The 72089-nt window shown below is 47.5% G+C and overlaps 7 non-coding genes across 7 annotated transcripts; all 7 read right to left on the bottom strand.

Moving 5' to 3' along the window:
* Window positions 1–31754: 31754 nt before the first annotated feature.
* On the bottom strand, window positions 31755–31827 carry TRNAL-CAA (transfer RNA leucine (anticodon CAA)). Its single transcript has one exon. It is a non-coding gene; the product is annotated as a tRNA-Leu (tRNA).
* Window positions 31828–35316: 3489 nt separating this feature from the next.
* TRNAL-CAA (transfer RNA leucine (anticodon CAA)) lies at window positions 35317–35389 on the bottom strand. The gene has a single exon. It is a non-coding gene; the product is annotated as a tRNA-Leu (tRNA).
* Window positions 35390–39537: 4148 nt separating this feature from the next.
* On the bottom strand, window positions 39538–39610 carry TRNAL-CAA (transfer RNA leucine (anticodon CAA)). Its single transcript has one exon. It is a non-coding gene; the product is annotated as a tRNA-Leu (tRNA).
* A 4148-nt stretch (window positions 39611–43758) lies between these two features.
* Window positions 43759–43831, bottom strand: TRNAL-CAA (transfer RNA leucine (anticodon CAA)). The gene has a single exon. It is a non-coding gene; the product is annotated as a tRNA-Leu (tRNA).
* Window positions 43832–48448: 4617 nt separating this feature from the next.
* On the bottom strand, window positions 48449–48521 carry TRNAL-CAA (transfer RNA leucine (anticodon CAA)). Its single transcript has one exon. It is a non-coding gene; the product is annotated as a tRNA-Leu (tRNA).
* A 16817-nt stretch (window positions 48522–65338) lies between these two features.
* Window positions 65339–65411, bottom strand: TRNAL-CAA (transfer RNA leucine (anticodon CAA)). The gene has a single exon. It is a non-coding gene; the product is annotated as a tRNA-Leu (tRNA).
* A 3215-nt stretch (window positions 65412–68626) lies between these two features.
* On the bottom strand, window positions 68627–68699 carry TRNAL-CAA (transfer RNA leucine (anticodon CAA)). The gene has a single exon. It is a non-coding gene; the product is annotated as a tRNA-Leu (tRNA).
* Window positions 68700–72089: the final 3390 nt, after the last annotated feature.

The raw sequence follows: 72089 nt of genomic DNA, 5'->3' as shown, positions 1-72089 counted from the left end.
CTACAGGATACGATATCACTGGTCTTATCCAACTGCTCTTCGCAGTTGGAGCACTTCGTGACACCAGACATAAGAGCAAACTTTGGCAGCAGCAGTAGCAACAAGAGGAAATCAAAATAGAACGTGCAAGATGAAGCACAAACCTGTAAAAGTACAGTAGTGGTTTTTAGAGCGTAGGTTCCGTGGCCACTGCTGCTGCCAATATGCCCTGCGCAGCCAAATGACGCCAATATATAGCCGCTGACTGCAGCGCCAGCAGACAGGGGGTGTATCCACGAGCGGTGATGCGGCAAGGTGTCACACGTGCCACCCACGTAAGCTGCCCATGTCATGGAAGCCAGCAACACCAGGTAGGATGCAGCAGCTCAGTTGCGTCGATGGAACACGCGTGAAACCCACACGTGTCGTAGCGTAGATCCCTCCGTGCGCAGAGTAGCTCTGTAAAAGTACAGTAGTGGTTTTTAGAGCGTAGGTTCCATGGACACTGTTGCTGCCATCTCGACATCTAGCCAACGTCTCGCCGACCTGGGCACGACAAACATACGGGAAACTTAAACAGGCTCATCTCAACAACCAGTAGCTGTGACTTGGTACGTCGCAGGCTGGGAGAGACCTGCTACATTGTTTAGACATCTTCTACACCTACATGGTAGAAGAGCGGGCGACGGTCCCTGAGGACTGGCGTGGTGTCCTGATCATTCCGCCTCTGCCCGAAAACATGAGTAACGGGGCCCACGACAGTAGGCGTATAGCGTGGGCTAACGTCCTACAGCAACGCTATAGCTCACATACGGGAGTCTTCTACAGGGACGTATGCCGCCCGCATCGCCGCGGGTGGTACACGGCCGTTGTTGTTCACCAAAACGTACCTATTCAAGGGCTCACTTTTCGAGCACCCGACATCACACACGCGGAGGAAGTTGCCATAGCACCCACCGCAGCGGACCCCACATCTCGGATCATCATTACTGACTCGCGGGATGCATGCCAAAATCTCATCCGGGGTTGCATCACTGAACGCGCAGCCCAAATTCTTAAGCTGTGCTACTATCTAGATCGCGCGAACTCACGTGCAAACATCTGGACCCCTGACCTTACAGGGCTAGGTGGAAATAAGGCTGCCGATGCCTCAGCCCGCGCACTAAATTATCGGGATCCACCTTAACCTCCATCGCCTGATGTTCCAGCACCCAATCCGGCTACATTCTTCAAAGAAGTCACGGCCCTGTACAAATCCCACAGGCTCAGATTTCCACCCCCGGCTTCGGTCCTAAACAAGACGGGCGAGCGCTGTTTCCTCCGTCTCCACACCGACACGGTATGGTGCCCGCCAATACTCAAACACTTTAACCCGGCATTCTCCGGGGCGTGCCCACACTGTGACCATCCGTTCGCGGACCCCTTCCACATGGTGCGGGCCTGTCCCTCAAACCCGGGGGTCCCGCCACACCCCTTCCCATTTCCCCTACCCGAGAAATCTGGGAGGCTGCCCTGCTCGGCTGCTCGACCCTAGAGGATCAACGCGCCCTAGTGCAAGGTTTGGGTACGGGCTAGTTGGTATTCCATGGTATCAATCGTCACTTACAGCGCATACATAGACGAGGGACAAAAAAAAAGGATGACGAAGACAAGAGCTTGTCTTCGTCATCGTTTTTTGTCCCTCGTCTATGTGTGCGCTGTAAGTGAGGATTGGCGCCCTAGTGGCCCGAGAGCGTGCTGCAGCAGAAGCCACAGGAGTCCCGGACTAGGGACCCTTACTAGATTTTGTGAGTGGCTGGCCCTTAAGGCCGTCCCCAACTGTCTCCTGTAGTTATTCAATAATGTTTTTCACCACCACCACAGAATCAGAACAACTGTCGTAAAAATATGCAGATCCCATGCACTGTGGGAATCGAATTTAGCGACGCTTTCCGTGCTGGATGCTTTGATTGACGTTAATTAGCGGTGATGTTGACGGCTATACCTTAATTTCTTCAACGTTTAGGGTAACACGAGAGAAGTGAGTTGATGTTAAACGTTACCGTATGTACACCACTGCTGTCTGTCTGCGTAGTACACAGAACACGCAGGGCGAGCTGTTTGCTTGAGGCGTTGTTGTGCGCCATATTTTATAACCTCTCAGAGGCTTGAGCATTCTCATTTTCTAGCATGGCACATCAAACTGTCGCAGAAGTATTAAAGTTGGATTATGGGGCTGTACGTTCCGAAACCACACTCAGATTATGAGGCAAGCCGTTGTGGTGGACTCCTGAATAATTTGGCACCGTGATGTCCTTTAAGGTGTTCCAAAATCGAAGTGCATGTGCGTTTTCATCGAAATGCAGCTGCCACGATCGGGATCAAATCCAAGACCTCTAGCTATGCCATAGCCGAAATGCTAACGCGGCGGGAACACAAGTGTTGATTTGACGGTGGACCGCTTTCGTAGGGTCTCCTGTGCCCTGCAGTGCGCTTTAATTAATGCGGCTCTGCTTCTGCGCGCTCTGCGTAAGTTGCCCGTTTGACATATTTATTTTTCAGAATGGGAGCAACGTATCGTACCGTACCTTGAATTCAAGCTTATCCTGTGTCCCCGCAACCGCCGTTGTATAGTGGTGGGGTTTCCTTGCCTTCTCAGGTCATCTCCCCCTTTCTTGTATCGGAACTGCCTCTTCTCGTCCCTCTCCTTCTTCTCGTCTGTGCAGTTGTATCTGCGTCCCCGCTGGCCTCGCATTTCCTTAGCCTAAGGATTTCCTTTGATAAAGGCTACGTGTGCTGGCAGTACTTCGCTCGGGCACAGAAAGGTTTGGTGCCGTATGACTGCTGGCCATCAAACATTGTTAAACGAGAAGTAGCGATGCTCTGCTTATAATTGACACTCCACAAGTCGTGTGGGCAGAGGGGGCAGATTGCTTTTGACAAACAGATTTCCCGTCTTAAGATGGCAGGGTTCCCTGACCCAATGATAACGACAGTGGTGGAAACCATCCTGCAGAAGGTAAAACGTTCCAGGAGCAAAGTAAGGGTCAGGACGACTACTATGGCCGTAGGACCTGAAGTGGTACCGTATGGCAACAGGGTCACTCACAACCTAAGGTAGGTGGCAGGCAGGTTTGGAGTCTGCCTTGTCTTTTCAGCCCCTTTTCAGCTGGCGCGGCTTTGCCCTTGGACCTCCCGTTACCCTAAAGGAAGGCACGGCTGTGGCAAGAACTATAGCAAGCCATATGCAAAATACAATGCAAGAGTTGTGTACAAAATCCCCCTTGCGTGAGGCAAGTCCTACGTAGCGCAAACGGGACGGTGCCTGAATGATCGAGCCAAGGAACGGGAACAAAAGTTAATGATAGAAGAACTGGCGCACATCCCAGGCGCGCACTGCAATGCCTGCCCCTGTGCACCACTTTTCAAGGAGATAAAGATTCTGGGGAGAAGCCAAAACCAGACTGCACGCGAACTGATGGAGGCATAACCACACAAAAAGGCCAATACTGTCTTAGTGACACTTCCATCAGGTTGTTTCTATCGGAGATAGATTTTCTTGATAATTGATTACCCCATTAGGCTTATGAGTGTTCTTGTTGCTGCGTTCTGCGCATGTTATATTTGTCTTTTTATTGTCACAGGTTGCGGTGAATAAACCAGTTGAATGTTACCGCCCGTGTCGCTTTTGCGTGCTCTTCCGCTGTCCCCGTCTTTATTTACTGTCCATATGATATGCGCATTTTTTATCTTAGCAGTACTGCTGCTACAGGGCAGCATCCGGGACCTTTGTGAAGCACTCATTGCCTTTTATCCATGTATCATGAGATTTGACATAGTTGCAAGAAATGAGTGCAAATTCAAATAACTTTTCTGGCCTCCGTGGTTCATAACGTGTGATTGAGAAATAGGTCTATGTTTCTTTTAAAATAACGCACACACGGAATTCCGGGCTCTTTCACTTATTGTAATAGGAATTCCCAATATATATATATATATATATATTTAGTTATGGCTAAGGAAATCACGCTGGCCCCGGCTGTAAAATGAGGAAAGAGAGTAGGACATACGCTGAATAAGCACAGCATATTGCACTGACGTTTCAGCTGGTGGCCCAGCCTTTGTCCAAGTCTTTGCCTGTGACAAAGACTCGTCCACCAGCTGGAACGTCATTGCATTCATGATCATCATCAGTCTTGTTACACCCACTACAGGGAAAGGCCTCTCCCATGCTTCTCCAACAACCCCGGTCATTTACTAATTGTGGCCATGTTGTCCCTGCAAACTTCTTATTCTCATCCGCCCACCTAACTTTCTGCCGTCCCATGCTACGCTTCCCTTCCCTTGGAATCCAGTTCGTAACCCTTCATGACCATCAGTTATCTTCCCTCTTCATTACATCTCCTGCCCATGCCCATTTCTTTTTCTTGATTTCAACTAAGATGTCATTTACTCGCGTTTGTTCCCTCACCTAATCTGCTCTTTTCTTATCCCTTAACGTTACAGCTATCATTCTTCTTTCCATAGATCGTTGCGTCGTCCTCAATTTAAGTTGAACCCTTTTCGTAAACCTCCAGGTTTCTGCCCCGTACGTGAGCACTGGTAAGATACAGCTGTTATACACTTTTTTCTTGAGGGATAATGGCAACCTGCTGTTCATGATCTGAGAATGCCTGCCAAACGCACCCCAGCCCATTCTTATTCTTCTGATTATTTGAGTCTCACGATCCGAATCTGCGGTCACTATCTGACCTAAGTAGATGTATTCCCTTACCACTTCAAGTGCCTCGCTACCTATCGTAAACTGTTGTTATCTTTCGAGACTGTTAAACATTACTTTAGTTTTCTGCAGATTAATTTTTAGACGCACCCCTCTGCTTAGCCTTTCCAGGTCAGTGAGCATGCATTGTAATTGGTCCCCTGAGTTACTAAGCAAGGCAATATCATTAGCGAATTGCAAGTTACTAAGGTATTCTCCATTAACTTTTATCCCCAATGCTTCCCAATTCAGGTCTTTGAATACCTACTGTAAACACGCTGTGAATAGCGAGAGATCGTATCTCCCTGCCTGACGCCTTTCTTTGTTGCAATATACTCAATATTGCAATATAGCAATAGATATTCAATATTGCGATACACAATTACGTGCAATATACTCTGCTTATTCAACGTACGTCGTACTCTTTTGCTTCATCATACATATATATATATATATATATATATATATATATATATATATATATATATATATAGTAGTAGGCAAAGAGGGATTCTTCAGGCTACCTTTCAAACGTAAAGAACTTGAGTGGTGCTACAAGGTAAACAGAACGAGTATTTAATTTCAACAGTTTCGATCGGTGGAATTAGGGTTTACAAAAAAATGGCAGTTCGGCCCTGGTAGTGAGGACACCAGACCGTGTGCCGGGTCGTTCTCAGATACATCAAACCGAGAGGAACAGTTGTGACAGTGATTGATTTTCGGCGCTTTTGCAGATTTACAGCTGCCTTTGGCAGCTATGCAGGGCAAGAGGAAGGCGGAGTCCCATGTATATAGAGGAAGCAGGTCAGCGAGGAAAAAAAAAGGAAAGAAAAAGAAAAAAAAAATCACACAGGAGGAGGGAGACGTAAGCGGGAGAGTGAGGTGGGCGGGAAGTAGCGGCAGCCAGGTTCCCGTGCACTCGAGGCAAGGAGGGAGAAAACGGTCGCTCCGCAGCACCAGTGCGTGTGCTGCCGTTGTAGCGGGAGAGAGGGCAAGTTGAATCGGGTGGCGGGGGGCACAATAGAGAAGGGGCCCAGAAGGAACAGATACAAAACAGCACAGATATTGGGAGAAAGGGTGAGCAATACCAATACACAATCAGATCCGAACTTGGTCCTCACATACACTACCGGTGCTCCGCGGGTCAATGCCATTCTCACCCGCCATTTCAATATCATAAAACAGAGCATCCGACTCGCTACTATCTTCAAGCAGCCGCCTCGGGTTGTGTACAGAAGAAACAAAGATTTAAGGGATTTGTTACTCACGGCGAGGTCACAGAAGTCAAACACGCCCAAGGGCTATCGACCGTGTGGGAAACCTCGTTGCAAGGTATGCCGTCACATGACAACAGCAGACACGGCTGAAGCATAGAACTCGTCCTTAGTATATAAAATTAACGAAAATCTTGACTGTGATTCCAGTAATGTCGTGTACAAAATTCGATGCGAGGTCTGTAAGCAGGAATATATCGGACAAACAGAGACCCCTTTCCGCCTGCGGTTCGACAATCACCGCGCGCATGTGAAAAGTCTCCCGAATTTACCCTTCTCCAGGCACGTTCGGCTGCCAAATCACTCCTTTGAACTCGTGAGCGTTGTGCTCTTGCAGTTTGGTTTCCAACACACCCGTGCACGCGAGCAGAGAGAATCTTTTTTCATCCATAAATTTGGAACGTACACAAAAGGAATTAATGAGAGTCCGAGGCGGCTGACGTGCCTCCAGGATATGCCGTGAGAGTGCATAGGAAACGCCAATACATGTCCTGTACTCTAAAATTGAGACGCTGGCTATTCACTGCTTGCTCATCCCTCCGCATGCGCCTCAAGGGGGCGAGCGGAAAACCAATAAATTCAGTTTCCTGGATCCTGCCACTGAAGTGGACATTCTGAGTGACCTATTACCCTTCTTGAAATACGCACGAGCTGACTTGATGTCAGTTGTCTGTTAAACGTTCAAAAACTGGACCACAAGGAGGCTATTTAACTCGGCTCCCTAAATCTAAGCCAAGGGGCGCACTTGATTCGCCAATCCCACGCATATATTCTTTTTGGAACTATATATATATTTTTCGCACCGTAGCTGGACCACAGAGTTGCCGGAACGGGCCGTGCCTTGCATATGTGTACTGTGACACTGTGTTTCTTTCCACAAGTTGCGGCTCTTCTGTGTTCCTTCTGGGCCCCTTTTCTATTGTGCACCCCGCCACCCGTTTCAACTTGCCCTCTCTCCCGCTACAACGGCAGCACACGCACTGGTGCTGCGGAGCGACCATTTTCTCCCTCCTTACCTCGGGTGCACGGGAACCTAGCTGCCGCTACTTCCCGCCCCCCTCACTCTCCCACTTACGTCTCCCTCCTCCTGTGTGCTTTTTTTTTTTCTTTTTCTTTCCTTTTTTTTCCTCGCTGACCTCCTTGCTCTACATAAATGGGACTCCGCCTTCCTCTTGCCCTGCATAGCTGCCAAAGGCAGCTGTAAATCTGCCAAAGCGCCGAAAATCAATCACTGTCACAACTGTTCCTCTAGGTTTGATGTATCTGAGAACGACCGGGCACCCGGTCTGGTGTCTTCACTACCAGGGCCGAACTGCCATTTTTTTGTAAACCCTGATGAAGATCGGTCCACCGATCGAAACTGTTGAAATGAAATGCGTGTGCTGTTTACCTTGTAGCACCACTCAAGCTTTTTATATATATATATATATATATACTTACACACACACACACACACACACACACACACACACACACACACACATATATATATATATATATTTATATATATATATATATATTGCTGTGTATTTCCTGTGCCTTCAATATTGTGTAACACGGTAATCTTTGTATAGCCCTGTTCCTGTTGGAAATTTGTACTTTTTATACCTTTACTGTTTAATATGCCCCATTACTCTATGCCCTGCCATAGGGCCTAAATAAATAAATAAATACATGTGTGTATATTGTTACGGGGAAGAAAATATATGTATTTCAGATATATAGAGTTCCGAGGCTTTAGCTCAGTAGTCAGGGTAACACCTTCTACCGATCATCGAGACACTTCAACCTCCTCTTCACCACACAACGTCCTATTGTCCACAGCGGCACCAACTCGTACGCGACATTATCCCCCGGTGGCAGAATAATCGTCTCGATGCTTCTTAGGGTGTCGAATCAGTGGGCGAGTATAAGGCTTTAGTCGCGAAACGTGCACAATATCACTTCTTGGTGGAGTAGAAGACGCTTAAGTCACAGGTTATATCTCATATGTGAGGCTGGTGACTTGGCGAAGAACTCGGTATGGCCCGACGTATCGCGGTAGCATTCTTTCGCGAAGGCCGAGGCGATGGGAGGGTAACCAAAGCAGGACAAAGGACGCAGGGCTGAAATGAACCTTCAAGAGGAGTACGGTAGCGCGATTACTAAATCATGCCATCATTGAACTGACGAAGAATTCACACATGAGGCCATGCGGCTTCATGAAGCAGGTTATCGCAATCATGTACTGGCATCAGTTGCAGAGGAAATACTTAGGTAAGTGCAGCAATCAGGGACTGCTGAACGACCGGAAAGAAATAGTAACCGAGAGATAAAAGACCAAGAGTGATACCTTATATCCACCGGTTGTCGCACAACCTAAAAAAAATTGCCCGCCGAGGTAACACTGATGTGGTTTTTTCAGCACCCAACAAACTAATCAGCCTGTACAGAAAAACAACACCAGAAAAGAAAGTGCCCCTATCTGCCAAGTTAAACACAGGAAGAAGTTTAGAGAATGCAAGACATCAATTATATATCGTATACCCTTATCGTGTGGGAAGTATTACGTCGGACAGTCGGGCAGATGCATTAATGATAGACTGCGCGAACACAAAAATAAAGTCGACAAACTTCTATCAGATGGATTTATCTCCCTACATTGTAAGCAACATAAGTGCTCTCCTCTCTTCGAATCAACAATCATTACCGGTAGAAATAAGTGCGAACTCACTAGACTTATAATAGAAGCCGAGCAGATTGATGCCTTAGGGGATTCATGTATCCGCAAACCATCGCTGGCTCTCTCTGAAAGAGCACTAAAATTTTTGCGCATGCCTTCACATATCACAAAATGTATCGCTCTGATTCTTAATCTGTTCAAGCGGCTGTGACTCATGTTGGCTGAGTGTATAAGTACGACCTGGTTTTCGACCATAAACATTGTTGGAAATTAGCGCTGTGTGTGTCCCTAGGTGTCTTCTTTTGTCCTGTCTTTTAATCGCGCTACCGTACTCCCCTTGAAGATGCATTACCAACAAGTCCACATTGCAACCCTCCTGAAATGAACGCCCCGATGACGACTGTCATAACGGTGCTTTCGGCTAGTTTGAGACGCCAGAAGACGGTCACAGGCAATGCGACATGCTGTGGCCGCGCGAACAATGGCGTCGTGAGCATAGAACATGGTAGTGGTGGCATCGGAAGGGAGCAGCGAGTTAAGAGGCAGGAGTCGGTCGCGGCCATATAGTAGATGGAACGGAGAATAACCAGTAATATTGTGGTGTGACAAAATGTACGCAAACGTCACAAAGGGTAAGGTGCAGTCCCAATCCCGGTGATCATCGGACACGTACATGGAAAGCACGTCCGTGAGTGCACGGTGTAGACGCTCGGTAAGTCCATTTGTCTGTGCGTGGTAAGCCGTCATGAACATGTGGGACGTGGAGCAAGAGCGCAGAAGGTCGTCGACAACCTTAGAAAGAAAACAGTAGCATCTCTCAGTGAGTAGCTGATGTGGGGCACCATGATGTAGGATCACTTCAAGAAGGAGAAAATCAGCCACATCAGTTGCGCAGCTCGTAGGGAGGGCCCGCGTTATGGCATAACGCGTGGTATGGTCTGTCGCTACGGCCACCAACTTGTTGTCCGAGGATGAAGTTGTAAATGGGTCAAGGAGGTCCCGGCCGACGCGGTAAAATGGCTCACTGGGGATATGTATAGGCTGAAGGTGCCCAGCGGGAAGCAATGGAGGCTCCTTGCGGCAATGGTAAAGTTCGCAGGAAGCGACGTTACTTCGAACAGAGCGATATAACCCAGGCCAGAAAAATTGCCTTGGCACACGGTCGTACGTACGGGAGACACCCAAAGGACCAGCGATGGGCATATCGTGTAACTGCGAGAGAATTGTCGAGCGCAGATGCTGGGGAACGACGAGAAGCAGTTGAGCACCATGTGGATTCGTATTGCGTCGGCATAAGGTCCCGTCCTGGAGAACAAACATACGGAGGGAAACGTCCTGTTGCTCCGCGGTAAGGCGTTCAATGATGCATCGCGAATATGGGTCACGACGCTGCTCGTAGACGATGCGTGAGTAGTCGGAGATCGACAAATCTCAGGTATCTGTATCGGTTTCGGTGCCATCGGGAGGGTCGACAAGATAGCTGGAGAGGCCGTCGACGTCCTTATGTAGCCATTCAGATTTGTAGGACACGGAAAAGGTGTACACTTGCAGGCGTAAAGCCCAGCAGCCAAGGCGGCCTGTCGGGTGTCTGAATGAGCATAGCCAACATAAGGCATGATTATCTGTCACGACTGTGAAATGCCGACCGAGCAGGTAAGGGCGGAACATAGCAATGGACAAAACAAGAGCCAAGCATTCACGTTCTGTTATGGAGTAGCTGCGCTCTGGCGCTGAAAGAAGATGGCTAGCGTAGGCGATCCCGCAAGTGGTGTTCCGCTGTCGTTGGGACAAGGTAGCGCCAATGCCATGGCCGCTGGAATCAGTGTAGGCATGCGGATCGAAATGACCCCACACGGGTGTATTGATATGGCGAATGATAAGTGTTGGAAATGCAACAAAACAAAACAACAAAAGTGGTATGCTTTTTGAGGAGGTCTGCTAGAGGAAGAGCGATTTCAGCAAAGTTCTGGGTAAATCGCCGAAAATAGGAACACAGCCCTCGGAAGCTTCGGACATCGGTAGAAGAACGATGTGGAACATCTTTTCTGCCGCAGGCGTTACGAGGACATGATGTTCTTGGGTGAAAGCAACCGGTCAATAAACCCACTTATGCTACCTGAAGGCAGCAAGGTTGCCAGTTTCGAAACCCTCGTTATGCTATAAATGAGAAAGAAGAAGTATTTTATTGACTGGAAAATGTAGAGAGGTCGGCCGGATAATGGAGCATCTGGCCAGCTACTCTACGTAAGAGATGGGGAAGAGGGGAAGAAAAATGTTCACAATGGGGGATGATAATGGGAGGAACGAGGTGAAGGACATATTACACAACTGGTATCACAGGCGTGAGTCCAGGCCCGTGTCACCTAGGAAACGTGAAAGAGCACGCATTGTCTCTGTCGTCTGCCAACTCTGTGGCCATGCGCCTAGCAAGAGGTCCTCCGACAGTGGTCCATTGTGTAAATGTCTCAAGATATCTGCCATTGTCAGTCTTTCGCGCGCATACTCAGGGCACACCACGAGCACATGTTCTATAGTCTCTACAGCGCCGCACACTGAACAGTCCGGGGAGTCTGTCCATCCAATAAACGAGAAGAAGGGGTTTAACCAAGGGGACTAATTTTTATTAGTCATATCATACGAACCCAACAAACACGTACACCAAAGACAACATAGGGGAAATTACGTGTGCTTATATATATATATATACACACACACACACACACACACACATATATATATATATATATATATATATATATATATATATATATATATATATATATATATATATATATATATATATATATATATATATATATATATATATATATATATATATATATATATATATATATCATCAGCCTGGTTACGCCCACTGCAGGAGAAAGGCCTCTCATACTTCTCCAACTACCCCGGTCGTGTACTGATTGTGGCCATGTTGTCCCTGCAAACGTCTTAATGTCATCCGCCCACCTACCTTTCTGTCGCGCCCTGCTACGCTTCCCTTCTCTTGGAATCCAGTCCGTAGCCCTTAATGACCATCGGTTATTTTCTCTCCTCAATACATGTCAGGCCCATGGCCATTTCTTTTTCTTGATTTCTACTAAGATGTCATTTACCCGCGTTTGTTCCCTCACCCAATCTGCTCTTTTCTTATCCCTTAACGTTACACCCATCAATCTTCTTTCCACAGCTCGTTGCGTCGTCCTCAATTTCAGCAGAACCCTTTTCGTAAGCCTCCAGGTTTCTGCCCCGTACGTGAGTACTGGTAAGATACAGCTGTTATACACTTTTCTCTTGAGGGATAATGGCAACCTGCTGTTCATGATCTGAGAATGCCTGCCAAACGCACCCCAGCCCATTCTTGTTCTTCTGATTATTTCAATCTCATGATCCGGTCACTACCTGCCCTAAGTAGGTATATTCCTTTACCACTTCAAGTGCCTCGCTGCCAATCCTAAACTGCTGTTCTCTTTCGAGACTGTTAAACATTACTTTAGTTTTCTGCAGATTAATTTTCAGACCCACCCTTTTGCTTTGCCTCTACAGGTCGGTGAGCATGCATTGCAATTGGCCTCCTGAGTTACTAAGCAAGGCAATATCGTCAGATAATCGCAAGTTGCTAAGGTATTCTCCATCAAATTTTATCCGTAATTCTTCCCACTCCAGGTCTCTGAATACCTCCTGTAAACATGCTGTGAATAGCATTGGAGAGATCGTATCTCCCTGTCTGACGCCTTTCTTTATTGGGGTTTTGTTGCTTTCAATATGGAGGACTACGGTGGCTGTGGAGCCGCTATAGATATCTTCCAGTATATTTACATATGGCTCATCTACACCCTGATTCTGTAATGCCTCCATGACTGCTGAGGTTTCGACTGAATCAAACGCTTTTACGTAATCAATGGAAGCTATATATAAGGGTTGGTTATATTCTGCACATTTCTCTATCACCTGATTGATAGTGTGAATATGGTCTATTGTTGAGTAGCCTTCACGGAATCGTGCCTGGTCCTTTGGTTGACAGAAGTCTAAGGTGTTCCTGATTCTATCTGCGATTACCTTGGTAAATACTTTGTGGGTAACGGACAGTAAGCTGATCGGTCTATAATTTTTCAAGTCTTTGGCGTCCCCTTTCTTATGAATTAGGATTATGTTAGCGTTCTTCCAAGATTCCGGTACGTTCGAGGTCATGAGGCATTGTGTATATAGGGTGGCCAGTCTTTCTAGGACAATGTTCCCACCATCCTTCAACAAATCTGCTGTTACCTGATCCTCCCCAGCTGCCTTCCCCCTTTGCGTAGCTCTCAAGGCGTTCTTTACTTCTTCCGGAGTTACTTGTGGGATTTCAAATTGCTCTGGACTATTGTCTCTCACACTGTCGTCGTGGGTGTCACTTGCACTGTATAAATCTCTATAGAACTCCTCAGCCACTTGAACTATCTCATGCATATTAGTAACGATATTGCCGGCTTTGTCTCTAAACGCATACGTCTGATTCTTGCCTGCTCCTAGTTTCTTCTTTACTGCTTTTAGGCTTCCTCCGTTCCCGTGAGCACGTTCAATTCTATCCATATTATAGTTACTTATGTCAGCTGTCTTACGCTTGTTGATTAACTTAGAAAGCTCTGCTAGTTCTATTCTTGCTGTAGGGTTAGAGGCTTTCATACATTGGCGTTTCTTGATGAGATCTTTCGTCTCCTGCGATAGCTTAGTGGTCTCCTGTCTAACGGAGTTAGCACCGACTTCTATTGCGGACTCCTTAATGATGCCCATAAGATTATCGTTCATTGATTGAACACTAAGGTCCTCTTCCTGAGTTAAAGCCGAATACTTGTTCTGTAGCTTGATCCGAAATTCCTCTAGTTTCCCTCTTACCGCTAACTCATTGATTGGCTTCTCATGTACCAGTTTCTTCCGTTCCCTCCTCAAGTGTAGGCTAATTCGAGTTCTTACCATCCTATATTCACTGCAGCGCACCTTGCCGAGCTCGTCCACATGTTGTATGATGCCAGGGTTAGCGCAGAGCATGAAGTCGATTTCATTTCTAGTCTCATCATTCGAGCTCCTCCACGTCCACTTTCGGATAACCCGCATGCGGAAAAAGGTATTCATCTCGCATATTATTCTGTTCTGCAAACTCTATTAATAACTCTCCCCTGCTATTCCTAGAGCCTATGCCATATTCCCCCACTGACTTGTCTCCAGCCTGCTTCTTGCCTACCCTGGCATTGAAGTCGCCCATCAGTATAATGTATTTCGTTTTGACTTTACCGATCGCCCATCCCACGTCTTCATAAACGCTTTCGACTTCCTGGTCATCATGACTGGATGTAGGGGCGTAGACCTGTACTACCTTCAATTTGTGCCTCTTATTAAGTTTCACAACAAGACCTGCCACGCTCTCGTTAATGCTATAGAATTCCTGTATGTTACCATCTATATCCTTATTAATCAGGAATCCGACTCCTAGTTCTCATCTCTCCGCTAAGCCCCAGTAACACACTACATGCCCGCTTTTTAGCACTGTATATGCTTCTTTTGTCCTCCTAACCTAACTGAACCCTATTATATCCCATTTACTACCCTCTAATTCCTCCAATAACACTGCCAGAATCGTCTCACTAGATAACGTTCTAGCGGTAAACGCTGCAAGGTTTAGATTCCAATGGCGGCCTGTCCGGAGCCAGGGATTCTTATCACCCTATGCAGCGCCACAGATCTGACCGCCGCCGTGGTCAGTTGCTTCGCGGCTGCTGGGGACGGAGAGCCGGGGTTTCATTGTTGTGTTCATATAGGAGGTTTGGTCAAGTACTGCACCAAGGTGGCCTATCCTGCTCTGGCGAGGGAGTTCACCGGTCACCGTACACTGGTCACCGGGATCAGGCCGTACTCCAGGCCTGTTTGTGCAATTTTCTCAACACACGGTTTTTTTGTTTTTTTTTCCGGTGGAGAATTACGCACCACCGAGATTCGAACCACGGTCCTCTTGCACGCGAGGTGGATACGCTACCGTCCCCGCAGTAGTTGTACGCCTCATTTAACCTACAGTGGCGCCTTATTTGATCAGTCAAGGTGGAGCTATCTGAGCTCGGTTATACTGCACGGATGGCACTCAACCAGAGAACCTGGTATTTATGACCTGCACATGTGTGGCCATACATAATAGAGGAGATTGTAGTTTCCTTTAGGAGGGTAACCGTACAGGGATAAACTAAAAGAAAAGACATTAAAAAGGGGGGAAGTAAAAAAAGAACAAGAAGGAAGAGAGTAGGTGATTTGAACTCGGGACCCTTGGATGTTGCCCGGAAAGATAGCTCAGTCGGTTGGTCCGTCAGGTCCCAGGTTACATTGCAGCGCCATAGCTCCTGTCCCGAGCCTCATACTTACGTGGAAAGGGACTGATGTTCGCGATTGTCGATTAAACAGGTGAGCTTAAACAGTTTAAACGATGAGCTTAAACAGGTGCGAGCGCGGCCCGCTTAGCGTGGGAAGCTAGCCCGAGTAACTATCTTAAGCACTGCTGCTCACGAGGGCGAAATACCTTCGTCTAATTATAATAACCCTAATAAGACTACTTTCGAAAAGAGAACGGCCCAGAGGGCTGTACTACGAGTGCTATGACCGATTATTCTCTCTCTCTCTCTCTCTCTCTCTATATATATATATATATATATATATATATATATATATATATTCATCTCATCTATGGAATCGAATGGGAGCGCTGTTGGTTTGTCTCTGCGCGTAGCTAAAAGAACGCGTTTAAGGGAGGAGAAGAAGAAAGGAAAGTTTCTGAAGCATAATTGCAGCGCCGTGGTTCTAAAGCGCACCCGCGGTAGAGGAACGGAAGGAAATATAAGCGTGCGTGGCCATTATACGCACATGACAAACTGCCTACAAATATTTAGAGACTTGAGAGAAAGTTTCGTTAACAACCGATAACATGGCAATCAGCACTCGAATACGACGAGAGAAATTATTGAGACGTGGAAAATTCCCTTGAACTAAGTATGGTTTGCGAGACAGATGCTTGTAAGGGAATAAAGGGAAAATCAGACATCCACCCGTTCGTAGCTTTTGCTACAAAGGAAACCCATACGGGTTCCTCGAAAGGAAAGCCTCAAAGTTGAAGAAAAATTCGTCCTGGTCCGGGACTCGAACCCGAGACCACCGCCTTTCCGGGGCAGCCGCTCTACCATCTGAGCTAACCAGACGGCTAGCAGATGGCAGAGTGAAGTCGAATTTGTCGACAACACGAAGCAAAGGCAAGTGTTTGACGTAGTAGTTCTGCGAAAACCCGCAAGGTGGAGAGGAGTAATGAATAAAGGGAAAATCAGACATCCACCCGTTCGTAGCAAATACGGAACACTTAATACGTAAGCGATCCCGCTTACGTATCGCCGCCGATGACGTCACGCTTCCGCCGCGAAGCTGTTCCCTCGTGCCTGTAATTTGCGACAACTGGAACACTGGGACTGGCGTCGCTGAACACATCGACGCACTGGTACTGAGTCAAGGCGTTTCCATCGACAGGGCCGTAATTAACGTACACGACGGACGTGCTTAACTCCTGCTGACGAATTTTACCACGGAAAGTCGACACATTGTTAAAGGCACGGCTGTTGCTTACTTCGGCGAATTTACCTCAATACAGGACTGCCTCTCAGCGGAGCACGCCACGTTCACCGTGGCTATGCCTGCCCCTGTGGTTGATATCAGTCCGAGCTTATCGCCCGTCGAACGCTGCAGCCTCCTTGAGCTCATCGATGAGTCTAAGAGCAGCTTCTCATCCACGCCACGAGTTGTCACCGAAGCCGACACCAGAACAATTCGGCAGAATCCTTATCGTGTAGCACCGAAAGAGTGCGAGGCAATATAAACACAAGTGAAGACGATGCTTGAGGACGGCGTTATTCGGCCATATAAGAGTCCTTGGGCATCGCCTGTCGTATTGGTGAAAAAGAAGGATGGTAGCCTGCGCTTCTGCGTCGACTAACGGAAACTCAACCTGATCACAAAGAAAGACGTTTATCCGCTACCGCGTATCGACGATTCACTGGACAGGCTACGAAACGCACGTTACTTTTCGTCGATGGACTTGAAAAGCGGCTACTGGAAAATAGAAGTTGACGAGAGAGACCGTGAGAAGACCGCTTTTGTGACGCCCGACGGTCTTTATGAATTTCTGGTGCTCCCCTTCGGTTTGTGTTCTGCGCCAGCAACCTTTCAACGACTAATGGACACTGTACTCTCATGCCTCAAATGGCAAACCTGTCTGGTGTACCTCGATGACGTGATTGTTTTCGCTGTCATGTTCGAGGAGCACTTACGCAGACTAAAGATGGTCTTTGAAGCAATGCACTAACTTTAAAACCCGAAAAGTACCATTTTGGCTTTGAAGAACTTCAATTTCTCGGTCACGTTGTTAGTCGTGAAGGTGTCCTACGTGACCCTGATAAAATCTCTGCCGTTGCTAATTTCCCAACGCCATCAGATAAAAAGGCCGTGCGACGTTTTCTGGGCCTTTGCGCCCACTACCGACGGTTTATTGCGGAATTTTCGCGCATCGCATGGCCATCTCACCAGAGAAGATGTCCCCTTCTTGTGGGGTGAAGACCAGCAACGGGCATTTCACGACCTACGGCAACGGCTGCAGGCGCCCCCGTCCTCGCACGCTTTGATGAAGACGCTCCTACGATTCTTCATACCGACGCTAGTAATGTCGGCCTTGGTGCAGTGTTTGTACAGCGGCAGGACGGCATCGAAAGAGTGATTGCTTACGCCAGCAGGACGCTATCAAGGACGGAGGCTAACTACTGCACTACAGAAAAAGAACGTCTCGCACTGGTGTGGGCCGTCCATAAATTTCGGCCATATTTGTATGGTCGTAGTTTCACCGTTGTCAGTGATCATCATGCACTTTGCTGGCTGACTAATTTAAAAGATCCAGCAGGTCGGCTTGCGCGCTGGAGTCTTCGGCTCCAAGAGTTCGACTTCACGGTTGTGTATAAATCGGGGAAGCAACACACGGACGCCGACTGCCTCTCTCGGTCTCCTGTTGAGACTGCAGTCCACGACGATGATGACGCGGGTTTTCTAGGCGTGTTAGATACTGTCGCCGTTTCACGCCACCAACGCGAGGACGCAGAACTGGTTCCTCTTTTCGATTACTTAGAGGGAAAAACAAGCAGCGTGCCGAGGTTATTCGCGAGAGGGCTGCCTTCGTTTTGCTTACGCCAGGGCGTTCTCCATAAAAAGAACTTTTCACCTAATAGCGCCGCTACCTACTCGTCATTCCCGCATCTCTTCGCGACGAAGTCCTACATTGACTAAAGTCCTACATTGTCCTGTCACAACGAGCCGACCGCTGGTCACTTAGGATATACCCGCACATTGGCAAGAATTAGGCTAAAGTACTATTGGCCAAGACTGGCGTCGATCGTGAAACGTTACACACAGACATGCCTGGATTGCCAGCGCTGCATAGCCCTGCCCGGCAAGCCAGCTGGACTGCTGCATCCTGTTCAGATACCGCAAACGCCGTTCGAACAAATTGGCATGGACCTTTTAGGGCCGTTTCCACTGTCTACTGCCGGAAATAGATGGATAATCGTCGACACGGATTATCTTACTCGATACGCCGAAACAGGTGCTATCCAACGTGGAACAGCAGCCAAAGCAGCGCGATTTTTTCTCGAAGCCGTCGTCCTAAGGCATGGCGCTCCCGCTGTGGTCATAACAGACACAGGATCTGCGTTCACGGCTGCGCTTCTGGATACCGTGTTGCGACTAAGTGGTACCACTCACTGAAAGACCACGGCTTACCATCCATAAACCAATGGGCGGACAGAACGTATGAATAAGACTCTGGCAGACATGATGAGTATGTACATCGACCTCGACCACAGGAACTGGGACGAGATTTTACCATATGTTACATTTGCGTATAACACGGCTCGCCAAGAGACAACACGCATGACGCTTTTCAACCTCGTTTACGGACGCGAAGTGACAACAATGTTGGACGCAATGCTGCCACATGAGTGCGGTGACGACGAGACTGGTGCCGAGGAGTTTACGCAACGCGCAGAGAAAGCCAGGCAGCTTGCGCGTTTGCGAATCCAAGAACAACAGGAATGCGATGCCCGACACTACAATCTTCGGCACAGACCCGTCACATACAACGTTGGTTACCAGGTGTGGGTCTGCACTACGATTCGTCGGCGGGGGCAGTCTGAAAAGCTCTTACGAAGATACTTCAGCCCGTACACAGTTCTGCGCCGCATCAGCAATGTGAATTATGAAGTTGTCCCCGACAGCCATAACTGCTCCAAGCGCCGGCGCCCATAGAGTTTCCTACAAAATTACTAGAGGGAACTCTGGCGCTGCAGTCGTCCTACCATGGGAATGATGGGAAGTGCATGGATTTGTCTGATCTTCGTGCTTGTGGATTCAGACGTTCTTATGGCTTTGTATATTACGCTATATAAATATTATTGTATATTTCAGCGCAATGTATATTCTTCGAAGTGCAGAAGACGCCGGGAACGCGTACAGTTTCTATTAATTGCAACGATTGAGCTTGTCCAGGTGGCCAAATCGAAACGCGCCAAGCGTCTCAATGCACTGGCATGCCCGCGATAAATTCATAAGGGCGTTTCATTCGCTTCTCGATACGTGCGTCCGTGGCTTAATGGTTTCAATATAAGGCTTCTGTGGTAGAGTCCCTGTGTTCGAATCCTGCCATCGGGCAATTTTAATAATGTTTATTTAATTATTTATTCCGCAATATACTGTTGAAAATGACGAGTTAACAAAGTCACAATGCCGTTTGAAGCCAAAAGGACGAAGTTTAGGCAAATCCATGTACTTCCCATAATTCCCATGCTGGGACAACCGCTCCCATTGCAGCTCCCGTAGACACTAGCGCCAGAGTTCCCTATAGTAATTGTTGTAGGAAACTCTACGCCGGCGGCATCTGCCCGAGGTTGTGCACGTGCTTTGTATGAAGCCATACATTTCCTCATGACCTCAATTTTGCACCGTCTGTGCACAGCCTTCGGCGGTTGGTGCATCGGGACGATGCCTTTTTTTTCAAAGGAGGGGGGGGGGGGGAATTCCACATCCTATATGGTAGCCGCGGCTATGTGCCAGGCGATGAGAATGACGCTGAAGTAGCGCACGCGTGGAAAAAGCAGAGACGACAACGACGTCGCGTTGACTGCTCTGATAATGGGCTTTCATACGTCCTCTACGCTGGCTTTCCGGTCTCCTACTAGGCTCCGACAATATATTGATCTCATCTATGGAATCGAATGCGAGCGCTGCTACTTTGTCTCTGCGTGTAGTAGTTAAGAGAACGAGTTTAAGGCAAGAGAAGAGGAAAGGAAAGTTTCTGAAGCATAATTGCAGCGCCGTGGTTTTAAAGCGCACCCGCGGTAGAGGAACGGAAGGAGATATAAACGTGCGTGGCCATGATATGCACACGACAAACTGCCTTAAAATATTTACACTTGAGAGAAAGTTTCGTTAACAACCGATAACATGGCAATCAGCACTCGAATACGACGAGAGCAATTATTGAGACGTTGAAAATTGATTTGAACTACGTATGGTTTGCGAGACAAATGATTGTAAGTATTGAACTTTTAAAAGAATGAGGGGAATATGCGCTCACCGAGAGGACAGCGTCCGCACAAGACCACACCAAGCAACTTACTGAGACATGCAATGCTTTGTGCAGCGCCCCCTTCTCTGCCGGCCAAGCGCAGAAAACGTGCGTTCCGATCGCTCAAGACGAGAGGAAAGCATCCGCTATATATATATATATATATATATATATATATATATATATATATATATATGTATATAGTTTCTGATGAAGGCCGGACCCCGGCCGAAATGTCAATACACCGCTTCATACGCGCGTCTACTTCACTGTGTATATATATATAGTCATATCATAAGAAGCCAACAAACACTGACACCAAGGACACCATAGGGGAAATTACTTGTGCTTAATAAATGAAATAAAGAAACGATAAATTAATGCAAATAAAGCGGATGAAAATACAACTTGCCGCAGGTGGGAACCGAACCCACAATCTTCGCATTTCGCGTGCGATGCCCCACCAATTGAGTTACCACGCCGCCGTTTTCGCATCCACTTTCTTGGGTATTTATGTGTCCTATAGTAGAAATCTGGAAGTGTTAGCCAGCGCCACCACTCACAGATCTTAGCGGCAGACGTAAAACGTCCTTGTTGCCGCAGGCGTCACGAGAGCGTGATCTTTTTGGGTGAAGGCAACTGGTCAATAAACCCACATATGCTACCTAAAGGCATCAATGTTGCCGGATTCGACACCCTCGATATGTAATAAACGAGAAGAACGGGGGTTAACCGAGGGGCCCGATTTTTATTAGTCATATCATCGGAAGCCAACAAACACTGACACTAAGGACAAAGTACAGGAAATTACTTGTGCTTAATAAATGAATTAAAGAAACTATAAAAAATGGAAATTAAAGTGGATGAAAAAACAACCTGCCGCAGGTGGGAACGAACCCTCAACCTTCGCATTTTGAGTGCGATGCTCTACAATTGAGCTGCCGCGCCGCCGTTTTCCCATCCACTTTTTTGGGTATTTATGTGTCCTATAGTAGAAACCTGGGAGCGTTAGCCAGCGCCCCAACTCACAGACCTTGGCGGCGGACGTGGAACGTCCTTGTTGCCGCAGGCGTCACGAGAACGTGATCTTTCTGGGTGAAGGCAACTGGTCAATAAACCCACATATGCTACCTGAAGGCATCATTGTTGCCGGAATCGAAACCCTCGCTATGTAATAAACGAGAAGAAAGGGGGTTAACCGAGCGGCCCGATTCTTACTAGTCATAGCATAAGAAGCCAACAAACACTCAGACCAAGGACAACATAGGGGAAATTATTTGTGCTTATTAAATGAAATAAAGAAGCGATAAATTAATCGAAATTAAAGTGGATGAAAAATAACTTTCCGCAGTTGGCAACCGAACCCACAATCTTCGAATTTCGCGTGCGATGCTCTACCAATTACCGCGCCGCCGTTTTCCCATCCACTTTTTTGGGTATTTATGTGTCCTATAGTAGAAACCTGGGAGCGTTAGCCAGCGCCACAACTCACAGACCTTGGCGGCGGACGTGGAACGTCCTTGTTGCCGCAGGCGTCACGAGAACGTGATCTTTCTGGGTGAAGGCAACTGGTCAATAAACCCACATATGCTGCCTTAGGGCATCAATGTTACCGGATTCGAGACCCTCGTTATATAATAAACGAGAAGAAAGGGGGTTAACCAAGGGGCCCGATTTTTATTAGCCATATCATAAGAAGCCAACAAACACTGACACCAAGGACAACATAGGGGAAATTATTTGTGCTTATTAAATGAAATAAAGAAGCGATAAATTAATGGAAATTAAAGTGGATGAAAAATAACTTTCCGCAGTTGGCAACCCAACCCACAATCTTCGAATTTCGCGTGCGATGCTCTACCAATTACCGCGCCGCCGTTTTCCTATCAACTTTCTTGGGTATTTATGGGTCCTATAGTAGAAACCTGTGAGTGTTAGCCAGCGCCACCATTCACAGACCTTGGCGGCGGACGTGGAACGTCCTTGTTGCAGCAGGCGTCACGAGAACGTGATCATGTTGGGTGAAGGCAACTGGTCAATAAACCCACATATGCTACCTGAAAACATCCATGTTGCCGGATTCGAGACCCTCGTTATGTAATAAACGAGAAGAAAGGGGGTTTACCGAGCGGCCCTATTTTTGCTAGTCATATCATAAGAAGCCAACAAACACTGACACCAAGGACAACATAGGGGAAAGTACTTGTGCTTAATATATGAAATAAAGAAACAATAAATAATCGAAATCAAAGTGGATGAAAAAATAACTTTCCGCAGTTGGCAACCCAACCCACAATCTTCGAATTTCGCGTGCGATGCTCTACCAATTACCGCGCCGCCGTTTTCCCATCCACTTTTTTGGGTATTTATGTGTCCTATAGTAGAAACCTGGGAGTGTTAGCCAGCGCCACCACTCACAGACCTTGGCGGCGGACGTGGAACGTCTTTGTTGCCGCAAGCGTCACGAGAACGTGATCATGTTGGGTGAAGGCAACTGGTCAATAAACCCACATATGCTGCCTGAAGGCGTCAATGTTGCCGGATTCGAGACCCTCGTTATGTAATAAACGAGAAGAAAGGGGGTTAACCGAGGGGCACGATTTTTATTAGTCATATCATAGGAAGCCAAAAACACTGACACTAAGGACAACATAGAGGAAATTACTTGAGCCTAATAAATGAACTAAAGCAACTATAAATTAATGGAAATTAAAGTGGATGAAAAAATAACTTGCCGCAGTTGGGAGCCGAACCCACAACCTTCGCATTTCGCGTGCGATGCTCTACCAATTGAGCTACCGCGCCGCCGTTTTCCCATCCACTTTCATGGGTATCTAAGTGTCCTATTTGTAGAAACCTGTGAGTGTTAGCCAGCGCCACCACTCACAGACCTTGGCGGCGGACGTGGAACGTCTTTGTTGCCGCAAGCGTCACGAGAACGTGATCATGTTGGGTGAAGGCAACTGGTCAATAAACCCACATATGCTACCTGAAGGCATCAATGTTGCCGGACACGAGAGCCTCGTTATGTAATAAACGAGAAGAAATGGGGTTAACCGAGGGGCCCGATTTTTATTAGTCATACCATAAGAAGCCAACAAACACTGACACCAAGGACAACATAGGGGAAATTATTTGTGCTTAATAAATGAAATAAAGAAGCGATAAATTAATGGAAATTAAAGTGGATGAAAAAACAACATGCCACAGGTGGGAACCGAACACACAACCTTCGAATTTCGCGTGCGGTGCTCTACCAATTGAGCTACCGCACCACCGTTTTCTTTTTTTTTTTTTTTTTTCCTTTATTGCCAATCCTCGACATGTCACCACAACACACATTCCTTAAATGATATACACAGAAACGAAAGAAAAAGACAAAAAGGAAATAATGAATACAAAAACGGAACAAGAAACAGTAATATACACATTCGTTGCCGTCCGCTACTGTGGCATGACATTGTCGTATTAAAATTCCTTGAGCGCTGTCAGGGGTTCAACCCTCGGCAGCCACTCAGGAACAGGCTGTTGCAACTTCTGCACTTCTACATATTTTTGCATACATTCTCGAAAGTATAAACGCGCCGGTCGGGCATCCGGGTCACAATGGTAGCCCGCCATTCTTGCGCGCCATAAACAGTGGAGGCCTGTTAGCATGATAAGGTCGTACGGGAATCCTTCGTCATCATTAACTGCCAGAAACCTGATTCCGTGTGGATCTATCGGTAACTCCTTTTTCAAAGTCCTTTGCAACACGTCCCAGAAGAAAACCCCCTCCCAACAGTGGATGAAGACATGATCTATGCTTTCCGGTTTTTTACAAATGAGGCAGTGGGTTCCCCACGGCATGTAGAACCCACGTTGTTCCAGGAAAATTTTAACAGATAAGGTACCGGTATGTAATTTAAAGAAGAAAGATTTCGTGGCTGGTTGAACTGGCATCATCTTCACCCTTTTCAAGACGTCTAGGCCTGGGCCTCCACTGTACACGGCTCTGTACATGGGTACAAGCAATACACTATCACACAAATCACGGTATAACTTTTTCCGTTTTGCATTCCACAAATATTCACTTGAAAAACGAACACGCAAAAAAGAAACACTATCAACTATTTCCCGAAAGAACCCACGGACAGATCCTGGCATTATTTCGGTACCTACTACAAACTCGGGAAGTGATCTTGAAAGCCTCATTTGGATCACCGTGCGCAGAAATGGGTCGTTTGTATCTCGAAAGAAGAAGAATCTATTCACCAGTTGACGCAAGAAAAGGTGCGCCAACCCCAGACCACCATCCTTCACGCGTCGGAAGAGATTATCTCGGCTGCATCGCTCCCAGCTCGATGCCCACACGAATACAGCGAACACGCGGTGCAGTTTCTGCACATTAATCCGAGAGCACTGTAGGACCTGCATCACGTACCAGATCTTTGTCACGAGAAACGTGTTGCACGCTGTAGCTCGCGCGAACATGGACAAGTGAACGGCGTTCCATCGGTCGGCTTTTTCTTTTACTTCTTTTGTTCGCTCCTTCCAGTATTCGCTACTGTCCTTGTAGGCATCAAGGGGTGCGCCAAGGTACTTAACTGGCGTCGTGACCCAGGTTACGTTGGAAAAGTGGTCTGGTGTGGACGCCCATTCCCCGTGCCAAAACCCCAAACATTTCTGCCAGTTCACGAAGCTATTAGTGGCATTACCAAACTGTCTGACGATACTCACTGCGTTCAATACACTTTGCGTATCTTTACAACATCTCGTCCGCACCACCGTTTTCCCATCCACTTTCTTGGGTATTTATGTGTCCTATAGTAGAAACCTGGGTGTGTTAGCCTGCGCCACCACTCACAGACGATGGCGGCGGTCGTGGAACGTCCTTGTTGCCGCAGGCTTCACGAGAACGTGATCTTTCTGCGTGAAGGCAACTGGTCAATAAACCCACATATGCTACCTGAAGGCATCAATGTTGCCGGACACGAGAGCCTCGTTATGTAATAAACGAGAAGAAATGGGGTTAACCGAGGGGCCCGATTTTTATTAGTCATACCATAAGAAGCCAACAAACACCGACACCAAGGACAACATAGGGGAAATTATTTGTGCTTAATAAATGAAATAAAGAAGCGATAAATTAATGGAAATTAAAGTGGATGAAAAAACAACTTGCCACAGGTGGGAACCGAACACACAACCTTCGAATTTCGCGTGCGGTGCTCTACCAATTGAGCTACAGCACCACCGTTTTCCCATCCACTTTCTTGGGTATTTATGTGTCCTATAGTAGAAACCTGGGTGTGTTAGCCTGCGCCACCACTCACAGACGATGGCGGCGGTCGTGGAACGTCCTTGTTTCTGCAGGCGTCACGAGAACGTGATCTTTTTGGGTGAAGGCCACTGGTCAATAAACCCACATATGCTACCTGAAGGCATCAATGTTGCCGGATTCGAGACCCTCGTTATGTAATAAACGAGAAAAAAGGGGGTTAACCGAGGGGCCCGATTTTTATTAATCATATCACAAGAAGCCAACAAACACTGACACCAAGGACAACATAAGGGAAATTATTTGTGCTTAATAATTGAAATAAAGAAGCGATAAATTAATGGAAAAAAAAGTGGATGAAAAAACAACTTGCCGCAGGTGGGAACCGAACCCACAACCTTCGCAATTAGCGTGCGATGCTCTACCAATTGAGCTACCGCGCTTTTTTTTTTCTTTATTGCCGGTAATCAGCAGTACATCGGAAGGACAACATAAGGAACATATATACACAGACAGATTAACTTCTCATCCGTTAACAAAAATTAATTTGTAAAAGCCGCCTGTTATATGTGAGCTGGCGTTGTTTAAAATTCTTTAAGATTAGCCAGGGGTTCTATCCTGGCCACCCAAGGCGGTGGGCACTCATGTGTAGCAAGCACATCAAGGAAACGTGTTATTTGTTCTCGAAAGAAAACACGGGCTGGTCTTGCATCGGGATCGCAATAGAAGCCATCCATGCGGGCTCGCCATATACAGCAGAGGCCAGTTAACATTATCTGATCGAAAGGTGTTCCGTCCTCGTCATCTATCGGTAGATACCTTATGCCATGTGGATCAAGAGCAAATTCTTTCTTTATTGTTCGCTGTAGAACATCCCAAAAGAAAACCCCCGCCCAACAGTGTAAAAAAACATGGTCTATTGTTTCTGGTTGTTTGCATATGAAGCAATCAGAGCCCCATGGCATGTAAAAGCCCCTTTCTTCTAAAAACGTTGCAACTGATAGTGTTCCTGTGTGTAGCTTGAAAAAGAAAGTTTTCATACCAGGCGGTACCTGCATTTTTTTAACACGTTTGAAAACATTCTGGCCTGGGCCTCGACTGTACATAGTTCGGTACCGAGGTGAGGGAAAAAGGCTGTCCAATAGATCATTGCGCAGCCTTTTTCTTGTGACCGTAAACGAATATTCTTTGGAAAACCGTACAGCAAGGAAACGAACACTCAGCACATTTTGCTTATAGAATCCGAACACTGCCACCGGTACACTTTCAGAGCTTATAATAAACTCGGGTAACAAATGCGCAAGTCTAACTTTGCAAACCGATTGAAGAAATGAATTATCATTGTTCCTGAAGAAAAAGAACCGTCCGACTAATTGCCTCACAAACAGGTGGGCCAGCCCTAGCCCTCCATCTTTCACCCGTCTGAAAAGATTGTTGCGGCTGCATCTCTCCCATCCAGAACCCCACACAAACACGGCAAACACTCTGTGCAATTTCTGTACATTGGCTCTGTTACAAAAAATGAATTGCATAACGTACCATAGCTTAGCTACGAAAAACAAGTTGCACACTGTAGCCCTGGCAAATACTGAAAGGTGTTTGGCTCTCCACGCCTCAGCCTTCTCTTTAACCCTTTTAAGCTCGCACTGCCAGTATTCGTCGCTCTGTTTATAAGCTTCAAGTGGTACACCCAGGTATTTTACTGGCGTTGTCGACCACGTGACATTCGCAAAGATAGCGGGGGTCTTAGGCCACTCCCCATGCCAAATACCGTGGCACTTGCTCCAGTTTACTCTACTTCCAGTGATTTCGCCAAATTTTTTAACGACATTTATCGTTTGCAAAACGCTCTCCTTGTCATTACAACACACGGCTACGTCATCAGCATAGGCCAGCAGTTTAACTTCTGATGCTTGCATTGTAAACCCATGAATACATTTGTTCTCAATCACTGCCAAACACAGAGTCTCTAGATAAATACAGAACAGGAGTGGGCTGGCTGGGCAGCCCTGACGCACGGAACGTTGAATGCTGATGGGGGCCCCCAGTGACTTGTTAATTATAAGCTTAGTACTTCCGTTCCGGTACGCCATGGCCACCCCGTCAGTAATTATGGACCCGACATTTATATGTTTTAGAATGGCAATTAAAATAACATGAGCAACACAGTCTAAAGCTTTCTCCAAATCAAGTTGGAGAATAGCAACTCGCGACCTTAAGGCGTCACAACATTCCAGAATTGATCTCATTATGTGTATGTTTGTGCTAATAGTACGTCCCTTGATGCCGCATGTTTGGTGACTACCTACTATGGTTTCCATTACTGATTGTAACCTGCAAGCGATGATCTTCATGAATACTTTGTAATCATTGTTGCTAAGTGATATTGGTCTGTACGACGTTACATATTTTAGTTTCGTAGGCTCGTCGGTCTTAGGGATGAGCACGGTGTGTGCTTCCCCGAAAGAATATGGCAATGCGTTTACTTCATACGCTTCGTTAAAGACGTCAGCGAGAAGAGGCGACAAGTCTGATTTAAACTGTTTATAAAAAGCGGCGCAAAGGCCATCCGGACCCGGCGATTATCCAGTTTTTAAATCATCAATTGCCTTTTCCACTTGACGTGCTGATATCGGTGCCTCTAGTCTGTTCTTCGTGTCGTCGTTGAGTTGCGGCATGCGTCCCAAAAACGTGGCTCTAAAGGCATCTACGTCAACAGGACTCGATGCAAAAAGCTGTTGAAAGTGCTGGAAAAACACTTGCGCTATGTCCTCACAGTCGGTTATTTCGTGATCATCTACTTCAAGTACATCTACGTGGTTACGCCGTGCGTGCCTCTTTTCAAGACCGAGCGCACGTTTAGTTGGAGCCTCATCTGCTGTCAAAGCCTCTGCCCTTGCGCGTATAATCGCTCCCCGATATCGCTCTTCATCGCATATCTCCAATTTCGATTTGATGCTACGCGAATCGTCTTTGTATGCACTCTAAGGCCGTTAACTTTTCCAACACCACCCTTAGTTCTTTCTCTTTAACTCTTTCTTCGTACTTTATTTTGCAGGAGCGATCGATGGCGGCTAGTTTAATTCGTTGTTTAAAATTTTCCCACTTTTCGGTGACTCGCAACACGTTATTTCCCACTTCTTTCAAATATTCCTGTACTTTGCTTAGAAAAAGCTCGTCAGTTAGCAATTTGGAATTCATTTTCCACAACTCCCACGTGAAAGTGTGGTGTTTTGCTTTGCGTCCAACATACATCTTGACCAAACAGTGATCAGTGAATGAAAGAGGCGTGACACCGTAGCTGTTACACAGGGGTATTACGTCTAGTGACACGTACATTCTGTCTAGACGCGCGTGACTATTGCCCTGGAAGTGTTTGTAATGAACCTCGCGTGTTCCACCCAGACAGTCAGCCACGTCGTCTAGGTCGAAATCGGTTAATAATTCAGCGAGGACATGGCAGCTTTTGTCATTTGTTCTTCGGCCTGTTCTGTCCCGATCTCGGAGTACACAATTAAAATCTCCCAGAATTATCACTTTCTTGTTCATGCAAATGTGCGTCCTTAAGGATGAAAAAAACAGAGTGCGCTCTTCACAAACATTAGGTGCATATACACACACAACACGCCACGAATCATTACCAACATTAAAGTCAACGTACACTAACCTGCCTGAAGGGCATGAAAAATATTTTTCGATAGATAAGCCGGGAAGTTTCCTAAAAAATAAAATAACACCCGCCGACGCACCTTTAGCATGGCTCACTACCGCGTAGTATAAAGACGTAAACCTTAGCACCATGCCCCTGGTCTCCTCCTCCCCTTCAACCTTTGTCTCTTGCACGGCCAGAACGTCGAGGTCTTGGTCCACCATCATCCGGTACACTTGGCTTTGTTTACGCTTGGCGGCCAGACCTCTTACGTTTAGCGTGCCTAAGCTAAGCGTTGGGTTGGTTGCCATTGCTAATACGAGAAAGTTAGAGAGGCCCGGAGCACTGTGCTCACCACAACGTCTAGCCAGCGGCTAGACGCCTCCGGGACCGTCCGTTGGTCTGGTGCGGTCCGCGGACGGTTGTGGCTTGTCGCCGGCTTTCCTATCCCGATGAATGTTTGGAGAGGGCTTGAAGCTGCTCCTTCTCGTCAAAGTTGTCTTTGCAGGTGGCCCGTCGGCATGGTTCTTAGCAGCTGTTTTCCCATCGGTAGCGTCTAGCGGCCTCTTAAAGGTAGCGTTGCCGCTCGTATCCATAGGGTCGCTGGTTGGGGGCGGATCCCCACCTTCTGTCTCGCATGCGGCTTCATCAACTACAAGGCAGTTTTCCTTGCTTTTCGCCGGCTCTTCTGCAGGACCCGTTGTCGTCCCATCTTTCTTTTCGAGGGTAACAAATACATTTGTATCTTTCGCTGCCTTCGATGTCGCCTCTGCATTGCTGGCGCTCTCCTTGTCACCAGCCCCCTTGGCAGCGTCCTCGGCTTCAGCAGCATCCATCCTCATCTGCGCGACGACTTCGTTCGCTGGTGGCCCCACAGCTGCAGCGTACGTGCGCACACACTGATCTTCAGAGTGTCCAAAGCTGCGACACCGAGCGCAACGCGGTACCTTGCACTCGCGACGGACGTGTCCGACACCCTTGCATCGTAGGCACTGCATCGGCCGTCCAGGCGCTACGACAAGGGCCAGTTCACCGGCAACTCGGATTTGGTGCGGGAGGTCATCGACTTTCATCCCGCTCTTCAACTTCAACAGAACGGTCCGCGACGTTGAGTCCTTGTCGCCTACGCCTCTGACACGCCATCGTTCTCTCGTCACTTCCACGACCTTGCCAAAGGCCGCTAGCGCTGCCTTTATATCTTCGTCCGCCACCCAATAAAGCAGCCATTGAAGGCGGAGGCGTACCTGTTGGTCTTGAGAGTCGACGATAACGCAACGACGCCCCTTCAGGTTGAGCTGTTTCAACGCCAGCATCCTTTTCGTCGCCTCGTCACTCGAGAACGTGAGTGCCCATACGTGATTGATCTGGTAGGCTCCAAGGGCCATGACCTCCTGCAGCAGTCCATTCGGGATGAGTGCATATCGGAAGTCTTCGACCCTATAGGGCCTCGCTCGCACGTCGCCATGCAAAAAAACGGTGTTTTTCACGACAGGTCCCTTGGGCAGTGGTGGCAAAATAAACTGGTAGCTCGCTTCCTCGTCATCGTCCATAAGCCTGTTACCGCGGCCGGTGGCCGCAAAAGCCGCTCCTTCTGAGCCCATGATCCACACGTCCGTACAGCTCGGCTGCCGGAAGTAGAATCAATTGAGCTACCACGCCGCCGTTTTCCCTTCCACTTTCTTGGGTATTTATGTGTCCTATAGAAGAAACCTGGGAGTGTTAGCCAGCGCCACCACTCAGATCTTAGCGGCAGACGTGGAACGTCCTTGTTGCCGCAGGCGTCACGAGAACGTGATCTTTTTGGGTGAAGGCAACTGGTCAATAAACTCACTCATGCTACCTGAAGGCATCAATGTTGCCGGATTCGAGACCCTCGCGATGTAATAAACGAGAAGAAAGGGGGTTATCCGAGGGGCCCGATTTTTATTAGCCATATCATAAGAAGCCAACAAACACTGACACCAAGGGCAACAAAAGGGAAATTACTTGTACTTAAGAAATGAAATGAAGAAACGAAAAGGTAATGGAAATTAAAGTGGATGAAAAAACAACTTGCCGCAGGTGGGAACCGAACCCACAATCTTCGCATTTCGCGCGCGATGCTCTACCAATTGAGCTACCGCGCCGCCGTTTTCACATCCACTTTCTTGGGTATTTATGTGTCCTATAGGAGAAACCTGGGAGTGTTAGCCAGCGCCACCACTCACAGACCTCGGCGGCGGGCGTGGAACGTCCTTGGTGCCGCAGGCGTCACGAGAACGTGATCTTTTTGGCTGAAGGGAAATGCTCAATAAACCCACATATGCTACCTGAAGGGATCAATGTTGCCGGATTCGACACCCTCGATATGTAATAAACGAGAAGAACGGGGGTTAACCGAGGGGCCGGATTTTTATTAGTCATATCATAGGAAGCCAACAAACACTGACACTAAGGACAACATAGAGGAAATTACTTGTGCTTAATTAATTAACTAAAGAAACTGTAATTTATTGGAAATTAAAGAGTATGAAAAGCAACTTGCCGCACGTGGGAACCGAACCCACAACCTTCGCATTTTGAGTGCGATGCTCTACCAATTGAGCTACCGCGGCGCCGTTTCCCCATCCACTTTCTTGGGTATTTATGTGTCCTATAGTAGAAACCTGGGAGTGTTAGCCAGCGCCACCACTCAGAGACCTTGGTGGCGGACGTGGAACGTCCTTGTTGCCGCAGGCGTCACGAGAGCGGGATCGTTTTGGGTGAAGGCAACTGGTCAATAAACCCACATATGCTACCTGAAGGCATCAGTGTTGCCGGATTCGAGACCCTCGTTATGTAATAAACGAGAAGAAAGGCGGTTATCCGATGGGCCCGATTTTTATTATTCAAATCATAAGAAGCCAACAAACCTTGACACCAAGGACAACATACGGGAAATTACTTGTGCCTAATAAATGAAATAATGAAACGATAAATTATTGGAAATTAAGGTGGATGAAAAAACAACTTCCCGCAGGTGGGAACCGAACCCACAACCTTCGCATTTTGCGTTCGATGCTCTACCAATTGAGCTACCGCGCCGCCGTTTTCCCATCCACTTTCTTGGGTATTTTTGTGTCCTATAGTAGAAACCTGGGTGTGTTAGCCAGCGCCACCACTCACAGACCTTGGCGGCAGACGTTGACCGTCGGTGTTGCCGCAGCCGTCGCGAGAACGTGATCTTTTTGGGTGAAGGCAACTGGTCAATAAACCCACATATGTACCTGAAGGCATCAATGTTGCCGGATTCGAGACTCTCGTTATGTAATAAACGAGAAGAAACGGGGCTAACCGAGCGGCCCGATTTTTACTAGTCGTATGATAAGAAGCCAACAAACACTGACACCAAGGACAACAAAGGGGAAAAAACTTGCGCTTAAGAAATGAAATAAAGAAACGATAAATTCATGGAAAAAAAAAGTGGATGAAAATACAACTTGCCGCAGGTGGGAACCGAACCCACAACCTTCACATTTCGCGTGCGATGCTCTACCAATTGAGCTACCTGAAGGCATCAATGTTGCCGGATTCGAGACCCTCGTTATGTAATAAATGAGAAGAGAGGGGGCTAACCAAGCGGCCCGATATTTACTAGTCATATCATGAGAAGCCAACAAACACTGAGACCAAGGACAACATAGGGGAAATTACTTGTGCTTAATAAATGAAATAAAGAAACGATAAATTATTGGAAATTAAAGTGGATGAAAATACAACTTGCCGCAGATGGGAACCGCACCCAACACCTTCACATTTCGCGTGCGATACTCCACCAATTGAGCTACCGCGCCGCCGTTTTCCCATCCACTTTCTTGGGTATTTATGTGTCCTAAATTAGAAACCTGGGAGTGTTAGCCAGCGCCACCACTCAGAGACCTTGGCGGCGGACGTGGAACGTCCTCGTTGCCGCAGGCGTCACGAGAACGTGATCTTTTTGGGTGAAGGCAACTGGTCAATAAACCCACATATGCTACCTGAAGGCATCAATGTTGCCGCATTCGAGACCCTCGTTACGTAATAAACGAGAAGAAAGGGGGTTAACCGAGGGGCTCGATTTTTATTAATCATATCACAAGAAGCCTAGAAACACTGACTCCAAGGACAACATAGGGGAAATTACTTGTGCTTAATAAATGAAATAAAGAAACGATAAATTATTGGAAATTAAAGTGGATGAAAATACAACTTGCCGCAGATGGGAACCGCACCCAACACCTTCACATTTCGCGTGCGATACTCCACCAATTGAGCTACCGCGCCGCCGTTTTCCCATCCACTTTCTTGGGTATTTAAGTGTCCTATTTGTAGAAACCTGGGAGTGTTAGCCAGCGCCACCACTCACAGACCTTGGCGGCGGGCGTGGAACGTCCTTGTTGCCGCAGGCGCCACGAGAACGTGATCTTTTTGGCTGAAGGGAACTGGTCAATAAACCCACATATGGTACCTGAAGGGATCAATGTTGCCGGATTCGACACCCTCGATATGTAATAAACGAGAAGAACGGGGGTTAACCGAGGGGCCGGATTTTATTAGTCATATCATAAGAAGCCAACAAACACTGACACCAAGGACAACATAGGGGGAATTACTTGTACTTAATAAATGAAATAAAGAAACGATAAATTAATGAAAATTAAAGTGGATGAAAAAACAACTTGCCGCAAGCGGGAGCCGAACCCACAATCTTCGCATTTCGCGTGCGGTGCTCTACCAATTGAGCTACCGCGCCGCCGTTTTCCCATCCACTTTCTTGGGTATTTATGTGTCCTAAATTAGAAACCTGGGAGTGTTAGCCAGCGCCACCACTCAGAGACCTTGGCGGCGGACGTGGAACGTCCTCGTTGCCGCAGGCGTCACGAGAACGTGATCGTTTTGGGTGAAGGCAACTGGTCAATAAACTGACACATGCTACCTCAAGGCATCAATGTTGCCGGATTCAAGACCCTCGTTATGTAATAAACGAGAAGAAAGGGGGTTATCCGAGGGGCCCGATTTTTATTCATCATATCATAAGAAGCCAACAAACACTGACACCAAGGACAACATAAGGGAAATTACTTGTGCTTAATAAATGAAATAAGGAAACGATAAGGTAATGGAAATTAAAGTGGATGAAAGAACAACTTGCCGCAGGTGGGAACCGAACCCACAACCTTCGCATTTCGCGTGCGAAGCTCTACCAAATGAGCTACCGCGCCGCCGTTTTCCCATCCACTTTCTTGGGTATTTATGTGTCCTAAATTAGAAACCTGGGAGTGTTAGCCAGCGCCACCACTCAGACACCTTGGCGGCGGACGTGGAACGTCCTCGTTGCCGCAGGCGTCACGAGAACGTGATCGTTTTGGGTGAAGGCAACAGGTCGATAAACTGACACATGCTACCTCAAGGCATCAATGTTGCCGGATTCGGGACCCTCGATATGTAATAAGCGAGAAGAAAGGGGGTTAACCGAGGGGCCCGGTTTTTATTAGTCATATCATAAGAAGCCAACAAACACTGACACCAAGGGCAACAAAAGGGAAATTACTTGTACTTAAGAAATGAAATGAAGAAACGAAAAGGTAATGGAAATTAAAGTGGATGAAAAAACAACTTGCCGCAGGTGGGAACCGAACCCACAACCTTCGCATTTCGCGCGCGATGCTCTACCAATTGAGCTACCGCGCCGCCGTTTTCACATCCACTTTCTTGGGTATTTATGTGTCCTATAGGAGAAACCTGGGAGTGTTAGCCAGCGCCACCACTCACAGACCTTGGCGGCGGGCGTGGAACGTCCTTGGTGCCGCAGGCGTCACGAGAACGTGATCTTTTTGGCTGAAGGGAAATGCTCAATAAACCCACATATGCTACCTGAAGGGATCAATGTTGCCGGATTCGACACCCTCGATATGTAATAAACGAGAAGAACGGGGGTTAACCGAGGGGCCGGATTTTTATTAGTCATGTCATAGGAAGCCAACAAACACAGACACTAAGGACAACATAGAGGAAATTACTTGTGCTTAATAAATGAACTAAAGAAACTGTAATTTATTGGAAATTAAAGAGGATGAAAAGCAACTTGCCGCACGTGGGAACCGAACCCACAACCTTCGCATTTTGAGTGCGATGCTCTACCAATTGAGCTACCGCGGCGCCGTTTCCCCATCCACTTTCTTGGGTATTTATGTGTCCTATAGTAGAAACCTGGGAGTGTTAGCCAGCGCCACCACTCAGAGACCTTGGCGGCGGACGTGGAACGTCCTCGTTGCCGCAGGCGTCACGAGAACGTGATCGTTTTGGGTGAAGGCAACTGGTCAATAAACTGACACATGCTACCTCAAGGCATCAATGTTGCCGGATTCAAGACCCTCGTTATGTAATAAACGAGAAGAAAGGGGGTTATCCGATGGGCCTGATTTTTATTATTCAAATCATAAGAAGCCAACAAACACTGACACCAAGGACAACATACGGGAAATTACTTGTGCCTAATAAATGAAATATTGAAACGATAAATTATTGGAAATTAAGGTGGATGAAAAAACAACTTCCCGCAGGTGGGAACCGAACCCACAACCTTCGCATTTTGCGTTCGATGCTCTACCAATTGAGCTACCGCGCCGCCGTTTTCCCATCCACTTTCTTGGGTGTTTATGTGTCCTATAGTAGAAACCTGGGAGCGTTAGCCAACGTCACCACTCACAGACCTTGGCGGCGGACGTGGAACGTCCTTGTTGCCGCAGGCGCCACGAGAACGTGATCTTTTTTGGTGAAGGCAACTGCTCAAGAAACCCACATATGCTACCTGAAGGCATCAATGTTGCCGGATTCGAGACCCTCGTTATGTAATAAACGAGAAGAAAGCGGGTGAACCGAGCGGCCCGATTTTTACTAGTCATATCATAAGAAGCCAACAAACACTGACACCAAGGACACCATAGGGGAAATCATGTGTGCCTAATAAATGAAAAAAAGAAACGATAAATAAATGGAAAATAAAGTGGATGAATAAACAACTTGCCGCAGGTGGAAACCGAACGCACAACCTTCGCATTTCGCGTGCGATGCTCTACCAATTGAGCAACCGCGCCGCCGTTTTCCCATCCACTTTCTTGGGTGTTTATGTGTCCTATAGTAGAAACCTGGGAGTGTTAGCCAACGTCACCACTCACAGACCTTGGCGGCGTACAGTCGCGATCAATTTGAAGGTGATCGCTCGAGCTGCGACCGGCGAGCCTTCCAAACAGCATAGCGGCCGATTTCGGAACTGCGAAGACAAAAATTGCGCGGCCTTCTTCCCCTTTTACGCTCGTACAGGCTGCAACCGTCACCCCCAAGACTAACTTGACACATTTTTTGTTTGTTACCGTTTCATGGCTATGATGTGTGCGCGTCCCTGCCTCATGCATACATTGGCTAACAATGACGCCTCTGTGCACTAGCTGATAAGGCAATCGAAATGAATTCGCAGGTTATCTCGTGATGGGTGACGAAAAGCTGCGAGTTGCCAGACGGGAGTGACACCTGCTAAGGGAACAGCAAAAGAGAGAGAGGGAAGCTTACTGATGTTTCCTTCTTGACTGACGGTGATGACGTAACGTGGCGCTGCTTCTAGTTTCGGTCGCTGCTCGAGCGATCACCTTCATATTGATCGCGACTGTACGTGGAACGTCCATGTTGCCGCAGGCGCCACGAGAACGTGATCTTTTTGGGTGAAGGCAACTGCTCAATAAACCCACATATGCTACCTGAAGGCATCAATGTTGCCGGATTCGAGACCCTCGTTATGTAATAAACGAGAAGAAAGGGGGTTAACCGAGGGGCGCGATTTTTATTAGTCACATCATAAGAAGCCAACAAACACTGACACCAAGGACAACATAGGTTAAATTACTTGTGCTTAATAAATGAAATAAAGAAACGATAAATTAATGGAAATTAAAGTGGATGAAAAAGCAACTTGCCGCAGTTGGGAGCCGAACCCACATTCTTCGCATTTCGCGTGCGATGATCTACCAATTGAGCTACCGCGCCGCCGTTTTCCCATCCACTTTTTTGGGTATTTAAGTGTCCTATTTGTAGAAACCTGGGAGTGTTAGCCAGCGCCACCACTCACAGACTTTGGCGGCGGGCGTGGAACGTCCTTGTTGCCGCAGGCGCCACGAGAACGTGATCTTTTTGGCTGAAGGGAACTGGTCAATAAACCCACATATGGTACCTGAAGGGATCAATGTTGCCGGATTCGACACCCTCGATATGTAATAAACGAGAAGAACGGGGGTTAACCGAGGGGCCGGATTTTATTAGTCATATCATAAGAAGCCAACAAACACTGACACCAAGGACAACATAGGGGAAATTACTTGTGCTTAATAAATGAAATAAAGAAACGAAAAGTTAATGGAAATTAAAGCGGATGAAAAACAGCTTGGCGCAGGTGTGAACGGAACCCACAACCTTCGCATTTCGCGTGCGATGCTCTACCAATTGAGCTACCGCGCCGCCGTTTTCCCATCCACTTACTTAGGTATTTATGTGTCCTATAGGAGAAACCTGGGAGTGTTAGCCAGCGCCACCACTCAGAGACCTTGGCGGCGGACGTGGAACGTCCTCGTTGCCGCAGGCGTCACGAGAACGTGATCGTTTTGGGTGAAGGCAACTGGTCGATAAACTGACACATGCTACCTCAAGGCATCAATGTTGCCGGATTCGAGACCCTCGTTATGTAATAAACGAGAAGAAAGGGGGTTATCCGAGGGGCCCGATTTTTATTAATCATATCATAAGCCAACAAACACTGACACCAAGGACAACATAACGGAAATTACTTGTGCTTAATAAATGAAATAAGTAAACGATAAGGTAATGGAAATTAAAGTGGATGAAAGAACAACTTGCCGCAGGTGGGAACCGAACCCACAACCTTCGCATTTCGCGTGCGAAGCGCTACCAAATGAGCTACCGCGCCGCCGTTTTCCCATCCACTTTCTTGGTTATTTATGTGTCCTAAATTAGAAACCTGGGAGTGTTAGCCAGCGCCACCACTCAGAGACCTTGGCGGCGGACGTGGAACGTCCTCGTTGCCGCAGGCGTCACGAGAACGTGATGTTTTTGGGTGAAAGCAACTGGTCAATAAATCCACATATTCTACCTGAAGGCATCAATGTTGCCGGATTCGAGACCCTAGTTATGTAATAAACGAGAAGAAAGGGGGTTAGCCGAGGGGCCCGGTTTTTATTAGTCACATCATAAGAAGCCAACAAACACTGACACCAAGGACAACATAGGGGGAATTACTTGTACTTAATAAATGAAATAAAGAAACGATAAATTAATGAAAATTAAAGTGGATGAAAAAACAACTTGCCGCAGGTGGGAACCGAACCCACAACCTTCGCATTTCGCGTGCGAAGCTTTACCAAATGAGCTACCGCGCCGCCGTTTTCCCATCCACTTTCTTGGGTATTTATGTGTCCTAAATTAGAAACCTGGGAGTGTTAGCCAGCGCCACCACTCAGACACCTTGGCGGCGGACGTGGAACGTCCTCGTTGCCGCAGGCGTCACGAGAACGTGATCGTTTTGGGTGAAGGCAACAGGTCGATAAACTGACACATGCTACCTCAAGGCATCAATGTTGCCGGATTCGGGACCCTCGATATGTAATAAGCGAGAAGAAAGGGGGTTAACCGAGGGGCCCGGTTTTTATTAGTCATATCATAAGAAGCCAACAAACACTGACACCAAGGGCAACAAAAGGGAAATTACTTGTACTTAAGAAATGAAATGAAGAAACGAAAAGGTAATGGAAATTAAAGTGGATGAAAAAACAACTTGCCGCAGGTGGGAACCGAACCCACAACCTTCGCATTTCGCGCGCGATGCTCTACCAATTGAGCTACCGCGCCGCCGTTTTCACATCCACTTTCTTGGGTATTTATGTGTCCTATAGGAGAAACCTGGGAGTGTTAGCCAGCGCCACCACTCACAGACCTTGGCGGCGGGCGTGGAACGTCCTTGGTGCCGCAGGCGTCACGAGAACGTGATCTTTTTGGCTGAAGGGAAATGCTCAATAAACCCACATATGCTACCTGAAGGGAGCAATGTTGCCGGATTCGACACCCTCGATATGTAATAAACGAGAAGAACGGGGGTTAACCGAGGGGCCGGATTTTTATTAGTCATATCATAGGAAGCCAACAAACACAGACACTAAGGACAACATAGAGGAAATTACTTGTGCTTAATAAATGAACTAAAGAAACTGTAATTTATTGGAAATTAAAGAGGATGAAAAGCAACTTGCCGCACGTGGGAACCGAACCCACAACCTTCGCATTTTGAGTGCGATGCTCTACCAATTGAGCTACCGCGGTGCCGTTTCCCCATCCACTTTCTTGGGTATTTATGTGTCCTATAGTAGAAACCTGGGAGTGTTAGCCAGCGCCACCACTCAGAGACCTTGGCGGCGGACGTGGAACGTCCTCGTTGCCGCAGGCGTCACGAGAACGTGATCGTTTTGGGTGAAGGCAACTGGTCAATAAACTGACACATGCTACCTCAAGGCATCAATGTTGCCGGATTCAAGACCCTCGTTATGTAATAAACGAGAAGAAAGGGGGTTATCCGATGGGCCCGATTTTTATTATTCAAATCATAAGAAGCCAACAAACGCTGACACCAAGGACAACATACGGGAAATTACTTGTGCCTAATAAATGAAATATTGAAACGATAAATTATTGGAAATTAAGGTGGATGAAAAAACAACTTCCCGCAGGTGGGAACCGAACCCACAACCTTCGCATTTTGCGTTCGATGCTCTACCAATTGAGCTACCGCGCCGCCGTTTTCCCATCCACTTTCTTGGGTGTTTATGTGTCCTATAGTAGAAACCTGGGAGCGTTAGCCAACGTCACCACTCACAGACCTTGGCGGCGGACGTGGAACGTCCTTGTTGCCGCAGGCGCCACGAGAACGTGATCTTTTTTGGTGAAGGCAACTGCTCAAGAAACCCACATATGCTACCTGAAGGCATCAATGTTGCCGGATTCTAGACCCTCGTTATGTATTAAACGAGAAGAAAGCGGGTGAACCGAGCGGCCCGATTTTTACTAGTCATATCATAAGAAGCCAACAAACACTGACACCAAGGACACCATAGGGGAAATCATGTGTGCCTAATAAATGAAAAAAAGAAACGATAAATAAATGGAAAATAAAGTGGATGAATAAACAACTTGCCGCAGGTGGAAACCGAACGCACAACCTTCGCATTTCGCGTGCGATGCTCTACCAATTGAGCAACCGCGCCGCCGTTTTCCCATCCACTTTCTTGGGTGTTTATGTGTCCTATAGTAGAAACCTGGGAGTGTTAGCCAACGTCACTACTCACAGACCTTGGCGGCGTACAGTCGCGATCAATTTGAAGGTGATCGCTCGAGCTGCGACCGGCGAGCCTTCCAAACAGCATAGCGGCCGATTTCGGAACTGCGAAGACAAAAATTGCGCGGCCTTCTTCCCCTTTTACGCTCGTACAGGCTGCAACCGTCACCCCCAAGACTAACTTGACACATTTTTTGTTTGTTACCGTTTCATGGCTATGATGTGTGCGCGTCCCTGCCTCATGCATACATTGGCTAACAATGACGCCTCTGTGCACTAGCTGATAAGGCAATCGAAATGAATTCGCAGGTTATCTCGTGATGGGTGACGAAAAGCTGCGAGTTGCCAGACGGGAGTGACACCTGCTCAGGGAACAGCAAAAGAGAGAGAGGGAAGCTTACTGATGTTTCCTTCTTGACTGACGGTGATGACGTAACGTGGCGCTGCTCCTAGTTTCGGTCGCTGCTCGAGCGATCACCTTCATATTGATCGCGACTGTACGTGGAACGTCCATGTTGCCGCAGGCGCCACGAGAACGTGATCTTTTTGGGTGAAGGCAACTGCTCAATAAACCCACATATGCTACCTGAAGGCATCAATGTTGCCGGATTCGAGACCCTCGTTATGTAATAAACGAGAAGAAAGGGGGTTAACCGAGGGGCGCGATTTTTATTAGTCACATCATAAGAAGCCAACAAACACTGACACCAAGGACAACATAGGTTAAATTACTTGTGCTTAATAAATGAAATAAAGAAACGATAAATTAATGGAAATTAAAGTGGATGAAAAAGCAACTTGCCGCAGTTGGGAGCCGAACCCACATTCTTCGCATTTCGCGTGCGATGATCTACCAATTGAGCTACCGCGCCGCCGTTTTCCCATCCACTTTTTTGGGTATTTAAGTGTCCTATTTGTAGAAACCTGGGAGTGTTAGCCAGCGCCACCACTCACAGACTTTGGCGGCGGGCGTGGAACGTCCTTGTTGCCGCAGGCGCCACGAGAACGTGATCTTTTTGGCTGAAGGGAACTGGTCAATAAACCCACATATGGTACCTGAAGGGATCAATGTTGCCGGATTCGACACCCTCGATATGTAATAAACGAGAAGAACGGGGGTTAACCGAGGGGCCGGATTTTATTAGTCATATCATAAGAAGCCAACAAACACTGACACCAAGGACAACATAGGGGAAATTACTTGTGCTTAATAAATGAAATAAAGAAACGAAAAGTTAATGGAAATTAAAGCGGATGAAAAACAGCTTGGCGCAGGTGTGAACGGAACCCACAACCTTCGCATTTCGCGTGCGATGCTCTACCAATTGAGCTACCGCGCCGCCGTTTTCCCATCCACTTACTTAGGTATTTATGTGTCCTATAGGAGAAACCTGGGAGTGTTAGCCAGCGCCACCACTCAGAGACCTTGGCGGCGGACGTGGAACGTCCTCGTTGCCGCAGGCGTCACGAGAACGTGATCGTTTTGGGTGAAGGCAACTGGTCGATAAACTGACACATGCTACCTCAAGGCATCAATGTTGCCGGATTCGAGACCCTCGTTATGTAATAAACGAGAAGAAAGGGGGTTATCCGAGGGGCCCGATTTTTATTAATCATATCATAAGCCAACAAACACTGACACCAAGGACAACATAAGGGAAATTACTTGTGCTTAATAAATGAAATAAGTAAACGATAAGGTAATGGAAATTAAAGTGGATGAAAGAACAACTTGCCGCAGGTGGGAACCGAACCCACAACCTTCGCATTTCGCGTGCGAAGCGCTACCAAATGAGCTACCGCGCCGCCGTTTTCCCATCCACTTTCTTGGTTATTTATGTGTCCTAAATTAGAAACCTGGGAGTGTTAGCCAGCGCCACCACTCAGAGACCTTGGCGGCGGACGTGGAACGTCCTCGTTGCCGCAGGCGTCACGAGAACGTGATGTTTTTGGGTGAAAGCAACTGGTCAATAAATCCACATATTCTACCTGAAGGCATCAATGTTGCCGGATTCGAGACCCTAGTTATGTAATAAACGAGAAGAAAGGGGGTTAGCCGAGGGGCCCGGTTTTTATTAGTCACATCATAAGAAGCCAACAAACACTGACACCAAGGACAACATAGGGGGAATTACTTGTACTTAATAAATGAAATAAAGAAACGATAAATTAATGAAAATTAAAGTGGATGAAAAAACAACTTGCCGCAGGTGGGAACCGAACCCACAACCTTCGCATTTCGCGTGCGAAGCTCTACCAAATGAGCTACCGCGCCGCCGTTTTCCCATCCACTTTCTTGGGTATTTATGTGTCCTAAATTAGAAACCTGGGAGTGTTAGCCAGCGCCACCACTCAGACACCTTGGCGGCGGACGTGGAACGTCCTCGTTGCCGCAGGCGTCACGAGAACGTGATCGTTTTGGGTGAAGGCAACAGGTCGATAAACTGACACATGCTACCTCAAGGCATCAATGTTGCCGGATTCGGGACCCTCGATATGTAATAAGCGAGAAGAAAGGGGGTTAACCGAGGGGCCCGGTTTTTATTAGTCATATCATAAGAAGCCAACAAACACTGACACCAAGGGCAACAAAAGGGAAATTACTTGTACTTAAGAAATGAAATGAAGAAACGAAAAGGTAATGGAAATTAAAGTGGATGAAAAAACAACTTGCCGCAGGTGGGAACCGAACCCACAACCTTCGCATTTCGCGCGCGATGCTCTACCAATTGAGCTACCGCGCCGCCGTTTTCACATCCACTTTCTTGGGTATTTATGTGTCCTATAGGAGAAACCTGGGAGTGTTAGCCAGCGCCACCACTCACAGACCTTGGCGGCGGGCGTGGAACGTCCTTGGTGCCGCAGGCGTCACGAGAACGTGATCTTTTTGGCTGAAGGGAAATGCTCAATAAACCCACATATGCTACCTGAAGGGATCAATGTTGCCGGATTCGACACCCTCGATATGTAATAAACGAGAAGAACGGGGGTTAACCGAGGGGCCGGATTTTTATTAGTCATATCATAGGAAGCCAACAAACACAGACACTAAGGACAACATAGAGGAAATTACTTGTGCTTAATAAATGAACTAAAGAAACTGTAATTTATTGGAAATTAAAGAGGATGAAAAGCAACTTGCCGCACGTGGGAACCGAACCCACAACCTTCGCATTTTGAGTGCGATGCTCTACCAATTGAGCTACCGCGGCGCCGTTTCCCCATCCACTTTCTTGGGTATTTATGTGTCCTATAGTAGAAACCTGGGAGTGTTAGCCAGCGCCACCACTCAGAGACCTTGGCGGCGGACGTGGAACGTCCTCGTTGCCGCAGGCGTCACGAGAACGTGATCGTTTTGGGTGAAGGCAACTGGTCAATAAACTGACACATGCTACCTCAAGGCATCAATGTTGCCGGATTCAAGACCCTCGTTATGTAATAAACGAGAAGAAAGGGGGTTATCCGATGGGCCCGATTTTTATTATTCAAATCATAAGAAGCCAACAAACACTGACACCAAGGACAACATACGGGAAATTACTTGTGCCTAATAAATGAAATATTGAAACGATAAATTATTGGAAATTAAGGTGGATGAAAAAACAACTTCCCGCAGGTGGGAACCGAACCCACAACCTTCGCATTTTGCGTTCGATGCTCTACCAATTGAGCTACCGCGCCGCCGTTTTCCCATCCACTTTCTTGGGTGTTTATGTGTCCTATAGTAGAAACCTGGGAGCGTTAGCCAACGTCACCACTCACAGACCTTGGCGGCGGACGTGGAACGTCCTTGTTGCCGCAGGCGCCACGAGAACGTGATCTTTTTTGGTGAAGGCAACTGCTCAAGAAACCCACATATGCTACCTGAAGGCATCAATGTTGCCGGATTCGAGACCCTCGTTATGTAATAAACGAGAAGAAAGCGGGTGAACCGAGCGGCCCGATTTTTACTAGTCATATCATAAGAAGCCAACAAACACTGACACCAAGGACACCATAGGGGAAATCATGTGTGCCTAATAAATGAAAAAAAGAAACGATAAATAAATGGAAAATAAAGTGGATGAATAAACAACTTGCCGCAGGTGGAAACCGAACGCACAACCTTCGCATTTCGCGTGCGATGCTCTACCAATTGAGCAACCGCGCCGCCGTTTTCCCATCCACTTTCTTGGGTGTTTATGTGTCCTATAGTAGAAACCTGGGAGTGTTAGCCAACGTCACCACTCACAGACCTTGGCGGCGTACAGTCGCGATCAATTTGAAGGTGATCGCTCGAGCTGCGACCGGCGAGCCTTCCAAACAGCATAGCGGCCGATTTCGGAACTGCGAAGACAAAAATTGCGCGGCCTTCTTCCCCTTTTACGCTCGTACAGGCTGCAACCGTCACCCCCAAGACTAACTTGACACATTTTTTGTTTGTTACCGTTTCATGGCTATGATGTGTGCGCGTCCCTGCCTCATGCATACATTGGCTAACAATGACGCCTCTGTGCACTAGCTGATAAGGCAATCGAAATGAATTCGCAGGTTATCTCGTGATGGGTGACGAAAAGCTGCGAGTTGCCAGACGGGAGTGACACCTGCTCAGGGAACAGCAAAAGAGAGAGAGGGAAGCTTACTGATGTTTCCTTCTTGACTGACGGTGATGACGTAACGTGGCGCTGCTCCTAGTTTCGGTCGCTGCTCGAGCGATCACCTTCATATTGATCGCGACTGTACGTGGAACGTCCATGTTGCCGCAGGCGCCACGAGAACGTGATCTTTTTGGGTGAAGGCAACTGCTCAATAAACCCACATATGCTACCTGAAGGCATCAATGTTGCCGGATTCGAGACCCTCGTTATGTAATAAACGAGAAGAAAGGGGGTTAACCGAGGGGCGCGATTTTTATTAGTCACATCATAAGAAGCCAACAAACACTGACACCAAGGACAACATAGGTTAAATTACTTGTGCTTAATAAATGAAATAAAGAAACGATAAATTAATGGAAATTAAAGTGGATGAAAAAGCAACTTGCCGCAGTTGGGAGCCGAACCCACATTCTTCGCATTTCGCGTGCGATGATCTACCAATTGAGCTACCGCGCCGCCGTTTTCCCATCCACTTTTTTGGGTATTTAAGTGTCCTATTTGTAGAAACCTGGGAGTGTTAGCCAGCGCCACCACTCACAGACTTTGGCGGCGGGCGTGGAACGTCCTTGTTGCCGCAGGCGCCACGAGAACGTGATCTTTTTGGCTGAAGGGAACTGGTCAATAAACCCACATATGGTACCTGAAGGGATCAATGTTGCCGGATTCGACACCCTCGATATGTAATAAACGAGAAGAACGGGGGTTAACCGAGGGGCCGGATTTTATTAGTCATATCATAAGAAGCCAACAAACACTGACACCAAGGACAACATAGGGGAAATTACTTGTGCTTAATAAATGAAATAAAGAAACGAAAAGTTAATGGAAATTAAAGCGGATGAAAAACAGCTTGGCGCAGGTGTGAACGGAACCCACAACCTTCGCATTTCGCGTGCGATGCTCTACCAATTGAGCTACCGCGCCGCCGTTTTCCCATCCACTTACTTAGGTATTTATGTGTCCTATAGGAGAAACCTGGGAGTGTTAGCCAGCGCCACCACTCAGAGACCTTGGCGGCGGACGTGGAACGTCCTCGTTGCCGCAGGCGTCACGAGAACGTGATCGTTTTGGGTGAAGGCAACTGGTCGATAAACTGACACATGCTACCTCAAGGCATCAATGTTGCCGGATTCGAGACCCTCGTTATGTAATAAACGAGAAGAAAGGGGGTTATCCGAGGGGCCCGATTTTTATTAATCATATCATAAGCCAACAAACACTGACACCAAGGACAACATAAGGGAAATTACTTGTGCTTAATAAATGAAATAAGTAAACGATAAGGTAATGGAAATTAAAGTGGATGAAAGAACAACTTGCCGCAGGTGGGAACCGAACCCACAACCTTCGCATTTCGCGTGCGAAGCGCTACCAAATGAGCTACCGCACCGCCGTTTTCCCATCCACTTTCTTGGTTATTTATGTGTCCTAAATTAGAAACCTGGGAGTGTTAGCCAGCGCCACCACTCAGAGACCTTGGCGGCGGACGTGGAACGTCCTCGTTGCCGCAGGCGTCACGAGAACGTGATGTTTTTGGGTGAAAGCAACTGGTCAATAAATCCACATATTCTACCTGAAGGCATCAATGTTGCCGGATTCGAGACCCTAGTTATGTAATAAACGAGAAGAAAGGGGGTTAGCCGAGGGGCCCGGTTTTTATTAGTCACATCATAAGAAGCCAACAAACACTGACACCAAGGACAACATAGGGGGAATTACTTGTACTTAATAAATGAAATAAAGAAACGATAAATTAATGAAAATTAAAGTGGATGAAAAAACAACTTGCCGCAAGCGGGAGCCGAACCCACAATCTTCGCATTTCGCGTGCGGTGCTCTACCAATTGAGCTACCGCGCCGCCGTTTTCCCATCCACTTTCTTGGGTATTTATGTGTCCTAAATTAGAAACCTGGGAGTGTTAGCCAGCGCCACCACTCAGAGACCTTGGCGGCGGACGTGGAACGTCCTCGTTGCCGCAGGCGTCACGAGAACGTGATCGTTTTGGGTGAAGGCAACAGGTCGATAAACTGACACATGCTACCTCAAGGCATCAATGTTGCCGGATTCAAGACCCTCGTTATGTAATAAACGAGAAGAAAGGGGGTTATCCGAGGGGCCCGATTTTTATTAATCGTATCATAAGAAGCCAACAAACACTGACACCAAGGACAACATAAGGGAAATTACTTGTGCTTAATAAATGAAATAAGGAAACGATAAGGTAATGGAAATTAAAGTGGATGAAAGAACAACTTGCCGCAGGCGGGAACCGAACCCACAACCTTCGCATTTCGCGTGCGAAGCTCTACCAAATGAGCTACCGCGCCGCCGTTTTCCCATCCACTTTCTTGGGTATTTATGTGTCCTAAATTAGAAACCTGGGAGTGTTAGCCAGCGCCACCACTCAGACACCTTGGCGGCGGACGTGGAACGTCCTCGTTGCCGCAGGCGTCACGAGAACGTGATCGTTTTGGGTGAAGGCAACAGGTCGATAAACTGACACATGCTACCTCAAGGCATCAATGTTGCCGGATTCGGGACCCTCGATATGTAATAAGCGAGAAGAAAGGGGGTTAACCGAGGGGCCCGGTTTTTATTAGTCATATCATAAGAAGCCAACAAACACTGACACCAAGGACAACATAGCGGAAAAAACTTGTGCATAATAAATAAAATAAAGAAACGATAAATTAATGGAAAATAAAGTGGATGAAAAAACAACTTGCCGCAGGTGGGAACCGAACCCACAATCTTCGCATTTCGCGCGCGCTGCTCTACCAATTGAGCGACCGCGCCGCCGTTTTCACATCCACTTTCTTGGGTATTTATATGTCCTATAGGAGAAACCTGGGAGTGTTAGCCAGCGCCACCACTCACAGACCTTGGCGGCGGGCGTGGAACGTCCTTGGTGCCGCAGGCGTCACGAGAACGTGATATTTTTGGCTGAAGGGAACTGCTCAATAAACCCACATATGCTACCTGAAGGGATCAATGTTGCCGGATTCGACACCCTCGATATGTAATAAACGAGAAGAACGGGGGTTAACCGAGGGGCCGGATTTTTATTAGTCATATCATAGGAAGCCAACAAACACTGACACTAAGGACAACATAGAGGAAATTACTTGTGCTTAATAAATGAACTAAAGAAACTGTAATTTATTGGAAATTAAAGAGGATGAAAAGCAACTTGCCGCACGTGGGAACCGAACCCACAACCTTCGCATTTTGAGTGCGATGCTCTACCAATTGAGCTACCGCGGCGCCGTTTCCCCATCCACTTTCTTGGGTGTTTATGTGTCCTATAGTAGAAACCTGGGAGCGTTAGCCAACGTCACCACTCACAGACCTTGGCGGCGGACGTGGAACGTCCTTGTTGCCGCAGGCGCCACGAGAACGTGATCTTTTTTGGTGAAGGCAACTGCTCAAGAAACCCACATATGCTACCTGAAGGCATCAATGTTGCCGGATTCGAGACCCTCGTTATGTAATAAACGAGAAGAAAGGGGGTGAACCGAGCGGCCCGATTTTTACTAGTCATATCATAAGAAGCCAACAAACGGTGACACCAAGGACACCATAGGGGAAATCACGTGTGCTTAATAAATGAAAAAAAGAAACGATAAATAAATGGAAAATAAAGTGGATGAAAATACAACTTGCCGCAGGTGGGAACCGAACCCACAACCTTCACATTTCGCGTGCGATGCTCTACCAATTGAGCTACCTGAAGGCATCAATGTGGCCGGATTCGAGACTCTCGTTATGTAATAAACGAGAAGAAAGGGGGTTAACCGAGGGGCCCGATTTTTATTAGTCACATCATAAGAAGCGAACGAACACTGACACCAAGGACAACGTAGGCGAAATTACTTGTGCCTAATAAATGAAATGAAGAAACGATAAATTAATGGAATATAAAGTGGATGAATAAACAACTTGCCGCAGGTGGGAGCCGAACCCACAACCTTCACATTTCGCGTGCGATACTCCACCAATTGAGCTACCACGCCGTCGTTTTTTTTTTCTTTATTGCCAGTCCTCGACATATCACAACACAAATTCCTAAATGATATAAACAAAGACCAAAGAAGCAAAAAGGGATGAATACACAAACGGAACAAAGAACAGTAATATTTACATTCGCTGCCGTCCGCCACTGTGGCACGACGTTGTCGGATTAAAATTCCTTTAGTGCTGTAAGGGGTTCAACCCTCAACAGTTACTCAGGAACAGGCTGTTGCAACTTGATCACTTCCACATACCGTTGCATGGATTCCCAAAAGTACAGACGTGCCGGTCGGGCATCCGGGTCACAATGGTAACCCGCCATTCTTGCGCGCCATAGACAGTGGAGGCCCGTAAGCATGATCAGGTCATACGGGAAACCTTCGCCGTCATATACTGGCAGAAACCTGATTCCGTGGGGATCTATAGGTAGCTCCTTTTTTAGAGTCCTTTGTAACACGTCCCAGAAAAAGACCCCTTCCCAACAGTGGATGAAGACGTGGTCTATGCTTTCTGTTTTTTTACATATAAGGCAGTGGGTTCCCCATGGCATGTAGAACCCACGTTGTTCAAGGAAGATTTTAACAGGTAGATACCGGTGTGTAATTTAAAAAAGAACGATTTAGTGGCTGGTTGAACTGGCATCTTCTTCACCCTTTTCAATACATCTAGACCTGGGCCTCCACTGTACGGGGCTCTGTACATAGGTACCAGCAAAACACTGTCACATAAATCACGATATAACTTTTTCCGTTTTACACTCCACAAATATGCACTTGAAAAACGAACACGCAAAAAAGAAACACTCTGAACTATTTCCCGAAAGAAACCACGGACTTGTCCTGGCATTATTTCCGTACCTACAACGAATTCGGGAAGTGATCTTGACAGCCTCATTTGGATCACCGTGCGCAGAAATGGGTCGTTTGTATCTCGAAAGAAGGAGAATCTATTCACCAGTTGACGCAAGAAAAGGTGCGCCAACCCCAGACCACTATCCTTCACACGTCGGAAGAGATTATCTCGGCTGCATCGCTCCCAGCTCGATGCCCACACGAATACAGCGAACACGCGGTGCAGTTTCTGCACATTAATACGAGAGCACTGTAGGGCCTGCATTACGTACCAGATCTTTGACACGAGAAACATGTTGCACGCTGTAGCTCTCGCGAACATTGACAAGTGACAGGCGTTCCATCGGTCGGCTTTTCTTTTAGTTCTTTTGTACGCTCCTTCCAATACTCGCTATTGTCCTTGTAGGCATCAAGGGGTGCTCCAAGGTACTTAACTGGCGTCGTGACCCAGTTTACGTTCGAAAAGTGGTCTGGTGTAGACGCCCATCTTCCATGCCAAAACCCCAAACATTTCTGCCAGTTAACGTAGCTGTTAGTGGCGTTACCAAACTTTTTGACGATATTAACAGTATTCAATACACTTTGTTTGTCTTTACAGCACACAGCCACATCGTCAGCGTATGCCAGTAGCTTCACTTCTGCTGATTGAAGACTAAACCCCTTAATACATTCATTTTCGATGATGGCCAGACATAGCGTTTCTATGTACCCACAAAACAGGAGTGGACTGAGTGGACAACCCTGGCGAACGGAGCGCTTCACGTTAATGGGGGCCCCCAACATCTGATTAACTATAAGTCTGGTATAGCAGCTCCGGTACGCCATGGTCACCCCTTCAGCGATTATGTGGCCAAAATTAACGTGTTCAAGGATGGTAAGCAATATGTCGTGAGAAACACAATCAAACGCCTTCTCCAAGTCTAGCTGGAGGATGGCTACTGCATCGCACATGGCGTCACAACACTCCAGCACACACTTCATTTTATGGATGTTAGTGAAAATGGTTCTTCCACGAATACCACACGTCTGGTGTGGGCCGACTACTTCCTGAATAACTGACTGGACCCGTCGTGCCAACACCTTCATCAATATTTTGTAGTCGCAGTTAGTAAGCGCTATGGGTCTGTAGGAGGAAAGTTGCTTGAGCTTTTCGGTCTCTTCTGTTTTCGGTATTAGTACTGTATGGGACTGGCCAAAGGATGGTGGAAGTATTTTCAGTTCATATGCTTCATTGAAAACTGCTGTTAAGATAGGAGCTAGGTGGCTTTTGAACGATTTGTACCAAGCGGCACAAAGACCGTCTGGACCTGGCGACTTCCCAGGATTCAGGTCTTCGATGGCTTTCATCACTTCATGTTCTGTTAATGGTCGTTCTAAGGTTTCTTTAACCTCACTCGACAGCTGTGGGATTCGTTGCAAAAAGAATTTCTTGAAATCGTGCATGTTGACAGGCCTGAATGCAAAACGTTCTCTGTAATGCTCAAAGAAAGCACGCCCTATATCATTGTTATCCGTTAATACCACCCCTTCATATTCGATAGCCTCAATCTGCTTACGTCTCGAGTGGTTTTTTTCTAGCCCCAGTGCTCTTTTCGTTGGCGTTTCCCCGCATGATAGCCTTTCTGCTCTGGCTCGCACTAGCGCACCTCGGAAGCGATCTTCATCGAATACCTCGAGCTTCTTCTTAACGGCGCGCATATCTTGTTGATAGGCGCCAGGTTGCATGCATTCAAGCTTCGCTAATTTTTCTAGCAATGTTGTTAAATCCTTTTCTCTGGCCTTTTGTTCATATCGCAGTACGCTACTTCTTTCGATTGCCTTCAATTTAATGCTTTGCTTCAGCAACTCCCATTCCTCACCAAATTTCGTAGAACTGTCTGCTCCAAAAGAATTCAGAGCAGCCACTGCATTTTCGTTCAAAGTTTCATCATGTAACAGCTCTGCATTTAATTTCCACAGTTCCCAGACGAACTTGTTTCGTTCTTTCTTCCTGCCCACCGTGCATTTTACCAGGCAGTGGTCAGAATATGATATGGCCGTAACTGTGTAGCACTGGCATTTTTCAACTAAATCATATGAAAGATAGATACGGTCTAAGCGTGCGTGACTTGTGCCCTGAAAGTGAGTGTAGCTTACGTGTCCGTGACCGCGAAAACATTCTGCGATATCTTCTAATTCGAATTCGTGTGTAATCTGCGCCGGGATATCACTACTTTTGTCACAAACCACGCGACGCGTAGACCTATCCTCAGCTTTCAATACGCAGTTGAAGTCGCCTACACAGGCTATCATTTTTTGCACACGTAAATGATGCTTTAAACTCAAAAAGAAATTTGCCCTCTCTTGCACAGTATTAGGCGCATAAATGCCAAACACGCGCCATTGGACATTACAATAGCTGAAGTCACAAAAGACAAGTCGACCAGAACTACAGGAGAAGTAACCATCTATAACAAGACCAGGGAGCTTCCTCACGAACAGCACACACCCTGCCGAAGTCCCTAAGGCGTGGCTCACTACCGTATAGTAGTTATACGTGAACCTTTGCACCATGCTCCCGGTCTCCTCCTTGCCGTCTACCTTGGTTTCTTGCCCGGCTAAAACGTCGAGGTCGTGGTCCACTAGTAGTCTGTAAACCTGACTCTGTTTCCTTTTGGCGGCCAGACCTCGAACGTTTAGCGTGCCGAGGCTAAGCGACGGGTTGGTAGCCATTATTGGTGAAAACAGGAGGGGAGAAGGCCCGGAGCATGGTGCTCACCTTAACGTCTAGCTGACCGCTAGACGCCTCCGTGGCCATCCGGTGGCCGTCGCCCGGGTTCCTCTTTGGTCGGCTTCGGGGTAAGCCTACGGTCAGTCTCCAGGTTCGGCTTAGGCTTGAGGGTGGAGCGCCTTCCAGGTAGCGTCTTAGCGGGTGGTGCCTCGGAGTCACCGCCGGCCTTTCCGTCGACTTTCTCCTCGTGCTGCAGGGATCTCTTGACCGGTGCCGAGGCGGATTCGACGCGGGCGCTAGCAGGGGTCGCGTTGTCGTCCGCCTCTGCCTGCGTTGCATCCGTAGCTGGCTGGTGGCTCTCATTTTCTTGCGGGGCCGTCTTCACGCTCTCGACTGTAGCTGCTGGTTCTTTGGGGGGAGGGATATTCCTTCCTCCTTCGGCTTGCTTGGTCGTCGCGCCGGTTTCTGCCGCCACTTTGCCGTTTCCAGCTCCCTTGGCCGCTTCCTCCGCCTCGGTCACGTCCATTACATGGTCTAACGTCGACGGCTCGCTCTCCGCCGAACCCGCGGCTACTGCGTATGAACGCACACAGTCCGCGTCGTTGTGTCCAAAAAGCCTGCACCGCGAGCAACGGGGAACGTTGCATTCACGACGAACGTGGCCAGAGCCCCGGCAGCGCAGGCACTGCATGGGACGTCCTGGGGCTACCACCAGCGCAAGCTCGCCGGCGACGCGGATCTGGTGGGGCAGGTCGTCGACTTTCATTCTTGGCTTCAGCTGCAGCAGCACTGCTCGGGTCGTCGAGCCCTTGTCGGAAACGCCATCCACTCGCCAGCGCTCCCGGGTCACTTCCGTCACTTTGCCGAAGGAGGCCAGCGCGGTCTTGACGTCTTCGTCGTCCACCCCATGCAGAAGCCAGTGGATACGAAGCTTCACCTGTTGTTCCTTGGGGTCGATGACCAGGCAGCGACGCCCCTTCACCTGCAGCTCCTTCAGGGCCGCCAGCTTTTGGGCAGCCTCGGCTGTCTTCATCGTCACCGCCCATACATGGTTGATTTGGTATGCTCCAAGGGCGACGACGCCAGAGAGCATACCAACAGCTTGAAGCGCGTCCCGGAAATCTTCCACACGGAACGGGCGAACACGAGCGTCGCCGTGCAAAAAAACTGTGTTCAAAACGATGCGTCCTGTAGGTAGTCGAGGCAAAATAATCTGGAAATCCTTATCTTCCTCCGTCGAAAGCCTGTTGCCGCGGCTGACAGCCGCATACGCCGCTCCATTGGAGCCCATGATCCCGCAATCCGTTTAGCTCGGGAGCCGGAAGCAGAATGACCACGCCGCCATTTTCCCATCTACTTTCTTGGGTGTTTATGTGTCCTATAGTAGAAACCTGGGAGTGTTAGCCAACGTCACCACTCACAGACCTTGGCGGCGTACGTGGAACGTCCTTGTTGCCGCAGGCGCCACGAGAACGTGATCTTTTTGGGTGAAGGCAACTGCTCAATAAACCCACATATGCTACCTGAAGGCATCAATGTTGCCGGATTCGAGACCCTCGTTATGTAATAAACGAGAAGAAAGGGGGTTAACCGAGGGGCCCGATTTTTATTAGTCACATCATAAGAAGCCAACAAACACTGACACCAAGGACAACATAGGTTAAATTACTTGTGCTTAATAAATGAAATAAAGAAATGATAAAAATTGGAAATTAAAGTGGATCAAAAAACAAATTGCCGTAGGTGCGCACCGAACCCACAACGTTCACATTTCGCGTGCGATGCTCTACCAATTGAGCTACCGCGCCGCCGTTTTCCCATCCACTTTCTTGGGTATTTATGTGTCCTATAGTAGAAACCTGGGAGTGTTAGCCTGCGCAACCACTATCAGACCATGGCGGCGGACGTGTCCTTGTTGCCGCAGGCGTCGCGAAAACATGATCTTCTTGGGTGAAGGCAACTGGTCAATAAACCCACATATGCTACCTGAAGGCATTATTGTTGCCGGATTCGAGACCCTCGTTATGTAATAAACGAGGAGAAAGGGGGTTGACCGAGGGGCCCAATTTTTATTATTCATATCATAAGAAGCCAACAAACACTTACACCAAGGACAAAATTGGGGAAATTACTTGTGCTTAATAAATGAAATAAAGAAACGATAGGTTTATCGAAATTAAAGCGGATGAAAAAACAACTTGCCGCAGGTGGAAACGGAACCCACAACCTTCGCATTTCGCGTGCGATGCTCTACCAATTGAGCTACCGTGCTTTTTTTTTTCTTTATTGCCGGTAATCAGCAGTACATCGGAAGGACAACATAAGGAACATATATACACAGACAGATTAACTTCTCATCCGTTAACAAAAATTAATAAGTAAAAGCCGCCTGTTATATGTGAGCTGGCGTTGTTTAAAATTCTTTAAGATTAGCCAGGGGTTCTATCCTGGCCACCCAAGGCGGTGGGCACTCATGTGTAGCAAGCACATCAAGAAAACGTGTTATTTGTTCTCGAAAGAAAACACGGGCTGGTCTTGCATCGGGATCGCAATAGAAGCCAGCCATGCGGGCTCGCCATATACAGTAGAGGCCAGTTAACATTATCTGATCGAAAGGTGTTCCGTCCTCGTCATCTATCGGTAGATACCTTATGCCATGTGGATCAAGAGGAAATTCTTTCTTTATTGTTCGCTGTAGAACATCCCAAAAGAAAGCCCCCGCCCAACAGTGTAAAAAAACATGGTCTATTGTTTCTGGTTGTTTGCATATGAAGCAATCTGAGCCCCATGGCATGTAAAAGCCCCTTTCTTCTAAAAACGTTGCAACTGATAGTGTTCCTGTGTGTAGCTTGAAAAAGAAAGTTTTCATACCAGGCGGTACCTGCATTTTTTTAACACGTTTGAAAACATTCTGGCCTGGGCCTCGACTGTACATAGTTCGGTACCGAGGGGAGGGAAAAAGGCTGTCCAATAGATCATTGCGCAGCCTTTTTCTTGTGACCGTAAACAAATATTCTTTGGAAAACCGTACAGCAAGGAAACGAACACTCAGCACAATTTCCTTATAGAATCCGAACACTGCCACCGGTACACTTTCAGAGCTTATAATAAACTCGGGTAACAAATGCGCAAGTCTAACTTTGCAAACCGAGTGAAGAAATGAATTATCATTGTTCCCGAAGAAAAAGAACCGTCCGACTAATTGCCTCACAAACAGGTGGGCCAGCCCTAGCCCTCCATCTTTCACCCGTCTGAAAAAATTGTTGCGGCTGCATCTCTTCCGTCCAGAACCCCACACAAACACGGCAAAAACTCTGTGCAATTTCTGTACGTTGGCTCTGTTACAAAAAATGAATTGCATAACGTACCATAGCTTAGCTACGAAAAACAAGTTGCACACTGTAGCCCTGGCAAATACTGAAAGGTGTTTGGCTCTCCACGCCTCAGCCTTCTCTTTAACCCTTTTAAGCTCGCACTGCCAGTATTCGTCGCTCTGTTTATAAGCTTCAAGTGGTACACCCAGGTATTTTACTGGCGTTGTCGACCACGTGACATTCGCAAAGATAGCAGGGGTCTTAGGCCACTCCCCATGCCAAATACCGGGGCACTTGCTCCAGTTTACTCTACTTCCAGTGATTTCGCCAAATTTTTTAACAACATTTATCGTTTGCAAAACGCTCTCCTTGTCATTACAACACACGGCTACGTCATCAGCATAGGCCAGAAGTTTAACTTCTGATGCTTGCATTGTAAACCCATGAATACATTTGTTCTCAATCACTGCCAAACACAGAGTCTCTAGATAAATACAGAACAGGAGTGGGCTGGCTGGGCAGCCCTGACGCACGGAACGTTGAATGCTGATGGGGCCCCCAGTGACTTGTTAATTATAAGCTTAGTACTTCCGTTCCGGTACGCCATGGCCACCCCGTCAGTAATTATGGACCCGACATTTATATGTTTTAGAATGGCAATTAAAATAACATGAGCAGCACAGTCAAAAGCTTTCTCCAAATCAAGTTGGAGAATAGCAACTCGCGACCTTAAGGCGTCACAACATTCCAGAATTGATCTCATTATGTGTATGTTTGTGCTAATAGTACGTCCCTTGATGCCGCATGTTTGGTGACTACCTACTATGATTTCCATTACTGATTGTAACCTGCAAGCGATGATCTTCATGAATACTTTGTAATCATTGTTGGTAAGTGATATTTGTCTGTACGACGTTACATATTTTAGTTTCGTAGGCTCGTCGGTCTTAGGGATGAGCACGGTGTGTGCTTCCCCGAAAGAATATGGCAATGCGTTTACTTCATACGCTTCGTTGAAGACGTCAGCGAGAAGAGGCGACAAGTCTGATTTAAACTGTTTATAAAAAGCGGCGCAAAGGCCATCCGGACCCGGCGATTTTCCAGTTTTTAAATCATCAATTGTCTTTTCCACTTCACGTGCTGATATCGGTGCCTCTAGTCTGTTCTTCGTGTCGTCGTTAAGTTGCGGCATGCGTCCCAAAAACGTGGCTCTAAAGGCATCTACGTCAACAGGACTCGATGCAAAAAGCTGTTGAAAGTGCTGGAAAAACACTTGCGCTATGTCCTCACAGTCGGTTATTTCGTGATCATCTACTTCAAGTACATCTACGTGGTTACGCCGTGCGTGCCTCTTTTCAAGACCGAGCGCACGTTTAGTTGGAGCCTCATCTGCTGTCAAAGCCTCTGCCCTTGCGCGTATAATCGCTCCCCGATATCGCTCTTCATCGCATATCTCCAATTTCGATTTGATGCTACGCAAATCGTCTTTGTATGCGCCCGGTTGGCTGCACTCTAAGGCCGTTAACTTTTCCAACACCACCCTTTGTTCTTTCTCTTTAACTCTTTCTTCGTACTTTATTTTGCAGGAGCGATCGATGGCGGCTAGTTTAATTCGTTGTTTAAAATTTTCCCACTTTTCGGTGACTCGCAACACGTTATTTCCCACTTCTTTCAAATATTCCTGTACTTTGCTTAGAAAAAGCTCGTCAGTTAGCAATTTGGAATTCATTTTCCACAACTCCCACGTGAAAGTGTGGAGTTTTGCTTTGCGTCCAACATACATCTTGACCAAACAGTGAGCAGTGAATGAAAGAGGCGTGACACCGTAGCTGTTACACAGGGGTATTACGTCTAGTGACACGTACATTCTGCCTAGACGCGCGTGACTATTGCCCTGGAAGTGCGTGTAATGAACCTCGCGTGTTCCACCCAGACAGTCAGCCACGTCGTCTAGGTCGAAATCGGTTAATAATTCAGCGAGGACATGGCAGCTTTTGTCATTTGTTCTTCGGCCTGTTCTGTCCCGATCTCGGAGTACACAATTAAAATCTCCCAGAATTATCACTTTTTTGTTCATGCAAATGTGCGTCCTTAAGGATGAAAAAAACAGAGTGCGCTCTTCACAAACATTAGGTGCATATACACACACAACACGCCACGAATCATTACCAACATTAAAGTCAACGTACACTAACCTGCCTGAAGGGCATGAAAAATAATTTTCGATAGATAAGCCGGGAAGTTTCCTAAAAAATAAAATAACACCCGCCGACGCACCTTTAGCATGGCTCACTACCGCGTAGTATAAAGACGTAAACCTTAGCACCATGCCCCGGGTCTCCTCCTCCCCTTCAACCTTTGTCTCTTGCACGGCCAGAATGTCGAGGTCTTGCTCCACCATCATCCGGTACACTTGGCTTTGTTTACGCTTGGCGGCCAGACCTCTTACGTTTAGCGTGCCTAAGCTAAGCGTTGGGTTGGTTGCCATTGCTAATACGAGAAAGTTAGAGAGGCCCGGAGCACTGTGCTCACCACAACGTCTAGCCAGCGGCTAGACGCCTCCGGGACCGTCCGTTGGTCTGGTGCGGTCCGCGGACGGTTGTGGCTTGTCGCCGGCTTTCCTATCCCGATGAATGTTTGGAGAGGGCTTGAAGCTGCTCCTTCTCGTCAAAGTTGTCTTTGCAGGTGGCCCGTCGGCATGGTTCTTAGCAGCTGTTTTCCCATCGGTAGCGTCTAGCGGCCTCTTAAAGGTAGCGTTGCCGCTCGTATCCATAGGGTCGCTGGTTGGGGGCGGATCCCCACCTTCTGTCTCGCATGCGGCTTCATCAACTACAAGGCAGTTTTCCTTGCTTTTCGCCGGCTCTTCTGCAGGACCCGTTGTCGTCCCATCTTTCTTTTCGAGGGTAACAAATACATTTGTATCTTTCGCTGCCTTCGATGTCGCCTCTGCATTGCTGGCGCTCTCCTTGTCACCAGCCCCCTTGGCAGCGTCCTCGGCTTCAGCAGCATCCATCCTCATCTGCGCGACGACTTCGTTCGCTGGTGGCCCCACAGCTGCAGCGTACGTGCGCACACACTGATCTTCAGAGTGTCCAAAGCTGCGACACCGAGCGCAACGCGGTACCTTGCACTCGCGACGGACGTGTCCGACACCCTTGCATCGTAGGCACTGCATCGGCCGTCCAGGCGCTACGACAAGGGCCAGTTCACCGGCAACTCGGATTTGGTGCGGGAGGTCATCGACTTTCATCCCGCTCTTCAACTTCAACAGAACGGTCCGCGACGTTGAGTCCTTGTCGCCTACGCCTCTGACACGCCATCGTTCTCTCGTCACTTCCACGACCTTGCCAAAGGCCGCTAGCGCTGCCTTTATATCTTCGTCCGCCACCCAATAAAGCAGCCATTGAAGGCGGAGGCGTACCTGTTGGTCTTGAGAGTCGACGATAACGCAACGACGCCCCTTCAGGTTGAGCTGTTTCAACGCCAGCATCCTTTTCGTCGCCTCGTCACTCGAGAACGTGAGTGCCCATACGTGATTGATCTGGTAGGCTCCAAGGGCCATGACCTCCTGCAGCAGTCCATTCGGGATGAGTGCATATCGGAAGTCTTCGACCCTATAGGGCCTCGCTCGCACGTCGCCATGCAAAAAAACGGTGTTTTTCACGACAGGTCCCTTGGGCAGTGGTGGCAAAATAAACTGGTAGCTCGCTTCCTCGTCATCGTCCATAAGCCTGTTACCGCGGCCGGTGGCCGCAAAAGCCGCTCCTTCTGAGCCCATGATCCACACGTCCGTACAGCTCGGCTGCCGGAAGTAGAATCAATTGAGCTACCACGCCGCCGTTTTCCCTTCCACTTTCTTGGGTATTTATGTGTCCTATAGAAGAAACCTGGGAGTGTTAGCCAGCGCCACCACTCAGATCTTAGCGGCAGACGTGGAACGTCCTTGTTGCCGCAGGCGTCACGAGAACGTGATCTTTTTGGGTGAAGGCAACTGGTCAATAAACTCACTCATGCTACCTGAAGGCATCAATGTTGCCGGATTCGAGACCCTCGCGATGTAATAAACGAGAAGAAAGGGGGTTATCCGAGGGGCCCGATTTTTATTAGCCATATCATAAGAAGCCAACAAACACTGACACCAAGGGCAACAAAAGGGAAATTACTTGTACTTAAGAAATGAAATGAAGAAACGAAAAGGTAATGGAAATTAAAGTGGATGAAAAAACAACTTGCCGCAGGTGGGAACCGAACCCACAATCTTCGCATTTCGCGCGCGATGCTCTACCAATTGAGCTACCGCGCCGCCGTTTTCACATCCACTTTCTTGGGTATTTATGTGTCCTATAGGAGAAACCTGGGAGTGTTAGCCAGCGCCACCACTCACAGACCTCGGCGGCGGGCGTGGAACGTCCTTGGTGCCGCAGGCGTCACGAGAACGTGATCTTTTTGGCTGAAGGGAAATGCTCAATAAACCCACATATGCTACCTGAAGGGATCAATGTTGCCGGACACGAGAGCCTCGTTATGTAATAAACGAGAAGAAAGGCGGTTATCCGATGGGCCCGATTTTTATTATTCAAATCATAAGAAGCCAACAAACCTTGACACCAAGGACAACATACGGGAAATTACTTGTGCCTAATAAATGAAATAATGAAACGATAAATTATTGGAAATTAAGGTGGATGAAAAAACAACTTCCCGCACGTGGGAACCGAACCCACAACCTTCGCATTTTGCGTTCGATGCTCTACCAATTGAGCTACCGCGCCGCCGTTTTCCCATCCACTTTCTTGGGTATTTTTGTGTCCTATAGTAGAAACCTGGGTGTGTTAGCCAGCGCCACCACTCACAGACCTTGGCGGCAGACGTTGACCGTCTGTGTTGCCGCAGCCGTCGCGAGAACGTGATCTTTTTGGGTGAAGGCAACTGGTCAATAAACCCACATATGTACCTGAAGGCATCAATGTTGCCGGATTCGAGACTCTCGTTATGTAATAAACGAGAAGAAACGGGGCTAACCGAGCGGCCCGATTTTTACTAGTCGTATGATAAGAAGCCAACAAACACTGACACCAAGGACAACAAAGGGGAAAAAACTTGCGCTTAAGAAATGAAATAAAGAAACGATAAATTCATGGAAAAAAAAAGTGGATGAAAATACAACTTGCCGCAGGTGGGAACCGAACCCACAACCTTCACATTTCGCGTGCGATGCTCTACCAATTGAGCTACCTGAAGGCATCAATGTTGCCGGATTCGAGACCCTCGTTATGTAATAAATGAGAAGAGAGGGGGCTAACCAAGCGGCCCGATATTTACTAGTCATATCATGCGAAGCCAACAAACACTGAGACCAAGGACAACATAGGGGAAATTACTTGTGCTTAATAAATGAAATAAAGAAACGATAAATTATTGGAAATTAAAGTGGATGAAAATACAACTTGCCGCAGGTGGGAACCGAACCCAACACCTTCACATTTCGCGTGCGATACTCCACCAATTGAGCAACCACGCCGCCGTTTTCCCATCCACTTTCTTGGGTGTTTATGTGTCCTATAGTAGAAACCTGGGAGCGTTAGCCAACGTCACCACTCACCGACCTTGGCGGCGGACGTGGAACGTCCTTGCTGCCGCAGGCGTCACGAGAACGTGATCTTTTTGGGTGAAGGCAACTGGTCAATAAACCCACATATGCTACCTGAAGGCATCAATGTTGCCGCATTCGAGACCCTCGTTACGTAATAAACGAGAAGAAAGGGGGTTAACCGAGGGGCCCGATTTTTATTAATCATATCACAAGAAGCCTAGAAGCACTGACTCCAAGGACAACATAGGGGAAATTACTTGTGCTTAATAAATGAAATAAAGAAACGATAAATTATTGGAAATTAAAGTGGATGAAAATACAACTTGCCGCAGATGGGAACCGCACCCAACACCTTCACATTTCGCGTGCGATACTCCACCAATTGAGCTACCACGCCGCCGTTTTCCCATCCACTTTCTTGGGTGTTTATGTGTCCTACAGTAGAAACCTGGGAGCGTTAGCCAACGTCACCACTCACAGACCTTGGCGGCGGACGTGGAACGTCCTTGTTGCCGCAGGCGCCACGAGAACGTGATCTTTTTTGGTGAAGGCAACTGCTCAAGAAACCCACATATGCTACCTGAAGGCATCAATGTTGCCGGATTCGAGACCCTCGTTATGTAATAAACGAGAAGAAAGGGGGTGAACCGAGCGGCCCGATTTTTACTAGTCATATCATAAGAAGCCAACAAACACTGACACCAAGGACACCATAGGGGAAATCACGTGTGCCTAATAAATGAAAAAAAGAAACGATAAATAAATGGAAATTAAAGTGGATGAAAAAGCAACTTGCCGCAGTTGGGAGCCGAACCCACATTCTTCGCATTTCGCGTGCGATGATCTACCAATTGAGCTACCGCGCCGCCGTTTTCCCATCCACTTTCTTGGGTATTTAAGTGTCCTATTTGTAGAAACCTGGGAGTGTTAGCCAGCGCCACCACTCACAGACCTTGGCGGCGGGCGTGGAACGTCCTTGTTGCCGCAGGCGCCACGAGAACGTGATCTTTTTGGCTGAAGGGAACTGGTCAATAAACCCACATATGGTACCTGAAGGGATCAATGTTGCCGGATTCGGCACCCTCGATATGTAATAAACGAGAAGAACGGGGGTTAACCGAGGGGCCGGATTTTATTAGTCATATCATAAGAAGCCAACAAACACTGACATCAAGGACAACATAGGGGAAATTACTTGTGCTTAATAAATGAAATAAAGAAACGAAAAGGTAATGGAAATTAAAGCGGATGAAAAACAGCTTGGCGCAGGTGTGAACGGAACCCACAACCTTCGCATTTCGCGTGCGATGCTCTACCAATTGAGCTACCGCGCCGCCGTTTTCCCCTCCACTTACTTAGGTATTTATGTGTCCTATAGGAGAAACCTGGGAGTGTTAGCCAGCGCCACCACTCAGAGACCTTGGCGGCGGACGTGGAACGTCCTCGTTGCCGCAGGCGTCACGAGAACGTGATCGTTTTGGGTGAAGGCAACTGGTCGATAAACTGACACATGCTACCTCAAGGCATCAATGTTGCGGGATTCGAGACCCTCGTTATGTAATAAACGAGAAGAAAGGGGGTTATCCGAGGGGCTCGATTTTTATTAATCATGTCATAAGCCAACAAACACTGACACCAAGGACAACATAAGGGAAATTACTTGTGCTTAATAAATGAAATAAGTAAACGATAAGGTAATGGAAATTAAAGTGGATGAAAGAACAACTTGCCGCAGGTGGGAACCGAACCCACAACCTTCGCATTTCGCGTGCGAAGCGCTACCAAATGAGCTACCGCGCCGCCGTTTTCCCATCCACTTTCTTGGTTATTTATGTGTCCTAAATTAGAAACCTGGGAGTGTTAGCCAGCGCCACCACTCAGAGACCTTGGCGGCGGACGTGGAACGTCCTCGTTGCCGCAGGCGTCACGAGAACGTGATGTTTTTGGGTGAAAGCAACTGGTCAATAAATCCACATATGCTACCTGAAGGCATCAATGTTGCCGGATTCGAGACCCTAGTTATGTAATAAACGAGAAGAAAGGGGGTTAGCCGAGGGGCCCGGTTTTTATTAGTCACATCATAAGAAGCCAACAAACACTGACACCAAGGACAACATAGGGGGAAATACTTGTACTTAATCAATGAAATAAAGAAACGATAAATTAATGAAAATTAAAGTGGATGAAAAAACAACTTGCCGCAAGCGGGAGCCGCACCCACAATCTTCGCATTTCGCGTGCGGTGCTCTACCAATTGAGCTACCGCGCCGCCGTTTTCCCATCCACTTTCTTGGGTATTTATGTGTCCTAAATTAGAAACCTGGGAGTGTTAGCCAGCGCCACCACTCAGAGACCTTGGCGGCGGACGTGGAACGTCCTCGTTGCCGCAGGCGTCACGAGAACGTGATCGTTTTGGGTGAAGGCAACTGGTCAATAAACTGACACATGCTACCTCAAGGCATCAATGTTGCCGGATTCAAGACCCTCGTTATGTAATAAACGAGAAGAAAGGGGGTTATCCGAGGGGCCCGATTTTTATTCATCATATCATAAGAAGCCAACAAACACTGACACCAAGGACAACATAAGGGAAATTACTTGTGCTTAATAAATGAAATAAGGAAACGATAAGGTAATGGAAATTAAAGTGGATGAAAGAACAACTTGCCGCAGGTGGGAACCGAACCCACAACCTTCGCATTTCGCGTGCGAAGCTCTACCAAATGAGCTACCGCGCCGCCGTTTTCCCATCCACTTTCTTGGGTATTTATGTGTCCTAAATTAGAAACCTGGGAGTGTTAGCCAGCGCCACCACTCAGACACCTTGGCGGCGGACGTGGAACGTCCTCGTTGCCGCAGGCGTCACGAGAACGTGATCGTTTTGGGTGAAGGCAACAGGTCGATAAACTGACACATGCTACCTCAAGGCATCAATGTTGCCGGATTCGGGACCCTCGATATGTAATAAGCGAGAAGAAAGGGGGTTAACCGAGGGGCCCGGTTTTTATTAGTCATATCATAAGAAGCCAACAAACACTGACACCAAGGGCAACAAAAGGGAAATTACTTGTACTTAAGAAATGAAATGAAGAAACGAAAAGGTAATGGAAATTAAAGTGGATGAAAAAACAACTTGCCGCAGGTGGGAACCGAACCCACAACCTTCGCATTTCGCGCGCGATGCTCTACCAATTGAGCTACCGCGCCGCCGTTTTCACATCCACTTTCTTGGCTATTTATGTGTCCTATAGGAGAAACCTGGGAGTGTTAGCCAGCGCCACCACTCACAGACCTTGGCGGCGGACGTGGAACGTCCTCGTTGCCGCAGGCGTCACGAGAACGTGATCGTTTTGGGTGAAGGGAAATGCTCAATAAACCCACATATGCTACCTGAAGGGATCAATGTTGCCGGATTCGACACCCTCGATATGTAATAAACGAGAAGAACGGGGGTTAACCGAGGGGCCGGATTTTTATTAGTCATATCATAGGAAGCCAACAAACACAGACACTAAGGACAACATAGAGGAAATTACTTGTGCTTAATAAATGAACTAAAGAAACTGTAATTTATTGGAAATTAAAGAGGATGAAAAGCAACTTGCCGCACGTGGGAACCGAACCTACAACCTTCGCATTTTGAGTGCGATGCTCTACCAATTGAGCTACCGCGGCGCCGTTTCCCCATCCACTTTCTTGGGTATTTATGTGTCCTATAGTAGAAACCTGGGAGTGTTAGCCAGCGCCACCACTCAGAGACCTTGGCGGCGGACGTGGAACGTCCTCGTTGCCGCAGGCGTCACGAGAACGTGATCGTTTTGGGTGAAGGCAACTGGTCAATAAACTGACACATGCTACCTCAAGGCATCAATGTTGCCGGATTCAAGACCCTCGTTATGTAATAAACGAGAAGAAAGGGGGTTATCCGATGGGCCCGATTTTTATTATTCAAATCATAAGAAGCCAACAAACACTGACACCAAGGACAACATACGGGAAATTACTTGTGCCTAATAAATGAAATAATGAAACGATAAATTATTGGAAATTAAGGTGGATGAAAAAACAACTTCCCGCAGGTGGGAACCGAACCCACAACCTTCGCATTTTGCGTTCGATGCTCTACCAATTGAGCTACCGCGCCGCCGTTTTCCCATCCACTTTCTTGGGTGTTTATGTGTCCTATAGTAGAAACCTGGGAGCGTTAGCCAACGTAACCACTCACAGACCTTGGCGGCGGACGTGGAACGTCCTTGTTGCCGCAGGCGCCACGAGAACGTGATCTTTTTTGGTGAAGGCAACTGCTCAAGAAACCCACATATGCTACCTGAAGGCATCAATGTTGCCGGATTCGAGACCCTCGTTATGTAATAAACGAGAAGAAAGCGGGTGAACCGAGCGGCCCGATTTTTACTAGTCATATCATAAGAAGCCAACAAACACTGACACCAAGGACACCATAGGGGAAATCATGTGTGCCTAATAAATGAAAAAAAGAAACGATAAATAAATGGAAAATAAAGTGGATGAATAAACAACTTGCCGCAGGTGGAAACCGAACGCACAACCTTCGCATTTCGCGTGCGATGCTCTACCAATTGAGCAACCGCGCCGCCGTTTTCCCATCCACTTTCTTGGGTGTTTATGTGTCCTATAGTAGAAACCTGGGAGTGTTAGCCAACGTCACCACTCACAGACCTTGGCGGCGTACAGTCGCGATCAATTTGAAGGTGATCGCTCGAGCTGCGACCGGCGAGCCTTCCAAACAGCATAGCGGCCGATTTCGGAACTGCGAAGACAAAAATTGCGCGGCCTTCTTCCCCTTTTACGCTCGTACAGGCTGCAACCGTCACCCCCAAGACTAACTTGACACATTTTTTGTTTGTTACCGTTTCATGGCTATGATGTGTGCGCGTCCCTGCCTCATGCATACATTGGCTAACAATGACGCCTCTGTGCACTAGCTGATAAGGCAATCGAAATGAATTCGCAGGTTATCTCGTGATGGGTGACGAAAAGCTGCGTGTTGCCAGACGGGAGTGACACCTGCTCAGGGAACAGCAAAAGAGAGAGAGGGAAGCTTACTGATGTTTCCTTCTTGACTGACGGTGATGACGTAACGTGGCGCTGCTCCTAGTTTCGGTCGCTGCTCGAGCGATCACCTTCATATTGATCGCGACTGTACGTGGAACGTCCATGTTGCCGCAGGCGCCACGAGAACGTGATCTTTTTGGGTGAAGGCAACTGCTCAATAAACCCACATATGCTACCTGAAGGCATCAATGTTGCCGGATTCGAGACCCTCGTTATGTAATAAACGAGAAGAAAGGGGGTTAACCGAGGGGCGCGATTTTTATTAGTCACATCATAAGAAGCCAACAAACACTGACACCAAGGACAACATAGGTTAAATTACTTGTGCTTAATAAATGAAATAAAGAAACGATAAATTAATGGAAATTAAAGTGGATGAAAAAGCAACTTGCCGCAGTTGGGAGCCGAACCCACATTCTTCGCATTTCGCGTGCGATGATCTACCAATTGAGCTACCGCGCCGCCGTTTTCCCATCCACTTTTTTGGGTATTTAAGTGTCCTATTTGTAGAAACCTGGGAGTGTTAGCCAGCGCCACCACTCAGAGACCTTGGCGGCGGACGTGGAACGTCCTCGTTGCCGCAGGCGTCACGAGAACGTGATCGTTTTGGGTGAAGGCAACTGGTCAATAAACTGACACATGCTACCTCAAGGCATCAATGTTGCCGGATTCAAGACCCTCGTTATGTAATAAACGAGAAGAAAGGGGGTTATCCGAGGGGCCCGATTTTTATTAATCATATCATAAGAAGCCAACAAACACTGACACCAAGGACAACATAAGGGAAATTACTTGTGCTTAATAAATGAAATAAGGAAACGATAAGGTAATGGAAATTAAAGTGGATGAAAGAACAACTTGCCGCAGGTGGGAACCGAACCCACAACCTTCGCATTTCGCGTGCGAAGCTCTACCAAATGAGCTACCGCGCCGCCGTTTTCCCATCCACTTTCTTGGGTATTTATGTGTCCTAAATTAGAAACCTGGGAGTGTTAGCCAGCGCCACCACTCAGACACCTTGGCGGCGGACGTGGAACGTCCTCGTTGCCGCAGGCGTCACGAGAACGTGATCGTTTTGGGTGAAGGCAACAGGTCGATAAACTGACACATGCTACCTCAAGGCATCAATGTTGCCGGATTCGGGACCCTCGATATGTAATAAGCGAGAAGAAAGGGGGTTAACCGAGGGGCCCGGTTTTTATTAGTCATATCATAAGAAGCCAACAAACACTGACACCAAGGACAACATAGCGGAAAAAACTTGTGCATAATAAATAAAATAAAGAAACGATAAATTAATGGAAAATAAAGTGGATGAAAAAACAACTTGCCGCAGGTGGGAACCGAACCCACAATCTTCGCATTTCGCGCGCGATGCTCTACCAATTGAGCTACCGCGCCGCCGTTTTCACATCCACTTTCTTGGGTATTTATATGTCCTATAGGAGAAACCTGGGAGTGTTAGCCAGCGCCACCACTCACAGACCTTGGCGGCGGGCGTGGAACGTCCTTGGTGCCGCAGGCGTCACGAGAACGTGATATTTTTGGCTGAAGGGAACTGCTCAATAAACCCACATATGCTACCTGAAGGGATCAATGTTGCCGGATTCGACACCCTCGATATGTAATAAACGAGAAGAACGGGGGTTAACCGAGGGGCCGGATTTTTATTAGTCATATCATAGGAAGCCAACAAACACTGACACTAAGGACAACATAGAGGAAATTACTTGTGCTTAATAAATGAACTAAAGAAACTGTAATTTATTGGAAATTAAAGAGGATGAAAAGCAACTTGCCGCACGTGGGAACCGAACCCACAACCTTCGCATTTTGAGTGCGATGCTCTACCAATTGAGCTACCGCGGCGCCGTTTCCCCATCCACTTTCTTGGGTGTTTATGTGTCCTATAGTAGAAACCTGGGAGCGTTAGCCAACGTCACCACTCACAGACCTTGGCGGCGGACGTGGAACGTCCTTGTTGCCGCAGGCGCCACGAGAACGTGATCTTTTTTGGTGAAGGCAACTGCTCAAGAAACCCACATATGCTACCTGAAGGCATCAATGTTGCCGGATTCGAGACCCTCGTTATGTAATAAACGAGAAGAAAGGGGGTGAACCGAGCGGCCCGATTTTTACTAGTCATATCATAAGAAGCCAACAAACAGTGACACCAAGGACACCATAGGGGAAATCACGTGTGCTTAATAAATGAAAAAAGAAACGATAAATAAATGGAAAATAAAGTGGATGAAAATACAGCTTGCCGCAGGTGGGAACCGAACCCACAACCTTCACATTTCGCGTGCGATGCTCTACCAATTGAGCTACCTGAAGGCATCAATGTGGCCGGATTCGAGACTCTCGTTATGTAATAAACGAGAAGAAAGGGGGTTAACCGAGGGGCCCGATTTTTATTAGTCACATCATAAGAAGCGAACGAACACTGACACCAAGGACAACGTAGGCGAAATTACTTGTGCCTAATAAATGAAATGAAGAAACGATAAATTAATGGAATATAAAGTGGATGAATAAACAACTTGCCGCAGGTGGGAGCCGAACCCACAACCTTCACATTTCGCGTGCGATACTCCACCAATTGAGCTACCACGCCGTCGTTTTTTTTTTCTTTATTGCCAGTCCTCGACATATCACAACACAAATTCCTAAATGATATAAACAAAGACCAAAGAAGCAAAAAGGGATGAATACACAAACGGAACAAAGAACAGTAATATTTACATTCGCTGCCGTCCGCCACTGTGGCACGACGTTGTCGGATTAAAATTCCTTTAGTGCTGTAAGGGGTTCAACCCTCAACAGTTACTCAGGAACAGGCTGTTGCAACTTGATCACTTCCACATACCGTTGCATGGATTCCCAAAAGTACAGACGTGCCGGTCGGGCATCCGGGTCACAATGGTAACCCGCCATTCTTGCGCGCCATAGACAGTGGAGGCCCGTAAGCATGATCAGGTCATACGGGAAACCTTCGCCGTCATATACTGGCAGAAACCTGATTCCGTGGGGATCTATAGGTAGCTCCTTTTTTAGAGTCCTTTGTAACACGTCCCAGAAAAAGACCCCTTCCCAACAGTGGATGAAGACGTGGTCTATGCTTTCTGTTTTTTTACATATAAGGCAGTGGGTTCCCCATGGCATGTAGAACCCACGTTGTTCAAGGAAGATTTTAACAGGTAGATACCGGTGTGTAATTTAAAAAAGAACGATTTAGTGGCTGGTTGAACTGGCATCTTCTTCACCCTTTTCAATACATCTAGACCTGGGCCTCCACTGTACGGGGCTCTGTACATAGGTACCAGCAAAACACTGTCACATAAATCACGATATAACTTTTTCCGTTTTACACTCCACAAATATGCACTTGAAAAACGAACACGCAAAAAAGAAACACTCTGAACTATTTCCCGAAAGAAACCACGGACTTGTCCTGGCATTATTTCCGTACCTACAACGAATTCGGGAAGTGATCTTGACAGCCTCATTTGGATCACCGTGCGCAGAAATGGGTCGTTTGTATCTCGAAAGAAGGAGAATCTATTCACCAGTTGACGCAAGAAAAGGTGCGCCAACCCCAGACCACCATCCTTCACACGTCGGAAGAGATTATCTCGGCTGCATCGCTCCCAGCTCGATGCCCACACGAATACAGCGAACACGCGGTGCAGTTTCTGCACATTAATACGAGAGCACTGTAGGGCCTGCATTACGTACCAGATCTTTGACACGAGAAACATGTTGCACGCTGTAGCTCTCGCGAACATTGACAAGTGACAGGCGTTCCATCGGTCGGCTTTTCTTTTAGTTCTTTTGTACGCTCCTTCCAGTACTCGCTATTGTCCTTGTAGGCATCAAGGGGTGCTCCAAGGTACTTAACTGGCGTCGTGACCCAGTTTACGTTCGAAAAGTGGTCTGGTGTAGACGCCCATCTTCCATGCCAAAACCCCAAACATTTCTGCCAGTTAACGTAGCTGTTAGTGGCGTTACCAAACTTTTTGACGATATTAACAGTATTCAATACACTTTGTTTGTCTTTACAGCACACAGCCACATCGTCAGCGTATGCCAGTAGCTTCACTTCTGCTGATTGAAGACTAAACCCCTTAATACATTCATTTTCGATGATGGCCAGACATAGCGTTTCTATGTACCCACAAAACAGGAGTGGACTGAGTGGACAACCCTGGCGAACGGAGCGCTTCACGTTAATGGGGGCCCCCAACATCTGATTAACTATAAGTCTGGGATAGCAGCTCCGGTACGCCATGGTCACCCCTTCAGCGATTATGTGGCCAAAATTAACGTGTTCAAGGATGGTAAGCAATATGTCGTGAGAAACACAATCAAACGCCTTCTCCAAGTCTAGCTGGAGGATGGCTACTGCATCGCACATGGCGTCACAACACTCCAGCACACACTTCATTTTATGGATGTTAGTGAAAATGGTTCTTCCACGAATACCACACGTCTGGTGTGGGCCGACTACTTCCTGAATAACTGACTGGACCCGTCGTGCCAACACCTTCATCAATATTTTGTAGTCGCAGTTAGTAAGCGCTATGGGTCTGTAGGAGGAAAGTTGCTTGAGCTTTTCGGTCTCTTCTGTTTTCGGTATTAGTACTGTATGGGACTGGCCAAAGGATGGTGGAAGTATTTTCAGTTCATATGCTTCATTGAAAACTGCTGTTAAGATAGGAGCTAGGTGGCTTTTGAACGATTTGTACCAAGCGGCACAAAGACCGTCTGGACCTGGCGACTTCCCAGGATTCAGGTCTTCGATGGCTTTCATCACTTCATGTTCTGTTAATGGTCGTTCTAAGGTTTCTTTAACCTCACTCGACAGCTGTGGGATTCGTTGCAAAAAGAATTTCTTGAAATCGTGCATGTTGACAGGCCTGAATGCAAAACGTTCTTTGTAATGCTCAAAGAAAGCACGCCCTATATCATTGTTATCCGTTAATACCACCCCTTCATATTCGATAGCCTCAATCTGCTTACGTCTCGAGTGCTTTTTTTCTAGCCCCAGTGCTCTTTTCGTTGGCGTTTCCCCGCATGATAGCCTTTCTGCTCTGGCTCGCACTAGCGCACCTCGGAAGCGATCTTCATCGAATACCTCGAGCTTCTTCTTAACGGCGCGCATATCTTGTTGATAGGCGCCAGGTTGCATGCATTCAAGCTTCGCTAATTTTTCTAGCAATGTTGTTAAATCCTTTTCTCTGGCCTTTTGTTCATATC

Source organism: Dermacentor andersoni, chromosome 7 (assembly GCF_023375885.2).
Source record: "Dermacentor andersoni chromosome 7, qqDerAnde1_hic_scaffold, whole genome shotgun sequence".
In the NCBI taxonomy this organism is placed as follows: Eukaryota; Metazoa; Arthropoda; class Arachnida; order Ixodida; family Ixodidae; genus Dermacentor; species Dermacentor andersoni.
This window is presented reverse-complemented; position numbering and strand designations above follow the sequence as displayed.